Raw genomic sequence first — 72,089 nt, forward strand, 5'->3', positions numbered from 1 at the left:
TGACAGTAGCGTTTCGTTCGCTACGGAGCGTACACGATTGACATGTTGGTTACGCACCCTGTTTACCCAAAAGCATTCAAAGTGCCCTTTGTTTCGTCCGTCCGTCGTAATGTATAAGGCGCTATAGTTAAAGGCCTATTGGATAAAGTGCCTACTATTGTTGTATTGAAATGATTAATCGCGCGGAGTTTTTCACTTCGCCGAATTATCTCGAGATGGTACTTATTGTTGCTACTTTTCTGAGTCGCATTAAATTAATTCTTACTTATTACTTTGAATGACCCCGTTTGGGTTTGCGTTTTATTTCATTCTTGTGCTTATAAATTTTGCTTGTGAGTATAGTAGTTCGTGTCTGGTTATTTTTTTGATTAAACGGGTTTGTCATTTTCTATTAACTGTGTGACATCATCGTTACTTATTATGAACACACACTCCCCACTTGTCCACAGGAGGCGCACCTATTCCCATTGTAATGACGGGCTATGAATTTGTTTTGGATTAGTTATGTTTCTAGATGAGGAAATATCACTTTCCACAGACAGATCATATCCATAACAAATCAAAGTTATTACAATCGAAATACGCCTCCATGACAACATTTGTTTTACTATTAATGTACATGACTCAGCACACTGAACAATTGATTGTACAGTGACCTGCTATAATATGTCTTTGAAGGCTCAAAAATATGTAACACGCTCTTATGGCTCTATAAATAAGATCGTGGCAGATATTTTTGGGGCCTTCACTTCGGACACTGGGTCTCTGAGTCCATGAGTGATGACCTGGACATAGAACGGGAGCGTAGGGCCCTGGCGGTCAGATGCAATATGGTAGCTCGCAGGTTTGCAAGGTGTTCTAAGAATGTTAAAGTGACGCTCTTTAAAGCATATTGTCAGACCTTTTACACCTGCAGCCTGTGGGTTAACTACACGCAGAAGGCGCTCAGGGCCCTTAGAGTCCAGTACAACAATGGTTTTAGGATGCTGATGGGGTTGCCGCGATTTTGTAGTGCATCGCAGATGTTTACTGATGCTCACACGGACAGCTTCGCCGCTATTTTGCGCAAAAGAGTGGCATCCTTAGTGAAGAGGTTGAGTGGCAGCCCAAACAGCATACTGAACACCATTGCAGAGAGATGGCAGGGGCGCTTCCAGGAGCACTGGAACCGTTTACATTGCTCACTAGGTTATGTATGATTGTGTTTTGTCTGTGATAATAGTTATGTGTGTATTAATTAATTTTACTAACGCTAGCTCTAAGTTATTTTATTTTGTTACTAACAACTATGGACATAAATTATTCCGAAATAAATTATTTGAATTGAATTGAAAAGACGACTGTACGATACATAGGTACAAGTATACATCATCATTATTTAGACGGTCAACATTCTTTAATTTTTCAGGCGTCTTATAACTTGGAGTATAGGAGGGAAAAGGGGTAAAAAATCGGCCAAGTGTGAGTCGCATGAAATGCTCCGTACCATTACGGATAAAATTTACGTATGTTGTATGGAAGCCCCACTTAAATATTTATTTTATTTTGTTGTTATTGTTATAGCGGCAACAGAAATACATCATCGGTGAAAATTTCAACTGTTTAGCTATCGCAGTTTATGAGATACGAGTACAGCCTGGTGACAGACAGACGGACAGTGGAGTCGTATAATAGGGTCCTGAGTTTACCCCTTGGGAACCCTAAAAAGGAAAATATAAATGATACCCTTTTATAAGATTACAAACATTCATTATTACAATCATATTTACAGAATTATATTATAGAAAGGTACTTAAATGTTCTAATATAAACTATTCATTACAGTTAACTATTTAATAGGTATGCAATAGATAAATACAATTAAGTATACAGTTTAATAAAATAAGTAAAGCTTTATACAACCTTATACATACACACATTTCGATTATAATCAATTAGGTAATTAAAGAATTGGGTTTCGTAGAAAATTAGCTTACGTTAAATGCATTCTCAGAATATTTACAACAATCTTAATTAAATATTATAGTCTATTTAGTCCTATAAGGAAATCTAATAAATCCAGGGCAGTTGATTTTTAATGATGTTCTTCTAAAACACGGTTATTTTTTAATAATATTAAAAAATAGTTATTTTCACCACAGCAGCTCGGAGGAGCTTACTTTGCACTTCAAAAACGAATAGCAAAGTTGCACTTTCTTTCGTGCAATAATAGTTATTTGTTTTACAAGAGGGCAAAGTTGTTGTTTAACCAACTACTTTGCCCGGGTGGGCAAGCGTAAGATTCCAAAATAAAACCACGAGCGTGGCGAGTGGTTCGAAAAATGGAATCTTCAGCGTTGCGAGGGTTTCAAAGCACGAGGGCTAAACAAATTTGCCCCCGAGTGAAACAAATTTTTTCACCACACCAACCCGAAGCAAATATTTAATGTAAAACATCAAACAAAATCAACCCAAATCAAATTCAAATGAATGTTATTAAATATTTACCATCCAAAATCATCATTTAAAAGTCAATTCTACCAGCAAACATAAGGAAACAACTCAAAATTTGCATTAGACTACGTTGCCTCATATGTGAATTACTGATAGCAACGTGCAACTTTGCTATCCGTTATTGAAGTGCAAAGTAAGGCTTTCCGAGGTGGGTGAAAAAACTATTTAGTGCGATATTGAAGTTGTTTTATTGTCAAAGATAGCATATTTTCTTTTCACAGTAGATACTTGAGATGTTGCTTGAGATCATTAAAAATATAAGTATATTCTTTCTTTAACATGCAAATAACTTTAGTCAGGAAAAATTGACTTTTATTTACAGTCTACTGAAACGGTTTATAAAAGTATCCAATCTAATTTCCACTGTTGACTGTCTCGTCGAGACGACTTTAAGGCTTAAAGTTTCAAAGCCAACACGCCTTACCAACGGGCTATTAGAGTTCCTTCACCGGAAGTAAGTACTGATTTAAAATAGACTAGAGACGTTAAAATTAATTAAAATAAATAACAAAGTCAGGAACTAAAAGTATGGTCGAATTTCTACTTAACAGTGATTACATCAGACTTGAGCTAATTACTTCTCTGATCTACAAACACTTACTTATCAGTGCTCGTGGCACAAAGTAATAAGCGATAGTGATGTTTACAATAATGGTAACATTCCATTTCTAACCGCAGCTGCACTACCGGTACTGAACGCGTTGCTGTCATTTTCAATTTCCATAGTAAAATTTAGTAGTATTAGTAGATCTTATTTATAAGCAAATGACATCCTCCTACGAATATCCGTTTGTCAATTCACAGACGAGCGGTCTCTGTGTGAGAGACTGCATCTCGAAGGACGGCTTGGACTTGGCGGTGAAGGTGAGGGTGGTGGAGTGCTCGTGCACGGAGCCAGTGGAACAGCAGAACGCGCGCTTGAACTCGTGCCGGAACTTTTCTGGAACAAGAAGTTTAAAAAAATATCAATGGCGGAACAAACACTTGATCAGTACTGTCTTTACCAGGGCCCTCATCCTCAAGGGGCCCCGAAGGACAGACAGTAACAGTATTTATATTTGATTACACCTAATAAATAGAAGATCATATGAATAAATGTTGCCCCAAATTCTTAAGTGCCCAGGGGCCCCCGCATAGTTTAAGACGGCCCTACACTTGATGCCAGGTAGAGATCAATGGCGTTATTCATAAACACATCACAAGCCTGAATTACCTTTTAATCTTTTTGTCTTTATCTGTCATTATGATTTATGTATTTGTAAGAAAGGGATACTCGTAAAGTTTTTTGAATACGGAGAAAAAGCTTTTACTCTTTCTACGTTGTCTCTTTCATACGTTTGATAAGGGTCGCCTTTATCTAATTAAACCTTTTTCCGGTTTGGACTGATTTTTCGACAGGCATGTCGACCTTTGTCTGGGCACCTGTGTCCCTTCTATTCCAATCCATCCGTTATTTTATGCACGTAGTCGGTACCTGAGCTGAGCAATCAAGACCAGAGATCAACAATTTTAAAATTCAAGTCACTCTGCAATGTTTTCACGTTCACACCTAAATGTATTGTGTTGATTGGCGGTAAGGTTGTGTAATACAAATTCAACCAGAATTAAATTATCCGGATTTAGATTCGACGGGTCTACCGTACAATTTAGAGACAGGAGTCACGTAACTATTTGTTAAAAGTTTGTTCGGTCTCCAATTAAGACTATGGGAACCATCTAAGCAATCGCATCTAAGCATCGATTTTATACATTTAGCAAAAAAGAGATAACTGCACAAAGCTTTGATAAAACGGGCCACGGTTTTTCTTTCAAAAATCATATTAGAGCTGGACGCAATTTACTAATAAAATTCATTTCCAATTCGTACTCTTAAAAATAATGATACAATTATGCGGATCATATACCTTGATCTTGAATAGGCTGCCCTTAACTGCAAGCTTTCATTACATTATACGGCTTAGGTACTCTCGTTCTATTATGTCTGGGTCTAATGTAACGAGACATCTTTTCTTCTGGGCTATCAACAGGTTCAACGTCTGAACTTATCTTCGTCGCTAATTTATTAGTGTTCCAAAATCTTTCGAGATGCTTTTCACATTCAAATAAATTGAACTTGGCGAAAAAGGTTTCGTAATCACTAAATAAAAATCGGCCAAGAGCATGTCGGTCCATGCTCGGTGAAGGGTTCCGTAGTTACCCTTCTGCTAGAATAGGCAAAACGGGAGCTAATAATAAGTATCATGTACATTACAATCATAAGGGAGTATCTTCGCAGCACTTTGTACGTCTAAGCTAAGCTCAGAACTTTTTACTTTTTGCAATAATTTCAAAGGGCCAATGATTCAAAAATAAGGGTCCATACTTCTTCTTCTTCTTCAGCGTGTGCTCGCCCACCGTTGGGCATACGCCTCTCCAATCTCTCTCCATTTATAGCGGTTGTTGGTTACCCGTACCCAGACTGGTCCCGCTGTCTCCTTTATGTCATTGGACTAACGGGCGGGTGGTCTGCCTACACTTCTTCTGCCTAGCCGGGGTCTCCACTCCATACCTCCAGGGTCCATTACATGACTTATGTATCCATGCCAAATTTCAGCTTTATAGCACTAACGATCACGGAGGAAAGCTGCGGACGGACGGACAGACAGACATGGCGAAACTATAATTGGGTTCCTAGTTGACTACGGAACCTTAAAAAAGATAATCTTCCGCCTTAAGATAACACAAACAACTGTGGAGCCCACAGCCAACCTTACAAATAAGTACCGTCCTATTTGTCGTACCGTTGTATATAGGTATCACATAATATATTTAATGTCGTTGCCTATTTACACCCTGGGTGAAATTTAATTTGCCGCAGCCTATTTTTCATTCAAAATAATCATCCGCATATTCTTTTATCATTTTTATTCGACCTCATTTTATAACAACTCCATCCAACTTTTTCGACTGCCTATCAATTTGTGATCAATATAAAAAAAACAACGGGTTGCACTCCGGGAGTGCCGACAGAAGTGAAAACTCAATGACTAGTCCAAAATGTCTGCAGCACTATGTGTAATTGACTCATCCTACTTTCTATTGAAAAACTTTAGTTCCGAAATTGCTGGTCAGTGAGCTTGTTTAAAATTCGAAATTGTCATGATATTTTGAGTTTTATTCACCAGTACTAGAGTTCACTTTTATTAGCTATTTTATCAAGATAAAGCTTTATTGAATTATATTTGAGTGATATAAAGTTAGAATGTAACTGTGAGATCCTCGTATTTCAACCCGTAGAACCTTTTTCATACAATGTCATTGAGTTTTTCTTTATTGATTTAAATGCCATCTAAATGAGTGGCCATCTAAACGTTACGGTCACGTGATCGCTGTCTCGAGTTTATCATTTTTTCCCCACCTCAAAAAGTGCCCAGCGCCGCTAAAGAAGTATTCACTTCAAAAGATTTGAAAAATGTGGCACTTCAATTTTCATCTGTCTAGTCTGATATCCACATAAAAATTACAATGAATAATATTTCCGCTTTTAATAATTGAGGAGATTGGACTCGCAGTGATTGCTACATATTTTACGAAGAAATAAGATGAGAATTGCGGCAGGAGAACAAACGAAGCCACCACAAAGACATGAAGAAATAATCGATTCAGGTGACCAAGCTTGGCATCCATTATTCATTACTTTTTAGGGTTCTGTAGTCAACTAGGAAGCCTTATAGTTTTGCCATGTTCGTCTATTCGTCCGTTTGCGGCTTTGCTCAGTGGTCGTTAGTGCTAGAAAGCTGCAATTTGGCATGGATATATAAAAAATATGAAGAACGATAAAATAAAAATTCCAAAAAATAAATTGGGTACCCCATACAAAGTGTATTTCATTTTTATTTTTTAGTTCGCTCTATCCCAATGGTGTGGGGTATCGGTGGATATGCTTTTCAAAACGAATACGGGTTTCCATGAACCAAGTTTCGATAAGTAGGTAAAGTTAATATAAATAAATAATCGCCCCGACAGGAAGAGAGTGCAGAGCAATTTGAGCAAGTTGTTAGAATAAACACAACCCTCAAGTCTCAGCTCGCTAACCAGGATGTTGAGTTAGAGGACATGCAGGGGCAGCGGGATGAACTTCAAGCTGCCGTTGATCAGTTCAAGAATTGTCAGGAGATACATGAGCAGGCATTACAACGCATCCAGGACTTAGAACAGCAGCTGGAGGAGTCAGAGTCAAAACATAGTTGCAAGTATTGCTCCGGCCACTCCGGACTGCGAGACAATAATTTAAGTATTTTTGCTGAAATTAATAGCTTTGATGTAGATTCAGTCGATGATAGCATAGGGTTCTCCCCAATGGTAGAAACAGTAGATTTAAAAAGTTCTGTGCACATTGAAGGCAGTAGTGATATTAGAGTCCCACTGAAAGGATCCAAAAAAATAAAAAAATATTTTAAACTCAGTAGATTCATAAAGAAATCTAAACTTTTGCTAAAACGCCATAATTCAATATTCAAAACGATACAATCCAAATGTAACAGTGTCGCCTTAAGCGATGAACTTCTAAACTGCCAATACCAACTAGACCGGACAGTAGAAGAATTGAGTCATCGCTCCGATGAACTAGAAAAATTAGAATTAAAGTTGAAAAACTTAAATAATAGAGACGAACTGTCAAGTAAAGCGTTACAGGAATACATAGCCTTTATAAATAATGTTCTAGAACCGGGGAGCAGCTACACTCTGCGTATGGACTCGCCGCGGCCCCCGCCCCGCCCCGCCACGCCGGGCTCGCCCGCGCTGCGCGCCCTGTTCGCGTCGCGCGCCGCCCGCGCGCCCGAGCTGCGCGGCGACTCCGAGCCCGCCCCTCGCGTCGCGGATCCGGCGCCCCTGCCGCCATCGTCACCGCCGAGCCGAGCCGAGCAGGTTCCATCGGGGCCGGGCCGAGCCGAGCCGACTCCGTCGCTGCTGTGCCTCGTCGAGCCGGCCCCTTCACCGCCGAGCCTTGTCAAGCTGGCTCTGTCGCTGCTGACCTACGTCGAGCCTGCGCCATCCCCGCCGAGCCCTGTCTCGCCAGCTCCATCGCCGCCAGGCCTCCCCTCGCCAGCACCAGCGCCGCCCCGCCTCGGGTCTGGGGCGGCCCCGCCGCGGCCGCAGCGCCGCCCGCGCGCCGCCGGCCGCCGCACGCTGCTGTACTCGGACGAGGTGGGCGCCGGCCTGGGCGTGCTGCTGGCGCAGCGCTTGTCGCAGGGCGTCGTCAACCACTGTCACCCGGGCGCCTCTGTCGATCGTTTAATCGAATCTATTTCTGCAGGCGAGTTTGACCGCGACTCGACGCTTGTAGTTTTATTAGGAAATAGTTTAGACTGTACTAAGCGAGATATCTTAAAATTATCCGCTACGCTGTCGACGATTGACCGGGGAGAGGTTGCTAAAATAATTATCTGTGCGCTCCCTTATAGAATGTCGAGCAAGGTAAATAAGAGGGTATTTCATTACAATTCTTTATTGTATAACCTTTCCTTGTACAGTAGTACGATTTCGTATTTTGATACGAATAAATTTATAGAAGATTTTGTTATGCCCCATAAGAGGACCTACCTACCGCGAAGATGTCTTGTAGAGTGTGCTAACCTGTTAGCATATAATATTGAAGACCCCGTCGTGGCTAGCACGGCGTCTAATAACCTTAAGTCGCGTAGTATTTTACGCCTTGGTAGCGTAGGGTTTGAGATGGAGCCGCCTGGTGATTTGAATTTAAACTAATCGCTACGACAACGTGTGCACCAGCCGGCTCCGTTCATATTGATCACTGTGATGCTAGTATGTTTGGTAAAACCAATTTATTGAACTTAGTTCATCAAAATATCCAAGGATTTACCTGTAAGGAACACGAAATTGATTTGTTTATACAGTACTCGAATATTGACATTCTCTGTATAACTGAGCACTGGCTTAAAGGTCATGAATTTATGTTTAATTTCAATAATCATAGTATAGTAAGTTCATTTTTTAGGAGATCTTGCAATCACGGCGGGTCATTGATAATGGTAAAACATAATTTAAAAAGTAAGGAGCGTAAAGACATTGTTGACATGTCTGTGGAACGCCTTATAGAACTTTCTTGTGTTGAATTGGAACAATTTATAATTATATGCGTGTACAGGCCCCCATCGGCAGACTATAACTTATTCGAATCGGTCATAGATGAAGTACTTAGTAGTGTTTTTGGAAGTCACAAAAATATAATTGTATGTGGTGATTTCAATATTAATTTGCTAGAAAATTCGCCATTATGTGGAAGGTTACTAAATACTTTTAAATCCTTCAATTTAGTCAATTTATTTTGTGAACCCACTCGAGTCACAGCAACCAGTGCTACATGTATAGATAACATCTTTAGTAATAATGACGCGATTAGTAAATCTGTTATTAACAACCTAAGTTCTGACCACTGTGGACTAAAAGCTTCTTTCAGCGGGAAAACTGAAAAAATTCCTCAAGACACTTTGTGTAGGCCGATTTCCGAAAGTCGCCTAGGTTTATTCAATCGTAATATTACTAAACAATTATGTTGTCTTTCATGTACCCAGGAAAACCCTGACTGTTTGAGTTCCGAGTTGTTTAATTGTATTAAAAAGGAATTTGATGCCTGTTTCATTCAGAAAAAGGTGCAAGGCAAGGCTAAGACTAAATTTAGCGACTGGGCTACACCGGATATTCACGAGAAAAGACGCCGGCTCTACGACTTATATGATTTAAAGGCAACTGATAAAAGACCGGAATTTCTGGAGTACGTCAAAAATTATTCTAAATCTTTTAAAATGTTGTGTGTCGCCGCTAAAGCCGATTATTTGTCGAAAAAGATCCTAAATTCCAGCGATAAAGTCAAAACTGTATGGCAAGTTATCAGTAATGAAACTGGAAAACGTAAACTGAAGGATCCGCACTACAACCTACGAATTGCTGACACTTTAGTAAGTTCCGACCGTGAACTGGCAGATCATTTTGAGCGGTTTTTCTCGAATATCCCGGTAGAAACAACAAGATCCCTTAATTCATCGCCAGACGTCGCTGAAGAAATTTTGAAGACAAATGTGGCAGAATGTACAGAAATCTTCAAATTTTCGTATGTCTCATCGAATATAGTTCTTAAGACTTTTAGGTCTTTAAATTTAAAGAAAACAGAAGATCTTTGGGGCCTGTCTGTCAAAGTATTAGATTCCATCGTTGAGTCAATTACACCATACTTAGCTGAGATTTTCAACAGATGCATTGATGCTGGAATTTTTCCAGATATTATGAAACATAGCAAAATTATCCCTCTGTTTAAATCAGGAACGAGAACAGATCCCACGAACTTTAGACCGATTTCAATACTACCGGCATTAAGCAAAGTGTTCGAGAAACTTATTCTGAATCAACTATTGTCACATTTCAACAGAAACAAACTGCTTGACAGCAATCAATTTGGTTTCACCAAAGGTCGATCAACTACTGACGCCGGTGGGGTACTTCTAAAACACGTCTTTGATGCTTGGGAAAAAGCTCAAGATGCTGTTGGAATTTTCAGTGATCTGTCAAAGGCATTTGATTGCGTTGATCACGAAAATTTAAAGAGAAAATTAAGCCGCTATGGGATAAAAGCTAGTGCCCTTGACCTGGTCTCATCGTACCTTTCGGATAGAACTCAGCGAGTAGTTATTAATGGAACTCAATCGGCGGGGTCCCCGGTAGCCCTCGGAGTGCCTCAAGGTTCAATTCTTGGTCCCTTCCTGTTTTTGGTATACATTAATGACTTACCAAAAGTTGTGCAAGATAGACATGATATAGTGTTATTTGCAGATGACACTTCCCTTATATTTAAAGTGGACAGAAAGGAAAATAGCTTCGAGAGCATTAATGACGCGCTATCTACCATTGTAAACTGGTTTACGGCAAACAATTTGCTTTTGAACGCCAAGAAAACCAAATGCATCAAGTTTACGCTACCTAACGTCAAGCAGATAAATAACAGCAAGATTAAATAAAAGGTGATACGCTGGAATTTGAGGACCGAACTGTTTTCCTGGGATTCACTCTAGACTCCAAACTGCAATGGCATGCACATATAGGCACTCTAGCCGGAAAACTTAGTTCAGCAGCCTATGCAGTGAATGAATGAATGAATGAATGTTTATTTGCTTCAAACAAGCGTATATATAGGTGTTACATTTTGTTTTTGTACGATCCTTGTTTTGCCATGACTGGCGTACAAATATTGTTTGTACTTATACTAACTAAATTGACTATGTACAAGAATAAACCGAAACTTATAGACTACGATTTTAATTTTAATTTCATGCAATTCATGCAATTTATATACAATAATAATTCTCCAATTCGATTTTATAAAATTAATGAATAAGTAGTACCTACAATTGACAAATATCTAACATTACAATTTACATTTGTTTATGAATTCATCGACAGAATAATAACAATGTTCAATTAAATAATTAAATAATTTCTTCTTAAAAATATTAAAAGCCATTTCTTTAAATGTATCTGAGAGAATATTAAATATCTTAATAGCCATACAATATGAATTTTGTCGTGATAACGCTAGATTGGTTTTCGGTAAGTTTAACTTAATCCGATGTGTCCCTCTTTTAGAGTTAGTGACTCTTACATCAAACAGTTCCATATTTTTCTTTACAAAGATACACATTTCAAACACATATAAACATGGAAGTGGCAGTATACGTTTGGATTGGTAAAGTGGCTTACAGTGGTCTAAGAAATCGGCTCCACATAAAGTGCGGATGCATTTTTTTTGTATTTTAAAAATTATATCAGCATCCGTCGAGTTTCCCCAGAGTATGAGCCCGTACCGTAATATTGATGCCACATAACCGTGATATGCAGAAAGAGCTGCTTCTTCTGAGACTACATTGCGTAGCCGATATAGTGCATACACAAAACGATCGACTCGTATGCGCAGATTATCAATATGACTCCTCCAGTTACAGAAGGAGTCCAATGTTATTCCTAAAAATGTCGCAGATTTAACTTCTTCAATTGATTGATTATTATATGATATATTTAAATTAGTCTTTTTACTTTTACATGTCAAAAATTGTATAAATTTAGTCTTTGCCAAATTAATGCTCAAATTATTATCTGCCATCCAATTAATTATGTCATTTAATGCTTGATTTATTTCATGTTCAAATGTTAAAATATTATTACAATTTATAAGTAAGGTAGTATCATCAGCGAACAATATACATTTGTGATTCGTTGCATCTGGCAGGTCATTAATATAAAGTAGGAACAGCAATGGACCTAATATACTTCCTTGAGGTACGCCGGTAGGATTGAGTTTGTAGTTTGATCTGTATGCTAATCTATCATGACCAGTCATTTTCATGATTTCTACACACTGTTGTCTGTTACTGAGATAACTAATAAGCCAGTCATAAGCAAGACCTCTTATACCATACCTATACAGTTTACTCATTAATATGTTATGGTTCACGAAATCGAATGCTTTTGACATATCTAATAAAACTGCTACTATGGGTAGCCTATTGTCAAGGTTATCGATGACATATTTCATCAGATTAAAACATGCTTTAGAAGTTGAGCTATTTTTACGAAACCCGAATTGCTCTTTTTTTAATACTTGAGAGTGTGATATAAAACTAGTGATTTTATTATGCATAATTTTTTCAAGAATCTTAGACAGAACGGGTATAAGGGTAATAGGTCTGTAATTGCTAACCTCGGATTTAATTCCTTTTTTATATAATGGTTTCACGACAGAATATTTAAGACGTTGCGGGAAAATACCTTGTGTGAATGATAGGTTTAATATGTGGCACAGGGGTCCCGATAAGCTGATTGCACACAATTTGATAACCTTTGTGCATATGTCGTCGTAACCAGTGGAGTTTGTATTGCGTAGACTTTTTATCGTCTTGATCACATCTATGTTGTCAACTGGAGTAAGGAACATACTGTGTACATTTTGGGATGTCCTGTTGGAGTTATGTACTGGATGTTGTTGTCCTTGTGTTATGTTTATGAAGTAACTATTCATTTTTTCAGCTATGTCTTGTGGATCGTGAATAATGTCATTACCAATTACAATTTCAGCTATGTCTTCGGTGGCCTGGGTCATATTACAGTTATTTTTTATTATTTGCCACGAAGCTTTACATCTGTTACTAGAGTTGTTTATAAATCTCATATTTGAAATTTGCCTCGCTTTATGTAGGCATGTTTTTAACATTTTTGTATATATTTTGTATCGTTTTAAATAGTCTTTGTTGTGACCATTTCGAGAAGCTATTCTATATAAGGTACGTTTCTTAGCACAACTAATTTTTACTCCTTTCGTGAGCCATTTGTTTTTTACTGGTTTAATAACTCTCTTTACTTTAAGATGTGGAAAGCAAAGGTTGTAAAATAGTATAAGGAGCTCATGGAATTGGTCAAACGCTGCGTTTGTATCGATCTCTTGTAATACTTCAGTGAAAGATAAAGCGGACATACATTCGTAAAATTTTTGTAGATTTTCCTTACTATAGTCTCTTCTTATTTCATGTATATATATAAGTTTCTTTTTCACTGATCTATTTATGTTTATTTTACAAGATAAACTCTGGCCAGTTTCATGGTCTGAAAGACTTAAGATATGTATATTCGGCTCAATATCTGTAATATTGCTAGCCATCAAATCTATGCATGTTTTTTTCCTCGTAGGGCGATGTATATGATTGTATATATTGTAATTTGAAAGTATTGATATAAGTTCTTTTTTTAATTTATTATCTTTCAGTACATCAATATTCCAATCTCCGCAAAGCACAATTCGTTTCTTATTATTTCTAGTAATACACTTTAACAACTGATTTAATTGAGAGAAGAATACTCTTATATCTGAAGTTGGTGTCCTGTATATGCAGATCACTATCAAATTATACTGGGGTATTTCAATGCCGCAGCTTTCAAATTCTAATGGTCGAGAGAGACCCTGAACTTTTTCAAGAACTACATATTCTAAACCTGTCTTAATGAGGATACAAGTGCCCCCCCGCTTTTGTTGTTGCCTACAGTATGAAGCAGCAACATGATAATTATTTATGGTTAGATTTTTTATAGATCCTAATTTTATAAAAGTTTCACACAAACATATTATTTCTAAATGACCTAATTTTACCTGAAGGTCATCAATTGCGGACTCAAAAATATCCATTTTTCCTAGTATGCCTGCAATATTTTGATGAAGTATGTTTACAATCACCGATTTAGCTACGAAAGGAATGAGAATCGGTCGTTAACATGGCCTCGTTATTTATTTGTTTTTTAAAATAATAGGGAATTGTACCTTTATTATATTTGCAATTTTTGTCCTGGGGAGTAGAACATTGAGTTGGTTTGTCAACTGGTTTTACATAATTATAGTACATATCTTTATAGTCCCTTTGATCCACAATCGCGTTAATTTTTTTACATATATTTACTAGGTATTGTGTCTTGTTTCTGTACGTATTGTTGGAAACATCAATGTATTTACAATTTTTCTGTCTTAAACAAAAATGTTGTAACATGTAATTTATTAAATCAGCATGTACGTATGGATTGTATCTTATACTAACTATGTAAACATTACAATTTTGCAGATGTTTTAACGCTATATTTAAATTAGATATAAGGTCTACCGGGTTTTTGTCATGTTCACCAAGTGACAGTATAATGTTAGTACCATCAGAGAACACGCATCGCTGTATCGTTGCGACAATACTCGACGCAGGCGCCTCGGGTTGTACACTCGATGAAACTTTGTAGGACTTCGTCAATATGTCGTCGCAACGCGTATGTAAGAGCTTTGACGCTAGTCCGACGCTTTGTTTTCCTCCAAACACGAAAAGAGTATCGTTTGAATTTTTGTAACGTTTTGCATGGCCGTTTTCCGTTTGGTCCTGTTCCGCTTCCGGGGTACTAGGTATCGATGTCATGGACGTCTCATTTATTACAGGATTCCCAGGACTGTTTTTTGTTTCATTACTGTCATTTAGCGAATTCAGACGTTGAACGGTACTAGTACGGGCTTGTCGTGATCTCTTGTTCTTTTTCTGTTTCGGGGTTTTCTTTTTTGTTGACGTAGGAGTATTGTCTCTTAATAATTGTTTAAAAATTTGTACTTGCCGCGTTAAATCCGCATTAGCCTTTGTCAGCTGTGTCACTTCAGAATTTAATTTATATATTTCTTCATGTGCACTGTTTAGTTGAGTAGTAATAATATTTATCTTATCCTTTAAATCAGCGACTTGAGACTCCTCTGTGAGGTTTGGCAGACTTTGTATACTCATGTTGTTATCGCTCAAGGTGGAGTTCATAGACTGATCACCTAGAGAATCACCGGATTCCTCTATAGATTCCTCTAAAGATATTCTCTGTTCTTGTGTGGGTATCTGAGGTGTGGGCGACGAGGTAGAAGCTAAAGGCGAGTCTAAATCTTTGTTTAAGATTTCATTTTTTTTTCTTAATGTCACGTTATTGACCTCTGTATTTTTTTTTGACGTTTTATTAATCGGTGCCTTTTTTGTTGTATTTGAGTTCGGTGTGTTCTTACTTCTGCGACATGATAAACACGACCAATTTTTTTTACTTTCTTCTGTCATCAATTGGAAAAGCTTTGTTGCTCTTCGGGCACATTTCGTATCAAAAGTCTTTTTACATTTCATACACTTCAAAGTATCTTTGCCTTTTAGGCTTTGTTCGCACTTCGCACATGTCGTTGACATTTTGTAGTTTATTAAAATATTCACTAGACCGTAAGTCACGTCAAGCGGTCAAGCGCTGCAGCGCTGCATATGTTTGATACGGCCGACACAGAGCCCGATCCTTTCCAACAAGCGCTCTCCGTGCCTAGCGGTGTCACTGCAGGCGACCGGTTTGCCGCGCGCTCGATGACGTCGGACACGGACGACACAGATCCCGATCCTTTCCAACAGCACGACACAGTGCCGTATTGTGTCTTCTCAAGTTATCCGTTAACACAGTATTTTAAACTTTGTCCTTAAATATTTTTATAATTACGAATAGTTTTAGGATGATTTTTACACTAATCGGTCACATTTCACATATTGCACAATATTAGCTGGTCCATTGTAAGTGCCAGTAACTATTTACACAATTAACGAATTAAAATTACGGAGACGGTCAAGTACGGTACGTTATCGGTGAGTGCGCGCGCGAGTCGCGCGTGAGGAGAATCAAACAACTGACAAACGTAGAGACGGCCAGGCTGGTATACTTTAGTTACTTCCATAGTGTTATGTCTTATGGAATTCTGTTGTGGGGAAAAGCGGCAGATATTCAGACAATATTTGTGCTGCAAAAACGAGCTGTACGTTCCATCTATGGACTGGGCGCTCGAGTATCCCTAAGAGAGAAATTCAAAGAAGTTAACATTCTTACCGTTGCATCTCAATACATACTAGAGAATATTATGTATGTTCGGAAAAACATCCACGAATTCAAGGTTAACAGTGATATCCATAACTATAACACTAGAAACAAACATAAACTTGCTGTGCCCGCCCACCGCCTCCGTAAGGTTAGTACGTCTTTCGTCGGGAACTGTACACGTTTTTATAACAAAGTCCCCACTGATGTAGTGAATTTACCACTTCATAAATTTAAGTCGCACATTAAGCACTCCTTGTTACGTAAGGCGTACTACACTGTAAATGATTTTATAAACGATAGAGATGCTTTTAAGCCGGTAGCTTGATTTCATTAGTATAATAAGAATTAAATAAATATTGTTTTTTTTTTACATTGTGAATTAAATATGCTAGTGTCCAGTAGAATTGACACATGAGACAATGATGTTCTCGCTTGATTATATTGTTTAATTTAATTTTAGTTTTGGACACTTGGAAACCTTATACATCTCTAAGTACATATTTATTTATTTGATTTTTATTTTTGATTGTACATACTTACCTATATTTTTAATGTTTCTGACACTTAGAGACCTTTACATCTCTAAGTCAACTTAGGCTAGTAATTATGTGAAGCTATATTACTGTCTTTTTATGTAACATATGAGCACAAATGCCGTGTCTTACAGCTACATGTTATTACTATTTTAATATTAATATAGGCCGGTAGCTTGAAAATGTCATGCTCGCTTAAAAGTCTTTGCTTACGGTGGCGTTGTTGATCGGGTCGCCACTTTCCCGAATGAAGGTTGAGGGAGGCGATGGCTGAGATACGCGTCATACTCGTGAACGGGTGCTGTTTGTGGAGACTGGTCTGTTAAGCTAACACGAGCTATTATACTTAGTAACTTTTATTAATTAATTACAGTGAGACGCCTCATTCTGTTCTCGTATGTTTCTTTTCTTTTAATGAATGTATTAATTATACATGATATTGACTCTTGGAGACCTTATACATCTCTAAGGATAACTTGATAAACTATATAATCTTATAGTTCTGACACCTAGAGACATTTACATCTCTAAATATTATAGATTTTTTTTTGTGTGTTTTTTTATCTGTATTTTGTATGTAATTCGACATTAAGAGACCATATACATCTCTTAGTAATTGTAATACGTTAGATTGAATTGTTAGTTTTATTTTATAAAATTGTTGATGTTATTATTTTTGCTTTTATGTAAATTCAATGTTGACGTGTAAAAGTGCCCTTGTGGCCTATTTGCTAAATAAATGTTGATGTTTGATGTTTGATGTTTGATGTTTGTTTGACAGAAAAAAAGAGGCCCCTCTAACTTTTGAACCATGGGTCCAACTAATATGAAAAAAATCTTAAAATGTTTTTTTGAGTTATTGCAAAGCTTTGTCTTCTTAGTAAAAAGACGTACAAAGCACTGCGAATGTACTCCCTTATGCTTGAAACGTACTTACTTACTAACAGCCCCTGTTTTGCATATTCTGACAGAATGGTAACTACGGCACCCTACACTGAGCATGGCCCGACAAGCTCTTGGCCGATTTTCCTTTATTTATTTTAAGTTCGTCATTGCCAATGCCCTTAGATTTAGGTACTCATGCCTAAGCAATTTGTAAGGTCCCTCGTAATCGCCCGAAACAATTTCCGTTAGATCAAAGCTAACTTGAATTTTATTTATATTTTAGCAAACAAAAAGAAGTTTATCCGTATTGGTTATTTTCGTATTGATCTCCACAGTTTAGTAAATCAATAAGAATTGTATTCTTTAAGTATCATTCGAGATCAAATGTCTTCTTAATTACCAAATTCGACTCGGTATTTTATACGCTACGATTTCTGACATACAATCTGATACAATACACTGCTAAAAACTTAAATTTAAAAAAACAATTACATCCGACAGCGATAACTGTAGGTACACAGTCAAGTGTAAAAATATAGGTGTAGACAACTTAGTCAAAAATATGTCCCATAGTTTCTAATTCACTCTGACATAGCAGTTATGGGACATATTTTTGAGATAATTTGTACACCCATATTTTTACACTTGACTGTACATTAAATCGTTAAAGACTCAAAAACGGATATTCAAAATTAAAATCGATCAATGTAAACTAAATATAATTTTTACAACACCTATTCGGAAAAGGGTTTTTTTTCCCGCTAGGAGGGATCAAAGTGGCATTTTTCTTCCCTGCTAGGAAGGATCAAAGTAACACTTTTCTGTTCAAGCACACTATCTTTATTTTTTTTGCACATTATTTTTTTAGCTTAAATAATCTGTTTAAGCATCAGATTGTGTCAAAATTAACATTTTTTTGTTTTCCTCATAGTTGATGTGAAAGGCAGTACCAATATTGTATCACACGGTATCAAAATTATTTCGTCTTGGGGGCAGATTTTTTAATTTCGATCGCTCGATTTCGTCACTCGAGAGTCGGTGGAAAACGATGAAATGCTAATTTTTTAAATACAAGCGATCGAAATTTGGGATCTAGTGGTATTAACCACTCGATTTCAATTCTATTAGTAGAATTTAAGTGCCTAGTATTGGAGATATTATTTATCGAAATACACGAAATCGAGTGGTCGAAATTAAAAAATCGGCCCCTTGGGCGCTAACACTTGAATCCCTCATTACGCTCAGGATTCTCCTTTAGAATCCATCGCTTCATTCAGGATTCAATGTACGCCCTTGACGGAAATATATCATTTTGATCCCTTGTAACACAAACTACTATTTCCTAATCCGTACAAAACTTAGAGCATTTAGTAACTGGAGACGTCATTGCTGTCATTTTCTTTACGAAACGGTCTGCCGATTTTTGCGGGGGAGGGGACGTCAAATGTATTGCTATATACATAATTTGTACGTAACGTACAAAAAGCCATGTCAGTCCATAGGTACAAAAGTTTGCACAATTGTGCAAGTTGTTCGGCAGAGAGGTAAAACGGCGTCTTCTTCTGGCATAATACGAACAAGTTCAAATACATTTTCATAAAACTTACCACTCATGAAATTATAAATGACGGGGTTGATGGCTGAATTCACGTAGCACATAATATGGGACACCAGCGCCAGTGATGAAATGATATCGTTGTTGTTGACGCGGTCGAGTACGCCAGTATATCTGAAAGAAAGAAAAATCTGTATAAAATGAATATTTTTATTGCCGGTTGTGCTTTACGCCTTCAAAGTATTGGACTCAAGGAAAATAAAACCTTTGAGCCTAATCTAAAAGGGGTTGGTTAGCATTTACAATTAACCCCTTTCCTCTAAAGAACACTCGATGGTTGCCGATATATACCAAACAACTTGTAGAGGTATGGCAAACCTTTGCTAATTATTATTTCATGAAAGTTTTTTCGAAGTTTCGTATCAATATGACTATTGGAAGTAGATTGAAATCTGATTAGCAAGATTTTATAACACTGTTATCGAACAAGCGAGTGAAGCGCATCGAAGTTTTTACAATTCAATACGGAACAAACTTTTCAGTGAGTGGCACGTCCGTACATTTCGAAGTTTTTAGTTTTTAGTTAGCAGTTTGTTCAGCGATAGCTTAAATAAAGATTCTCTTATTTTTAAACTTGGTATTAAGTTCTTTATAAATAAGGAAGTTGGTGGAAACACGTATTACTAGTGTAATTTAATTGCGTCAATAAATGCAATTATTTACGAATTGCATCGCTGTGAAGTGAAACATAAGTACCTAGAGATTTCTCGCTGCACAGAATTAAATCACATATAAACTAACGGAAACATCTTGTTTACAACATAAACACTATTCAGAGATCAAGGAACGTCGCGGCCAATATTGTATTATGATAATGAACTGATACGGATGCGAGTTGTCTGTTTATTTAATAATTTAGCAATGAAGTGACAAAGCTCGACTTAATTTTAAATATAGATGTTGATACTACGAGTAGTTGGAAATAGGTAGTACTTACTATTTTAGAAGCACTGATTTTGAAATGTTACTACGCGTTAGGCTTATGATAGTAAACTTTTTATTGTTTGTCATCGCGGCTGTTACGTTTAAGGCCCATTGCCTGCTGCATTGACTGCTGTCACTGTATGTTGTGCCCCAGAATCCCCAGAATCGATACAATATGCTTATTAGTAGGAATGCTGGAACAATTTTTGGCATCCTCTTTATTCGAAACCTATGGGTCATTCATACAGATTAAGGCCCATAATTATTTATTTATTTATTTAAACTTTATTGCACAGTAAAAATTGTACAAAAGGCGAACTTAATGCCAGAAGGCATTCTCTACCAGTTAACCTTTGGGCCAAACAGAGAACAAGTAGTAATAGGTGCAAGAAAAATTAAAAGTACGAAAAATTAACTATTAAGTATACATTTTTATGTTGAACAACATACAATTTCAAATATATATATTGCTATAATATACTTACTTATACATACATAATATACTAACATACATATGGGTACATATAATATAATATAATATTATATATATATATATATATATATATATATATATATATATATATATATATATATATACCTGCTTTCAGATTTTTATGAGACTTAGCTAAGAGACTTTTCTAAAAGATGTCTGCGCAACTTGATTTGAAACAAAGTTTTGGTCTGACTTTGCCTTATCTCGAGTGGGAGGGAATTCCAAAGACGAATCGCATGCATGGTGAAGGAGTTGGTCATGGATCCGGAGCGATACAATGGAACTGACAGAGTTAGTTTTCGGGAGGAACGTAGCTCACGGCCTGGCTGTGCGATAACAAACTGGAATTTAGACCGCAGGTACTCCGGTATCGCTGGGTCGTTTAATATGTTGTAGAGCATACACAGCACCCTGAGGCACCTGCGTTCCCGTACACGAAGCCAATTAAGTTTCCGTCGAAAGGCAGAGACATGGTCGTACTTGCGGAGGCCGAAGATAAATCTAATACAGCTGTTTAAAAGTCTATCCAGTCTGTCTAAGAGTCCTTGTGAAAGGTTGGTAAGGCACACATCACTATAATCAATGACTGGAAGCACAAGAGCCTGAATGAGTAAAGTTTTAGTACTGGCCGGCAGGAAATGTTTAAACCTGTACAATGCTCTCAGGGTATTTGTAACTCTGCGACACACGTCAGAAACCTGTGGCTCCCAAGTAAGGCCCCGATCAATGATCAACCCCAGGTTTCTCACTTGGGATGATAGTGGTATTACAGTACCCTCAAAGAGAATCGGTCTTACATGTGCGATGTCAGAGAGAGAAACTGAACGTGGGCTCCCAAGAACGATAGCCTGACACTTAGACGGGTTGACAACGATCCCGAAATCATTCGACCAGGATGCTATGCTAGAAAGGTCATTATTTAGGCGCAATACAGCCTCATCTATTTCATCGATCTTAACTTGAGTGTACAATTGCAAGTCATCGGCGTACAGGTGATATGAGCAATTTATGAAGGGGGTAATTAAATTAACAAAAATAGAAAAAAAGCAGTGGGGAAAGTATACCGCCCTGCGGAACACCGGAAGAGAGATCGCACCAATCAGATAGTGTCCGATTGGCTCGGGTGGCCTGTCGACGACCGCAAAGGTAGGACGCAAACCACTCGGCCGCTGATGATGAAATATTGATATGGTCTAGGGCGGCAAGGAGAAGTTCATGATTTACAGCATTAAACGCGTTTGAAAAATCTATCAAAACGAGAACAGTGACACTGTTACGATGTAATTACACTGTTACGATCATAACCTTTCTTTCCGCTTTATCGTAGTCAAATAATAATATCCTAATAGCCCGGAGTTATATTCGTACGATTCGTATCTGGCCCAGAATGGCTAATCCTTTGTCTATTGTTAAGTAAAACCGTATGTGCCATTACCTGCAAAAAAGGGTCGTATAAATTCTAAAGGGGCCTACTGATTAACAGTCCGCCGGTCGGTATCGGCCTGTTAGTTGTTCGGAACTGTCAAGATTTGGTTCTAACTGACAGGCCGATTCCGTCCGGCACCTGAGCACGGGCTAGTCCAACGCTAAATAAAATCAGTATAGCTGCGCTCTCCGATAACGCGCCTTTGTTATGCATCTCGATGACACATTTTAGACTGGTTCTGTAGCGCTCGAAGTGGCAAATTATTTTTCCATTTGTTCATTTTGAATCTTATTGTAATTTCCATAGTAGTTGTAATACAAAAACCGGTTAAAGTGACCGATGCAGGTAATAACACGGGCCTTTTTACTTAACAATAGACAAAGGATTTTATCTACACACATATCACAAAGCCTCTATGGTGCCTTCAAAATACGTAAATAATGGCCCGCATTACGATAAACTGTTTTGTTACAGGTGATTTCTTATCTGTGAAAATGTTGTAATAGCTTCATTACTATATCAAAATTGATTTGGTAATGAATTCAAATTACGAACATCTCTATAAAAAAAAGCAACTTGATTTGACCCCTATTTTAATATCAGTCGAAATCACGTTTTATTCGATTTAAATGACAATTGCATACAATATTGACAACTCTCGCATGTTACTTGGTATCGAACGATATGGCAATCGACCCCGACTCTAGTTTGTCTCTGAATTAAAAAAACTACGGACGCGTGACGTGCATGAAAAAAATTTTCATTTGCCGCCATTTGACGTTCAGTTTATCTTATAATTAGTTTGTAAGTAAAACATAAATTTCTTTTCACTACACCAGCTCAGAAAGGCTTACTTTGCACTTCAAAAACTGATAGCAAAGTTGCATTTTATTCACATGTGAGGCAAAGTAATCAAATGCAAATTTTGAGTTGTTTGCTTATGTTTTCTGGTAGCATTAACTTTTAAAGAACGATTTTGGATGATAAATATTTAATAACATTTATTTGGATTTGATTTGGTTTGATTTTGTTTGATATTTAATATTTGCTTCGGGTTGGTGTGGTGAAAAATTTTGTGTTTCACTCGGGGGCAAATTTTGTTTAAACCTCGTGGTTTGAAACCCTCGCAACGCTCAAGATTCCATTTTTCGAAACACTCGCTACGCTCGTGCTCAATTTTGGAATCTTTCGCTTGCTCGGGTATCAATATTAGCACGAGTGGTTAAACAACAACTTTGCCACCTGTAAACCAAATAACTATTTGTTGTTTTCAAAGTAACTACCTATAGCAAAAGTTTTGTGTAAAATATGCGATAAACATATTTGGGAGACGCCACCTCATATCCGGGAGTTCCGCCAGAAGGCAAAGTGGTATGTCGATTATAATATGAGGTTAGAGAATATACTCATAGAAAGTCTGGAATATGTGTGTAGATAAAGCAGTGTATGTAACTGTACATAATTAAGCATTAAAACACTCGTATGATACCTACTATTATGAAACTCACTGCGTTCGTTTCATAAACCCGCACTCGAGTTTTAATGCCTTTCAGCTTTGAGTTTTATGTAGCAGTCACATAAACTACTATGCCGTTCGGGGCCAGTTCGGAAGCGAACGACTATACCGGCATTCATCTTTCATTGAAGTCCGACCGGTCATATCTTCACTGGAGATTAACACACTCGAACCAAAATTGCCCAATTCTAATGAAGTTTATCTTACGTAATATATCGTGTAAATGTCAACAACCACATATTGGAATTAATCGTACTATTGGCACAGTCATGTCAACACAAAGTGTTTGTTGAATGATTAATGTCGCTGTGCCAAAAATGTGACTCACAATACGTGCCTACTACAATTTATTACTAAATTGAACTTAACAACATACTTATACAATTTATTGTAACGCAGAATTATGTCGGAAATTGGAATTAGTTCCAATGAAATACAAAATTGAAATTACGCTGGCTAATAAACTACAAATTTCAATATAGGTACCAATGCCTACATACGAGGGCTTATTATAATTATTAATTCTTTTCTATTCTATCCTAATCCTATTGTTTCAACAAAATATTATATTTCCAAGATATCTTTAACAACCTAATAAGGTTGACTATCCGGGATATTTCAAGAATACTGACAGCCTATTTGTAACATGTGAAATTACTCATATCTATTAAATTAAAATATTTTCTGAATACAGTTATAATATTTATCTCTATGAAGATGTAAATTAATAACAATTAAAAATAATTATATCCGGCTGGATGTTATATCTGTGGTTGGAGGACTTTAATAATGCAGCTTAATTATAAGAAAATTGGACATACTTTAATATTTATTCGAAAGATTTCTCTACATATAACAACTCCTTCGGGGGTTTGGGGCTACCCTGGTGTCGCAGAGGGTCCGGAAAGGGTGGATAGCCCTCTGATCACTCTTTGGATGTCTATGCATTTACGATCCAATTCATACAGGGTGGGCAATAAATTTTGGCAATTCTGAAACATTGTCAAAAATAAAACTATATGTAGAAGAACCAATTCTTAATTTCATTTATCCTTTTTCACAACATTTGATGTTTTTTTTTCAGATGAAAATTTAATGTAAGTAGATGGATTGCATTGCACCATATCAGTCTCGTCGTTGGAGCTCCGAAAATCGACTATATAAACTTTAAAAAACTTGCTGACATATGCTGCGGGGGATCATGGCTATCTCACAGTCATTGTTTTGTTTTAATTAGGATATTGTCACCGGTTTACTAAGGTACACTTGACTTTTCAGACATCCCTACAGATAATATCATAAGGTGTAAGGTCTGGGCCTTAGTTGAAAATAGTCAAGAAAAAACGTTACTGCAAATTTAGTGGAATACGTGAAGATGACGTGAGAGTTTTGGTTCCATAGTTGCATGATTTTGAAGGATATAACAGCAGGCCATAGATGTAGCAAGATGGGGCACCATTTCGTATGTCGAACATGAGTATACTGGTTTACTGGTAGACAAAAAAATGTTTTCCAACAAATTGATTTCTCGCAAAGGTCACATTCTTCTACCCTCCAAAAAGCCCAGACCTTACACCTTTAGTTTTTTTTTCTGTAAGGATATCGAGAGAGTCGAGTGTACCGTACTTAAATAAAATTATGAAAATACCCCAATCAAAACAACACATGCACGGTGAGGTACCCGCGATCCCCCGCAGAAAGTGGCAGCGTTTCCAAAGTTCCCACAATCGATTGCAGTAGTGCCAGCGACGAGACACAACTTGCAGGTCATCTGGATGATGTAATTTGTTAAAAAATAAATAATATTAAAATGTTGTTAGGCTGAAAAAATTCAATAGACAATAACATTTTATAGCATTATTTTCATGAATTTTTAACAAGTGCAAAAGTTTTTGGCCCACTCTGTATATATTTTCTTGTTACTAACATAATATTGTAAATAAACATATGGATACCTTGTATCTGAAACAAATACTTTCATTTTCAATTAAATAACAAATTAAATTGAATGACTTTAGGTAGGCACCTACTTTTTTTAGGCGCACTCATGAGTTCAAACATGGCTTATGGCATTATACAGTTGAAGTTTCTATTTCCTAAGTTTTGTCGGTTTTCACTTTTGTGCCACAGTTTTGCACAAATATAAACATTAATAACAATGTCCCCATTTCTTGTTTGTTAGCAAATATATTAAAATAAAATATGGTAATAGCGCTCTCCCAATCCGATTGAAACGTAGGTACAAGATCATCTTTAGGCTGTAATCTATTCAAATGGTAACAATTATGTAAATCCGTTCCAAGAAATCGCTGTCACTAGGTGTTTTTTTAGGTATTTTTTCCTAAATCATGTTTTCTTTGGGTTTCGCATTTTTTCTGTCGTTAATATTCTGTTCAAAAGCATTAATACATATCGTTAAATTATACTATCAAGATTAATATATTACGACCTACTTTAATCCTTAATTTAAATTAATCCATAATTTAAATCTAACCCACGGTTTCTTATTGCTTTTGAAAATTTGATATGTCGATAGTAAGATTTAATACGTAGATTTAATATTACATAACTAGGTACATGTATAACAATTTTAAGATATATATTAATTATTTAAGTAACTCCAAAAAATATAATCCTAATTAAACATAAACGTGAGTGTAAAAGGTTGTTTTGAAGGAATTTACAATGTTCAACTCCCGGGGGCTTAGTCAAGATAACAATCGTTAATATCAAACGCCAATCGAAACTCAAATAATGTAAAACGTGTGGAAATAGTCGCGTGAATTTTCGAAGCATCTATCATTTCATACATTTTTCCTATTTATTTGGCGTTTGACGATGTACGATTCTCATCTTGGCTAGCCCCGTGAATTATCTTGTTGTGAGTAAGATGATGAATGATGAAGGATTACCTGAGCAGAGACAGCGTGTGCACGGGCAAGTAGCAGATAGCGAACATGACGACCACCGCTACCAGCATCTTGGCCACTTTACGACGTGACTTTCGTTTGTCTGTAATAGAATAAATATATTAAAGAAACAAGACCGACTATTCAACTAACTAATTTTGTTGAAACTCTAAGTCCATGGAGTCCCAGCGCGCAAAAGTTTTTTTGCAGAAAGCGTCTGGTTGAAGTCACTGGTGACCTAATCTGAGCTGGCGGCGCAATGCGATGCAACAAGGAAATACCGCCAGCATCCTTGGTACAATGCCTCAAGAGCCTATTTAAGATTTAAGCTAGTTATTCATTAAGTTTAGTATTTGTATTGTAGTATGTGTATATTTAAATGTGCATTTATATGGTTAAAAAACTAACTTCAAACTAACTTTAAATTAGATCTGCTTAGGACCCCTATCTACTTGGTTGAGTACGGACTTTAAACATAACACAGGATGACAAGATTTAATGCACCTTTGGAACTTGAATTCAAATAGATGTTAATTTCCTACGGATTTCGGCTTCGACCGAGGTCGATTAATTTAAAGCTTGACAGCCGTTTCAACAATGGAACCTTGAAAACCGATTTTATTCAAACAATACACAAATACTTCAAAGGATCACAAAAATAAATGTACGCTGATTAAAACTGTTCGGCACGAGAGTTTCGAAAGCAGATACCTACTAATAAAGAAGGCTCTCGGTGAACCTCTTCTATTTATAAGTAGATACATTGAACCCTTACAATCAAGATACTCAACTCTGCTTAAACAATCAATCTAACAACGAACCGGATGTATAGAAGGGCAAGCGAATACTTTCTTTTATCAAGTTCTAAATTGCATGATTAGATCAAGTATGTATCCAAGTTAAACAACAAAACAAATAACGCGATGAAGTAAAAGTTACCCATAAGCGGGATCCCATTATTAAAAGTTCAGCCCTTAAGTTTTGGGACGATCGGAGCGATTCTACTAAGTAGATAACTAAGCGAGTTTTCCTAATTTAATATTTAAAGCATTTACAGTCAGAATTATTAATAGCGGATAAAACAACGAGCCCTAAGTGTCTGCCGCCGGGGAATACTTTTTCCAATAGAGATAAATATCTACAGTTCACGTTCAAATATATCTGTTCCAGTTTTTAATGTTCTACATACAATCTACAAATCTCTTTTTGTAAACTTAGCTGTTAAAGAATGGTAGGTATACTTATTAGTTTTGACACATACCTAGTCTTTGATATAAAGTCCTGTTCAATACATTATTTTATTTTAGTGGATTGCTCGAACACTTTCATAACTATACTTTACTAAGCGTAACAAATACAAAATTAAATTTTAATCAGATTTCCGCTAGTGGCAGTAAAGTTCCCAATAAAGTTAAAGTAATCCCAATAAGGCCTAGTTTCCCCTCTGGGTTGGAAGGACAGATGGCAGTCGTTTTCGTAAAAACTAGTGCCTACGTCAAATCATGGGATTAGTTGTCAAGCGGATCCCAGGCTCCCATTAGCCGTGGCAAAATGCCGGGATAACGCCAGGAAGAAGAAGAAGTAAGAATGTAACCATTTTTGTAATAGCAGCTTTTTTAGTAGCAGGCAGTAATAGTACATTTCGATGCTAGTGCGGAAGGTATGTCATTACTTCACGAGTACCGAGATATCTTGCCACGAGCCGCAGGCGAGTGGCAAGACTCGGGACGAGTGAAGAATGACATTTCCGCACGTGTATCGAACGACGTTTTTTAATACAGTTGCGAAAAAATAAGAAAAACATTGTTAATCGTACACTAAACAAAAGTGGTAACAGTGACAGCTCGGTTAGACGTCGTCTTTAAGTATATTATATCTATGGGCGTTTGACAGCTATTCCGTTCCATTCAGTCAACTTATTAAGCACGGAATTTTCAATATTGAATATTAAAAAATAAACGTGTTATAATGATGAAGAGGTAAGTAATTAAATATTAAATATGTAATATTTTTCGTATTCTTACATTAACGGTAGGTTTTTATGCTGATTACGACGTTTAAAGGAAACTAATATTAACACTCATCATAAGTAGTCGTGAATTGGAACAAGTATAAATTAAAAAAAAATGGAAAAGTAAAAAGCACTAGTTCGAGATAACCAACTTTCCGCACGCTAAACAGCTACGTAAAGTAGCACTTTTTGAGCAACTGTATTAAAAAATATTTAGCCTATCCTATGTCAAACGGGACACAAGAACCCATCGACTGCCATCCATCACATCTAAATTAACAAAATCGGATCTATATCTGAATCCCTAAAGTCTTTTCTCCTATCTTTGCATTCCCTAATATTGTTTGTCATAGTGTTCAGTTGTCCTAACACTCGTATACCCTAATAATGGTTTCCCTATTATCGACAGGCCGATTTTTTTTTATCCTAATATGTTTTTCCCTAATGGCACTTTCCATATTGAGTATTTATCCTAATGTTATGTAGCATAATTTTTTTTTTGCCTAATTATTGTTAGTTCTAAAAATTATATATCCTAACCATCATGTAACCTAATTTTACTTAGCCTATCGTTTCTTGACCTAATACTCGTATGTCCTAATTTAAATTTCCCTCCTAACCTAACCAATGGCAGCATTTCATTTTTGCGAGGATCGCAGTTCTAACCTAACCTAACCTACTTTTGTGACATCAGTTCGTTTTTTCGAGGGTCACAGTTCTAACCTAACCTAACCCACTTTTGTGGCAGCAGTTCGTTTTTTTGAGGGTCACAGTTCTAACCTAACCTAACCCACTTTTGTGGCAGCAGTTCGTTTTTTGGAGGGTCACAGTTCTAACATAACCTAACCCACTTTTGTGACAGCAGTTCGTTTTTTCGAGGGTCACAGTTTTAACCTAACCTAACCCACTTTTGTCGCAACAGTTCGTTACCATTCATTATGGAAAATAATTGTTATGATAATTGATCAATAGGAAAAGTAACTGTTATGATAATAGATCATTAGGGCAATAGCCATTAGGTCAAAACAGTTAGAGCATGTTATTTTATGCCAAACATTGTTAGGGATTTCGAAAATATGGTAAAAAACTTTAGAGATCTTGATAGTTATGGTATAAATGTTTAGGACAAATGATTCTTAGGCTAACCATTACATTATGGAAAATAATCGTTATGACAATTGATTGTTAGGGCATGTCCCCATTAGGACAAACCAGTTAGAGCAAGTGACTTTAGGACAAACGTTGTTAGGGATTCAGAATGACACCCAACAAAATCAGCCCCGTACCTAGTTTAACACTGTGTGCATACCCCCACTGTACCTACATATATTCATAGACTGACGAAATCATAACCCTATCTTTTAATTTTGCCGTATTTGGGTAAAAAGAGACAAGTTCTGTGTATGAGAAAAACCATTATGTGGCCATGCAATTTTGCGGCTGGATCTACACACATGTACATACACGTCACCAAAATATACATGTACATACATATAACAAAAATTTCTAGACCGAAATAAAGTACGAGTATTCCCAGCTAGCGTATTTTTATCTCTGACAGATCAATCGATTTACAACAGCTTTCTTTACAAGTCGAACATTGATTTATTGTTGTTAGAATTTTAAAACATATGCCGTTGAAAACCCAACATACGCTTGTGGAACGTTAGTTGAATGACGAAAGCAATCAGGCACTTTTTGTAGGTAATTTCATTTAAATCCATAAATAAATGTTTATGTACTATGGATGTAAGTAGATATGTGGATATTTTTGAGTCGGGTGTTCAAACGCAGTGTCACAACTTTTGATGAGTCGCGGGTCATACCATTTATTATAAGGTTGGGCGTGACATTAGGATTTTATAATTGACTTTGAAAGGGTAGGGCTTTTTCTGAAAAGGGCCGTAGAAGGGTTGAAGTTTGTCAAACGTTTTGTCTATTGATATTCAGTTTAAATCCTGTATAATCTAAGTTGAATAATTTTGCGGTATTCAATTGGGTTTGCAACTTCCATTAACTATTCGGATTGAATAAACAATGCGTTCGAGCGCCAAACTATCTCGTCAGAAATGAGTGCCTTTCATCCCTTGGTTAACAATCTACTATGTCATACCTTGGCAATATTCTATGATACCTAACTAACTGATACTGATTCACAATGATGCAGATCAGTTACTCGTTTTCGTTGGGCTGTCAGTAAGTTTATTTTACCCGCGTAATAACTTTCATTTTTAAACACATACCTCTTTTTGCGACTAAGAACATAACAACACATTCAAAAAGCATGTAATTTCATTAATATTTATGTCATTTATGAAAATATTTTATAAATAATTTTAGGTATCTACTGTATCTAGAACCTAAAAATACGTAAACATTTCACCTCTACCTTCAATCTGTCGTCCTTTGCTTGATCTATGTAATCAAAATGGCCAGGTGTCCAACGGAAAGGTCCTACTTAGCATACATATTGGATACCTTAGGTAGTTTCACGTGTTTGTCCTCTTACGGTATTCCGATTAACAGCATACTCGTGTTTACCCGAATACTGGAAGGGTTATGATTTGAGCAGTCTACGTTATATTAATTCCTCGTAACTTCGTATAATTAAGGTAAGTACGCCCCTTAATTATACTCACTTCATTCCAGCGCCAAAATATCTCGTCAGAAATGGGTGCCTTTCATGCCTTGGTTTATATTATGATCTACTATTTCTATTTATTATTTTGTAAGTAATATGGAGTCCTCCTCATCTTAGCGATACTGCTTGACCTTCCATCGCAGAGCGGAAATAAGCTTTATTGAATTTGTCCGTTTTCCTCGTGTTTTTTTTATTCACTAAAGAGTACCTAACTAGTCGACTTATGTACGGTCCAAGAAATAAATAATGCAAGGGATTTACTGAGATGATGTCCATTTTCCTCACGATGTTTTTATTTACCGATTTTGCTATTTGTGCTACGAGCCGCTTCGATGACCATCCGGTTTTTAGGCTGAAAGGGCAGAAAGCGCGGAATCGCCTCTTCATATTTGTATGAAAAGGCGATTTCGCACTCTTTTTCCTCTCTTGATATTAACATATCTGAAAATATTTTAACACAATTCGATGTAATCGATGTTTTCGTTATTATAATATGTAGTTAGAAGCATTTAAAATTTGCATGAATTTTTTTTTTCATTCTTAATCTTTTATTTCTTATCAATATCAAATACCTAATAAGAATACAGAATAAAGTTAAATGAAGGTGCTTAGCTATGGTTGATATACATCAAATTATTATACTCCCCTCGTAAGACGCAAGCTTTATCGCCTGGCAACCAGTGCTCAGCTACAGTTATAGATTGTTGAGCTAAAACTGTTCCTTAAAATATGTTCTCCAAATAATATTATCAACCATTTAGTTAGATACAATGTGAATACGCCTCACGCCTAACCAGCACAATCAATCAATCTCCAAGAACAAACAAATCCACAACAATATCGATTATTTATGGGTCTGGGGGTTCAACGTAAAATACTGCTGCGTCAATATAGCCCCCGGGGATATTAATTATACGACTACGAAACTCTAGTAGGGGTATTTATTGACTCATTTCGATTTAAAAACAATTTCGTACCTACTATAGCTAGCAGTAAATCTCTCAATATAACTGATTCAGTGATTGCCCAATAGGTACATGAAATGTTTTTTAGAGGCCCTTCGTGTTAAGAATGAATCAAGAAAGTATTTTTTTTTATAGAAAATGAGAAACAACTACTACTTATTACAAACATTTAGAAACAAAATCTGGTCACTAAGGTGGGGTGTGTATTGAATAATGACTGATAATGGTAGGGTATTGTACGTGACCTAATATAATATACCTAAATTACAAAAGGCAAGAAAGATTTATAGGCAAATTTATTAGTAAGTATATTTGCCTTTTTATATTGCAGGGAACACCTGTGTGTGGGGTAACGAATATATTTATTTATTTTTGTAAATGTTAATTTTAAGGAATTTCGCTAAATATTTTCTACAGTACTAAGTATATTTTCCATACTCGCAATGAAAAAATTGCAAGTTTTCATGTATGCTTTTGTTTTTATTCATGTGTTTATTTATTTTGGTATAAAGTAGGTTAGACATTAGCCTGTATTGTAGTTAGTTGATAGAATAATTAATTAAAACCTAATAAAATAAATATTGGTTAGTCTTAATAGTAGAAACGTTTTATTCAGCTCGTTTTCAGATATTCAAACTTTGTTATAACAACAATAAATATTTGAGAATAATAAATGAGTCTATTAGGTTTAATCAAAGTTAAAAGTTTAAATGTAAATATCTGAAATGCGAGTAATATTAACAAGTTTACGAGTAAAGTTTTGCTTTATGTGTGTTATAAACAAAACTTGTTAAATTACCTTTTACAACATTGGTGCAATATATTTTGAATAGTAATAAAATATCCTACTTTCATTAATGTGTTTGCAGTTAGCTTGTCCGGGGAATTTTTCCGACTTCCACAACTCCAAGATGATCAAAGAATATGCGCCTCCCAGCAGCACCAGCGGAACCCTGTAACAATTATTATATTAGTCTACTAGTAAAGTGAAACATGCAAGACTTGCTTTAACACTATGCAATTTACCTATTAAACCCAGCACCCAGCATGACAGACCCCAACAACCCCATCCAAGACCTCACAATTGTGATCGAGTTCCATCTCCATCCAATTCTTGTTTACATATCTACACTCGTGTAAGTATTTAAATGTGTATACCAATTGTAATAATAAAATTATTGCACTGAGAGAAAAATCATCACCAGGAATTCAAAAACAGTTCTGTACTGGGGGAAAAAATGAAGTTTTAGTAATAATTATGGACGTTTCACTATTTCTGTAAAGTTTATTTATTTCTACAAACAGCTCAGTAATCCCAAATATAATTTCAACAAACAGATAATAGAAATTGCAAGAACTAATAGAAATTGCAAAAGTCAATTTGTTCCTATTAGTTAACTCTCCTTGTCCCCGGATTAAGTTTATTTTTGTAATTCTAAATGTATTTTTGTTGTACTTTTCTCTCAGTGTGTAATCCTGGATATAAGCTTAAAGTTGTACGAATTTGTTTGTATTATAACATCTTGATTCAAAGTTACAATATTTATGTTGATGCATTTTATTATTTGATATGAATTTTCACAGAGTTTTCCCATAGGATACGTGAAATTGAAGACTATTGACTATTTCAATTTATTTAACATGACACGTTTTGTCAATTGGTTGCTTTAGTTATGTTTGCAAAGAATGAAATGGAGAACAGAACAGGTAACCATCTTAGAAAGAAAGGAAGAGTATATAAGTAGTGGTATTTGCCGCCTATTTTTGCGTACGAAACGTGTGTTATTTTTATATAAAACTAATATTTTATAATCCAAGCATCATTATATTAAATCTTGAAATTACTGTCCAACCATTAGCTATTTTCATTTGCCCATCAAACATTTTTGTACGTAAATATTTACTGTATAAAATAAGTGCAAACCGAGACCGACCATGCTTGTTTGCTTAAAAATACATCATTCTATAACACGTCTCGTATCTAAGAAACATGATGTAACAGATATTTGAAGAGTTTCATACATTCATATTGGAAAATCCTAAAGAATTTGGTAATACCAAATACCAAACTAGTACATAGTACTACGACCCTACTAGATAAACGATATTGAAAAAGGGAATAGGATTTGACTAGTAGGTATTGCTTAGCTTGCGAATCTATACTCGATAAACGGTCCTGAAAAAGAGAAATCCCTTTGGAAGGAAGTCCCTTTTTTGACTAGGTATTGTCTTATGCTTGCGAATCTGTCCGCTATTAAGTAAATAGTTAGTCCTGAGTTTTCAAATTGACCCTCAAAATAAAATTAAGGCAGTGTCACTTACGCGTACATAAAGACGATTTTGATGACGTGCCAGACAAGATCCGCGTGCGCGGACCAGGTGGGTTGACACTGCACCATGTGCGGCAGATCGAAACGTAGAGGCTGCTGCACGGTCGTCAGGGAAATGAGGTCCGGGCAGTCTAGGGATTGAAATAAACACGAGTAAATAAAAGCCACTATTCATGTCAAATCTAGATGAAACGTGTAAAATGTAGACTTTTTTGGTTCAGTAAATAAACTTGTCAACAATTCGTTTATTGCACCCTAATCATGTAGATATAACTAGAACCTAACAAAAGATTTTATCCGATAAATCAATTCATCAATATTTGTTAACTGACAAAACTGTTTTATTTATTAACAGATTAGTACGTATTACAAATTCCTTGATGGACATAATAGGCACTACACGTTATTGCTTGGAGGTAACACCCTTTTTTAGGGTTCCGTACCCACAGGGTAAAACGGGTCCGTCCGTCCGTCCGTCCGTCCGTCTGTCACCAGACTGTATCTCACGAACCGTGATAGCTAGACAGTTGAAATTTTCACAGATGATGTATTTCTGTTGCCGCTATAACAACAAATACTAAAAACAGAATAAAATAAAGATTTAAGTGGGACTCCCATACAACAAACGTGATTTTTGACCAAAGTTAAGCAACGTCGGGAGTGGTCAGTACTTGGATGGGTGACCGTTTTTTCTTTGCTTTTTTTTTTGTTTTTTTTTTGCATTATGGTACGGAACCCTTCGTGCGCGAGTCCGACTCGCACTTGCCCGGTTTTTTTTAGCCGGTCGACTAGGGAGCTAGAATATATGTACCTAATTGAAACCGGTTTGAAATATTTTACGCCCCCATCCATGATCTCGAATAAATTAATAAGGGTACTTAAAAATAATTAATATTAAAAAACTCGTGAAAGCATTAGCGTAATAGAAGGCTTATTTTATAAAAACATTGTTTTATTAAGGAAAACCAAATTTATTAACATTTATTGATAATCACATAGTCCAACATAATACAGCCACACAATAAGGAAAATCTATATTAATTAACAAACAAAAATACATATTTGTATAAAACCCTTGGGATTTTAAAGTTATAAAAGATATAATTAATTAAATATGGAGGCGTCCTTGTTCGTCCTCATATTTTTCCAACGTTCGTTTTTATTGGAATTTTATAATTTAGAGCGACGTATAAAAACCTAAAACTCGGACAAGAGCATGTCGGGCTATGCTCAGTGTAGGATTTTACTGTTACCATTCTGTCAAAATAGGCAAACCGGGGGCTATTAGTAAGTATCATGTACAATATGTACATAAGAAGTATCTTCGCAGTTCTCAGTGCTTTGTACGACTTTTTACTAAGAAGAGAAGATTTTTTGCAATAACTCAAAAGCGGCTGGACCGATTGTTCGCTATAGTTTTCATTGAAATGAAAGTATTTACTAGAGGCTCTGTGAGTTGTATGTAGACGTCGCATCTAGCTTAGAAAATGTGAAAGTGATAAATACTTAGTTTGTTGTGTCGATATCGCAGTCAACTCCGAATGGTCTTAAGCGCCATAGACTACTATTACAATTTCCGCGATTAGAAAAAAATCCAATAACTGGATCGAGAACAATAAAAAACAACGGGTTGCACTCCGGGAGTGCCGACAGAAGTGAAAACTCAATGACTAGTTCAAAATGTCTGCATCACTATGTATAATTGACCCATCCTCCTTTCTATTGAAAAACTTTAGTTCCGAAATTGCTGGCCAGTGAGCTTAAATTTGTAACGTTAATTGTTTAAAATTCGTATAGAAATTATAAAGTTACCTTGCCGACCTCGTATCTAAATATATTTGGTCATGATATTTTGAGTTTTATTTTATTAGAGTTCACTTTTATTAACGATTTCATCAAGATGTAGCTTTATTAAATTATATTGGAGTGATATAAAGTTAGAATGTAACTGTGAGATGCTCGTATTTCAACCCGTACAAGATTAGAACATTGAGATTTATTGCTCAATATAACTCTAATTTTAAATATTGACCTGATTATGATACGTTATGACTAAAGTTCTTTGGTGAATAACATTGCCGTCACCCATGACGTCAGTAGTGTTACGCGTTACGCTGCTCGAGTTTATCATTTTTTCCCCACCTCAAAAAGTGCTCAGCGCCGCTAAAGAAGTTTTCACTTCAAAAAACAATAATAGTATCTGGTCACAAAATTTCACGAGAATAGGTTGAGAATTGCGACCTATATGGGAAAACATCTGGACATACGAAAGCAAAATACCCGAGTCAAAACGTAGACATTCGCTATGCTTCGGTCGCAATTAAGCTTTTGTTTCAGAATATTTGTTGTGATTATACGTATACTATGGATGTCCATTGTAAATATTTTTAAAATAAACATTTTCAAAGGGGCATTCCCCTTCCATTCATTATTTCAGATTACGGCCCATATCCATCCTTTTTAACTACGTAGATTATAATTTAATTTTTAATAAGCAGAAACGTCTGCGAACGATGCTATTAATAAATTTAAAAGTGGAAAAATTCAGAGGCCGTGAATTCAAACCCAAGGCAGTAATTTTTCCACTTTTGAATTTACGTAGATTATATTTTACCTTCTTTTGGTGTGATTAATATTTAAATTAATGCAAAATAATATTTTTCTTGCACTAATGACCACCGGCTAATAAGCTGCGGCCGGAAAAGACACCGATAGGCAGCCGTTCTTTTTAGACTACGAAACCTTAAGGTGCCGCGCTGTATAGGTTCAGAGAACATAGTTTATGAAAAATTGTAGCGCTTTTTAGGGTTTTTAGATCAAAGTATTGAGGCCTTTTTCTAGTAATATTTTCGAATTAGATTCAAATCCAGATATTTTTTGATTACCGCTTAATATAAATAAATCGTGAACATGGGTCTAAAAAGCACCTTAAGAAGTTGTAGGTAATAATTTTTGAATACAAGCTATGAATATGAACATTGCTTCTAAAAATGAATAATAATTATGTTTGATCGAAGTCATTGATATTTTTTATCATGTTTACAACTAAAACTTACAATAAATCAAAATTCAAAAACATGATATCTGCAATTCCGGGCACGCACAGCCATCTCGCTCACGCTTACTCTCAGTAAGAGTGAAAGAACAACCTGAACCTTCACGGCCTTAAAAATCTCACCATAACGGTGTAACACCACCTTTAGTTACCCTAATTCTTGTGTGCAAGGTTTCATACAACACAAGCAATTAGCGTTTCACATTGAGGCCTCAACTAGTTTTGCATGGGTACGACTATTTACAAATGAGGACAAAAGTCAAACTTTTCATCCACGTGCCAATACGCTCCCTCCACATGTCTTTATTCCCCAGAGTTTATTCAAAGCTTAATTCGTTTACAAACTTCGAGGCGACCTAATTAACCCAATTAATCATCTGTTTAGTCGTGACTAATTACAAAAGCGATTACCCTATTTATTCAGACGCAGGGCGCTTCTTTTGGTAATTTGATAAATTAGAAATCGCGAGTTTGTAAAACTGTTTTTGAAACTTAAGCTAGTATAAGACTTGCCAAATTCATATCTATCAGAAAAAGCGGCCAAGTGCGAGTCGGACTCGCCCATGAAGGGTTCCGTAGCAGTAAGTAACATAATAAAATTGCGGTTTACGATTTATGACGTATTAAAAAAAAAACTACTTGCTAGATCTCGTTCAAACCAATTTTCGGTGGAAGTTTGCATAGTAATGTCATCATATACTTTTTTTAGTTTTATCATACTCTTATTTTAGAAGTTATAGGGGGGGGGGCATACATTTTACCACTTTGGAAGTGTCTCTCGCGCAAACTATTCAGTTTAGAAGAAAATGATATTAGAAACCTCAATATCATTTTTGAAGACCTATCCACCACGTATGGGTTTGATGAATAAAACATTTTTGAGTTTCAGTTCTAAGTATGGGGAACCCTAAAAATTTATTGTTTTTTTTTTCCTATTTTTGTGTGAAAATCTTAATGCGGTTCACAGAATACATGTACCTACAGTCAACGGTAAAAATATGGGTGTAGACAACTTACTCAAAAATATGTCCCATAGTTCTTAATTCACTGACATAAGAGTTATGGGACATATTTTTGAAATGATTGGTTCACCCATATTTTTACCGTTGACTGTACTTACCAAGTTTCAACAGTATAGTTCTTATAGTTTCGGAAAAAAGTGGCTGTGACATACGGACGGACAGACAGACAGTCATGACGAATCCATAAGGGTACCGTTTTTTGCCATTTGGCTACGGAACCCTAAAAACGGTTGGAACTATGAGTCATCCTTACTAGGTAATATATTGATCATTGTCAAGAGGGCGCTCTTATTCTCATGTATAGGGTGACAGTTCAGTATAGTATGAAAAAAAATATTTCCAGTGAAATTCCGCAACATGGCGCGTGATCATATAATTATTACTGGTCAGGCTTTAATTTGTATGAAACCTACTAAATTTATAAGGCATTACAGACAGTCGCACGAGAAGTGGTTGTCATTAAAATATCATGCTCGAAGCCTGGTATAAGTTTGTTGTTGATTGAACTCACATTTAATATGTAATAAAAATATAAACTGGAAATTTAATATCTAATAAATTCTCACAACCAAATAAATTGTAACCCAAAAAATAAAACAGACAAAGACTCATCTTATCAAACAATAAATCTTTTCTTTCAGTGTGATCTCTAATAAGTGGCTCTTTATAGAAATTTTCAGTAGGTATTTCCCACGTGTCCGTTCAAATTGTTTCTATTTGAACGCGCGTGATTTAGGCAAAATAGTTCACAGACTTTGAAACAAGTTACTTTACGAAAGACCGTAGTGTTGTAAAAGTTTTCTTAACGTTTGGCGTACTTAATAAATAAAGGTTCAGTTGGGGCATTTACGCTCGTAGCGGCATTTGCGATAACCCTAGACGATACCGTAAACTTTTCTCAAGAAGGAAAGGGGAAATGTTGTCGCAGTGGAAGGTCCTCTAACTTCTTAGGTTGTTCGTGAGTCAAGCTGAAGTATATACTAACTAATATACTCTTTGGCTGAAGTATAACACGGGCTGACCCGTACAAACTCATTTTATTTCTATCGCTAAAAAGACTGGATATACGGACTGCACGGTCGAAAAATTGCGCCTAAAGCATGAGCACTATGCGTCGTTTGCAATCACTGTCCCGTGCAGTAAGTATGAAGAAATGATGTCTCCAGATATCTGGCCATCTGGAACGGAGGTGAGCGAGTGGTTTCGAGCCAGCGGCGGGCGCGCCGGGCGCGCTCCCCCCCGACCCCGACAACGCCGCATCGCGCACGCCGATCGACCAGCCGCCGGCGCAGAAAACAACTGACACACAGACATCGCGAACTACGGTTCTCACAATCTGCCATCAAAATATCAGAGGATTGTATGGAAAGACGAGGCAATTAGAAATGTTACTAAGTAATGACCTGACCTGTGACATTTTAATATTAACCGAACATTTCTTGCGTAGCCATGAAATTCAATCCGTGACATTGACTAATTTTGATTTACTATCACATTATTGTAGACCAAACATAGAACGAGGTGGAAGCTGCATTTATGCTAAATCACATATAAAGGCGTTGACACGATCGGACTATTGTGAGTTATCTCGCGAGCAGGTTTTCGATGTTTGCGCAATACATCTCATACATGAGGATCTACTAATAGTGGGAATCTACCACTCCAACCTAACAAGTCATTCCGACTATCTCGGGTTGTTCGATGGCCTGCTTGCCAAAATTAATGATGATAAACTCCAAGCAATCATAATGGGCGATATTAATATCGATTTGCTTAAGAACACTGCCATCAAAAAACAACTACGTGATATTTTATCAGCTCATAATTTTGGTCAGTATGTCAACGAAGTCACCCGAAAGGACGGTTACAGCGCGACGTTGCTGGACCACGCATATTCAAACATCCGTGGAGACCGTGTGTCCGCAACATGCGTTGTCACTAACCTGAGTGACCATACAGCGCAGCGACTCACCGTGCCGCGCATCGCACACTCGTCGTCCCCACTGATAACGAAACGGGTTTTTAGCGATACAAACATAACATCTTTTGTAACTGCGCTTGAGTCTATAGATTGGAGAGGCATAGTGGCTAAGCACAAGGGCAATTGCAATCAATTCGCAACTACAATTGTTAACATCTTCACATACCTGCTCGAGATACATTTTCCATTAAAAAATATAAATACTCATCCCAAAAAGAACCCTTGGATCGATAAAGAACTTAAAGACTTTCAATTGTTAGTTTTCGATTTTATTAAATTATCAAACAAATACCCAGGTAATATTTCCTTACATGACGCTACAAATGAAGTAGTTAAATCATACAATAACAAGTTAAAAAGTAAACGTACCATGTATTTTAATTCATTAATTAGTAACAACCCCAATAAAAGTAAAGCAATGTGGAAGGCCATAAACGCACAAGTAACACACAAGCAGGATAATAGAGTAAAATTATCATCTTATTCAAATTAAGATTGCATAAATTTTGTGTATATGCAGTGGAAATTACTAAATTCGGAATAAGAAAATATGTGGGCCTAGTGGGGCCTTTATACCAATAAATGCTGAATAAATTTTGCATAGTATCGGTTTTGCATATTAAAGCTGAATAATACTTATTTCTTACACAGTTACTTAGACATTATTCAGCTTAAAGCATTTGTGGTTACTAAAAGCTGCATAATAGCAGCATTAGCAGCAATTAGCTGTATATATTCTGTGTTGTATGATTTTAAGCAGACAATATTAAGAAAAATGTGATAGTGGCTACTAAATGCTGAAAAGAAGCGTCGGTGAAGACTTTCAACTGTATAAAAGCGGTTGCAGTTTCTGTTTTAACGCTAGTTTTTGAATAAAGGTGGACGCTATTACTGGAAGCTGTAATAAAATCCACATATTATTTGTTATTCAGTAGCTGCATATATGGGTTAATTATGGCTTTTATTGACATAACGTCTGAATAATAAATACTAAAACAACACTTATAGTTAAGTTATAGCGATTTTAGTACACATATACTATATTTTCTTGCTAAAAGCTGCAAAATGAACGCAATGAGAAGCGCTATTCAAACTACTGCTTAGTATCAACAAGTGCGCAGTGGAGAGGGTTCCATAGCTTTATCCACGGTCAACAGTGCTACTTGAGTCTGATTGATTTGAGCTTGAGCGTGTTTTTATTTTATTTTGAACGCATCAAGAATAAATACGCATATTCTTTAATCCAACCATTATTTAAAAAATCGTGGTTTAGTTTTCTTAACAATTCTCTTCGATTGGTTATTTTACACAAGATACATAGTCCTTTTAATTAGAGATGCACCGGATATCCGGTTACTATCCGGCCTATCCGGCCACTATTTTACTATCCGGCCGGATACCGGATAGTGACCTTCTATTCGGCCGGATACCGGATAGTAACATTGCATGATTTCGGAGTAAACAAATTGGATTTAAGAAACAGACACGGTCATAATCGTACTTGTTTATTATTTTAAAACAATTTAATCATTCCACTGACTTGCACGCGCACTCATTTCGAACCTAGAAATGAGTCCGCGCGAACGTTTACTAGGAAACAGGTCAAACCTGCAGAATACGCACCTGAAAAACCGAAATGTAGGTATAGTTCCGCCGGCCGAATATCCGGCGTCCGGATACCGGATATTCGGCCAGTGTCCAGGCCGGATATCCGGAATCCGGCCAAACAAGTATCCGTTGCATCTCTACTTTTAATGACGTAAAACAATTGCTAGTTACCATCGTAAACACTGTTAAGTGACCATTTTCATACCTTACTGCAACGAGATAAAGTTTACCAATGGCCATTTAAGGTTGTTGTTCGTTGGCAAACAATGTGTCAAATGCTAGTTATTCATATTGTTGCATTAAAAAGTTGTAGACTGGACTGGGTATGAGAAAAATAAAATAATCACCCTCATAGCGAAATCGATTCTCCTGTCGATTTTGAACAGACTGTTTTTAGTTTTCAAGTGGGTCTACTCATACCCATCCCACACTGTACTCGTACTCATACCTAAACAATACTGCCCATATCAAACTATACTTAATTGTACTCATACCCGTGATACCCGCTACTAATATGAATGAATGAATGATATACCCTCACCTTCGCACCTATACCATATTCATATTCATACCATACTCGTAACCATACCACTCATACTATATACATCTTCGTACTCACGTCGTACATCTTTGCGTTACCTTTACCTACTACATATTTGTCGGAACTGATAACGGAAAAAATAACTGTGTAAACTGCCGTGCCCCCAGATTTATCATATAACTTATATATTATATCGCGTTTATAATATTAGTGGGAAGTAGGATTGAATATTGCCCGTGTTACATACCTATAATGTTTTATCATCAAAGTAGTGAGGATCTATGTGGTTTTTACTATTTGTGTATAGAACCCTAATAGGCTTTAAGATTGAGAAAACAATTACTATTATACTGATGTTATTCAAAACTTGTTGTGTTAAGACCATTATTATCTAACATGTTGCTTAGTAACGCGAATAACGTGAATGCTTATTCAGAAATTAGCACAACAATAGCTGTGGCAGCAGCTTATATTCAGCACAGTCGGACGCCATTACGGTTGCTCACTTTCTAACCTCTACAATTATATAGGAATTGAAAATGAACTGAAAAACCCATTTTATTCATTTATAAAACTAGTTTTATCGTAGCATAACTTGTTAAAGTACATTTTATATCACTAAAACATCTAAACACCGCAGAAAAATTACAAATTTAAATGTGGAGTAGTAAATTTTCTATATTTACTTTTGAAACGGTGCATTATTTACGCGGCGCTTTAAAATTTTAAATAAAATGTATATATATATTAACAGTAAAGTCGCATGCGCAATGAAATTGAAGTTATGTAAACATCAAATAAATACATGGGTGATGTCCTCCTTATTTTGTAAGTTTTCACTGCAGAAACTACACTTTGACACGAGTTCATAAATTAAAATGGAAGACAAATCATTGATTTAACACAAATATCTGAATATATTTTCTGTAAAAATGCACTTTGGAACCAAAAGCTTCATAACGTGTGAATAACTGATTCATTGTGTACAAAGCTGGATAACTTTGGTTTAAAAGCGGTATATAAGCTTTTGACAGCCTCTATACAAGTGTTATTCAGCGATTCAATGTGTGGGCATACACTTATATAGCTATTACATTACTGTTATTCAGAAATAAGCGGCGTGGGCACTGCCCACTTTGCGCCCAAACCTTCTGTATAACGCTTATTCAGCTGTTATACAGCTACCTTATTCAGCATTAAGTACGGCATGCTCTATTATTCAAACAATATTCAGCTACGTTGTGTTACTTGGGCGTCGAGCTAGCTCGGGCGCCGCGCCCGCGCGTCGACTACACCGAGCTGCTGACGGACAGCGCCGGCCGCCAGTTTGCAACCAAACAACTCGCGGTAGACGCGCTCAACCACGAGTTCGTAACGGCTGCCACCGCATGCGGCGCACCCGCAGCCGATCACAGCGGCTGTATCTCTTCCTTATCTGACGGGTATGTCGCCAGTGATAGTTCTATAAGACTCAGGCCTTTTACACCAGATGAAGTCGCAAACATATTTAAAACTTCTATCGCAACAAAAAACAGTACCGACGTTTACGGCCTTTCCGCTAATCTTTTAAAACGAGCTAGTCCCGCAATTAGTTACGTTCTTTGTGAACTGTTCAATGGCTGCATGCGTACAGGAGTATACCCAGAGAGTCTGAAAAAAGTAAAAATAAGCCCCCTTTACAAAGGTAAGGGTAAAAAATCAGTAATAAAATCTTACCGCCCAATATCCCTGGTCCCAGTGCCCAGCAAATGTTTCGAAGTAGGTTTAAACAAGAGGCTACTCAGTTTTTGGACACAAGGGAATACACTGTCGGACAGCCAATACGCCTACCGCCAGGGCAGGTCCACCACAGACCTAGTGCGAGAGGTAGTGCGCTGCGTAGTGGGCGCTCGCGAGACGGGGCGCCACGTAGCTGTTATCTGCTGCGACCTGTCCCGTGCCTTTGACACGGCAAACCACGTACTCGTCGCCAATAAGCTGGCCCACTACGGCATCCGAGGCCCAGCCACCAAGCTAATATTGTCCTTTATGTCTGACAGAGCGCAGGTGGTGGTAGGCGACGGGGGAAAGGTTGTATCTGCAGAGTTACAAAATTTGATGGGGGTCCCTCAAGGGTCATGCCTCTCCAACACCCTGTTCAGCGTTTTGCTGAACGATCTGCCCAAGGCGATAAAAGGCGCCGATATATTCATGTACGCAGATGACGTCACGGCAGTCGTCAGCACTACCGCTGGGCGGGAGTTGGAAGTGGCTCTAAATCTCGTCATGGAGCAATTACACCAATGGTTTCAGAGAAACGGCTTAGCTCTAAACAAAGAAAAAACCAGCTACATGGTATTCAAGCTAAACGGCCATACAAGCCCAACCATGAAGGTGTGCGCCGGCAGTGCCCCTATACAGCACGTGAACGGCGCACGCCTGCTCGGCTTCCATCTAGACAGCGCGCTAACATGGGAAACGCACATCGACGAACTATGCAAGAGAGTGGGAAGTGCGTGCTTCGCGCTGCGGCGGTTGACGATTACCGCCGGAAGGGGTGCAGGTCGACAGTGTTATTTCGCGACAGTGCATTCGCTCCTGACTTACGGCGTCGAGCTCTGGGGCCGTGCCTCTGACTGGAGGCGTGTGTTCTCGCAGCAAAAGCGCGCCATCCGCGCGATGGCTGGTAAAGCGGAGGATGCCCCTGCGCGTGACCTCTTCCGCGACTTAAAGATCCTGCCTCTGCCTTGCTTACTCATATACCAGGTTTCAGTTTTCACACACGAGAACCTCGATATGTTCAAGCGCAGAGGAGCTAACGCCAACTATATCCTGCGCAGTAATAGACTCCACAATAGGCTGGTCGCGGAACCACACAAACTCGCCAAGTCAGAGCGATCTGTGTACTATTTAGGCCCCTCGATTTACAATCGCCTGCCTAAGTCGGTTAGAGATGCAACTTCCACCGCGGCCTTCAAGGTCAGGCTTAAGAAGTGGTTAACGCACGAGACATTCTATTCATACGACGAGTTTTTTAGTCTGCCGATTGTTGATTAATTGTTTAAAATTAGATAATATTGTTATGACATATTAAGATATTCAAATAAACAAGAAAATAATTGGACATACAATGCGAATAAACTGTAGCTAATTGGATTAATTATATTCGTTAGCTATTTATTGGCTTATATAATTACTAAAATAGTATTCAATAAATTAAATTAAATGTTATTTTTTACACTATGGTATTGTCAACATTGTACCTACCACGACATGTCTTGTAACAATTGTTATTAAATATATTTCATTTCATTTCATTTCATTTCGCGTATTAGACCTTTTTTGCGTTTATAGCCGATTATTATTTTTTTAGGCATAGTTTTTAATATGTGTCACAGTAAAAAGAAACTACCGCGTAGCCAACGTACTAATCATTAACGCTTCGTACCGAAGGAATCGCAACTGTCACTGTCGCACTAATATGGAAGAGTGATAGAGAGAGATGACTACGCTACGCTACGGAGCATTAACGATTGGCATGTTGGCCAATCACCCTGCAAATCTTCAGAAAATTCGCGTTTAAACGCGAGGCGAATGCAAGCGCGAACGCGACGCAAACGTGAATTTACAAACGTAGAAACGCGAGTCTAGCCTCCTAAGTCCTGAGTTTTTTTTTTATGTAATAGCCAGCAAACGAGCAGACGAGCCGCCTGATGGGAAGCGGTCATCGTCGCCCATGAACATAAGCAACACCACAGGAGCCACTTAAGCGTTGCCGACCCTTGAGAACCCTAAATACCCGCTTCTTGAAGAATCCCATGTCGTAGCGCAAAGTAAATACCTCAGGAGGCAAGTCATTCCACATTCTGCACGTTCTGGGAAGAAACGAGCGAGATGCCCGCTTATTCTTGGTGTGCCATGTATCTAAGAAGTGATGTGAAGTGATGTGAAGTGATGTGAGGTGAAGTGATGTGTGTGTGTGTGTGTGAGTTCCTTTAAAAAGAACAAATTAAAATCGAATTCTGTACTATAATGGAATAAAAGAAGTTTCCAAATACAAAGCTGCAAAAATGACTCTGGTTCTTATTAGAAGGCTAGAGGTGTAACTTACTGAACAAGAGCGACACGATCCAAATGATGCAGATGGTGGTTTTGACGTGCACGATGGGCTCGTTCTGCTGGCGGTGGCTGAACGGGTGCACGATGGCGTAGTAGCGGTCCAGCGCGATGAACGTCAGCGTGAGGACCGACACCGTCACCGACACAGACTGTTGGCAACAACGGCTTTGTTAAGGCTCCTCTTTACGTTGGGCCAACGCCAACGCCAACGAGGGACGCAGCCATGCGGTAGAATGAGATAGCAATATCACTTGCTCCCTCTAACGCATAAATGCGTCCCTCGTTGGCGTTGGGGTTGGCCCAACGTGAAGAGGAGCCTTTAAATATCTGTTCAGATACCACCAGTTTGAGATAACATATTCGCTAGCATGTAGGTAAGTAATTTACTTTCTATGCATCTCGCTCGTACTCACATTTTAGTGTGACCGAGATGTATAGAATGTAAGTTAGGCAGATGTAAGCGGATACGTCAGTTTGTCACTACTAAGGCCGTCATCAGAGGCTACTGGGTTTAGTGTGCAAACTTAAGTATCGACATAATACGGTGATAAACTAAAATCTTTGCCAAATACCGACATATTATGTAGGTTAAGGATTCCGCTTTCTGGAATCGTTCGTTTAACAACGATTTTGCCCTGTTGTAAAACAAATATCCTTTTACGTAATTTGACGTCCTCGTATAAATGTCCCACTAATCTAATATATTTCGGCACCCATGTTTGCTACATTTCAACAAATATCCCCTTTTGTAATATAATTTATTCATCAAATAAAACAATTTTAAGCCATTTACCAGAACCCATGGTCACAGGCAGATAAATTTAATCAAAGGTTAACCTCGTATCAAAAGTGCTATTAATTAACTCTATTTTACGCGATATAGGTAATTCGTTTAGTCAAATCCTGGACTTTAAATAATTACATTCCCTGCGAACTAGAACATGGCACTCATGTAGATCTCAATTCTTTTGCGAGCGAAGTCAACAACATTGCATTATCGAATTTGCTTTTGCAGAGTGAGATCAAATTAAATGTATAGGATATTTGGTTACAAATTATAGTAATATTATTAACAATGTCTTACCTGAAAGTATACAAGTGTTTTACACAATATCTCTCCCAGGAACCACGTCTCAGTAACGTCCCAGACCACAGTCGGCGGCAAGCACAGCAGAATCACCAGAAAATCTGCCACCGCCAGGTTGACCAGGCAGCGGTACGTCACCGAACCTCTCATGGAAGGATTCCTGAACACCGCTATACACACCAGAGCGTTGCCCACAAGACCCACCACAAATACCACTGAATGTGTAGCTATCAATCCCCACTCGTGTGGCTTTGGAAATATATAGTTGTTCAACATATCTATGTATTCTTCTTTGCTTATATTGCAGTACGCTGGATCTCCCCTGCATGTCACGTTGGGTGCGCCAATTTGATTGTCATCAGTTCTATTGATTGCATTTGTTTCGTCTGTTATTACATTTTTGTTTATTTGCAAATGACTTATTGTTGTGGTCTCGATTGTTTTGGAGTTAACATAACTTGCGGTGAAAATCATAACGATGGTTAGAGTTGTCAATATTATTTGATGGGAAAACATATTGTAAAACACGGTTTATTTGTTTAAATTTGTAATATGTGCTGTTTTCTGAGGTAGCCGAGTGAACCCTAGTCTTTAAGGCTATAAGGGAAATGGCTAAGACGAGCTAGAGAATAAGCTATCTTCGTTGTTATACCTGCAACAATAAAAACAGTGTGTTAAGTACGTATTCTGGCATGCAGAAAATTTTACCTATTTAGGTCCTTCTATTAGCTTAAAACATCAGATTCACAGAACAAAATTTCAAAGTTACTCGTAAAAAAATTCAAGTGCAAAGGTCACGGTCCATGAGATACAGCCTGGTGACAGACAGATGGACGGACAGCGGAGTCTTAGCAATAGGGTCCCGTTTTTACCCTTTGGGTACCGAACCCTAAAAAGCAAGGAAAAGCATCTAATATCGGTATCATTGAAATTACCCTATTTATTTATTACGAGCCCATTGTGTCCCACTGCTGGGCAAAGGCCTCCCCCCTCTTCTTCCATTCTTCCCGATTTGGAGCTGCATCTGGCCAGTCTCTCAAAAAGGAGTCTAAGTTATCCCGCCATCGCCGACGAGGTCTGCCGCATCTCCGGTTCGACTCATGGGGCACCCACTCCGTGGTTATCTTGGCCCATAAGTCATTCGGCATGCGGCAAACATGACCAGCCCAGTCCCACTTTAACTTGGCCGCTTTTCGAGCTACATATATTATTTGAGTTTTAGAGCGCAGCGTGGTGTTCCGGATGCGATCCCTTAGTTTCACACATATGCTGCGCTCCATAGCTCTCTGACAAACCCCGAGTTTGGACTTCTGAGCTTCCGTCAAAGACCAAGTTTGAGCACCATAGGTGAGGACTGGAAGTATACACATGTCCATGAGCCTACGTTTGAGAGACAGAGGTAGATCTCCCTTCATGAGGTGTTTCATGGACCAATAGCTCTTCCAGGCGTTCTCGGTCCGTCTGTCGACCTCTTTTTCTTGTCGCGCCTGGAAAGAGACTATTTGGCCCAAATAAAGGTATTCATGGACATATGCAATGTGTTCTCTGTTTACCTCAATCCTACGTTGTATACCGTTAGTCATGACTTTGGTCTTTGACATATTCATCTTCAGTCCAACCTCGAGGCTTGCATTGCTAAGGTCTTCTAGCATATGATGTAGCTCGGATGCCGTTGAGGAAAAAAGGACAATGTCATCGGCAAAGCGAAGGTTAGTTAACCTTTTCTCGCCGACAACCAGCCCCTTGTCTCCCCAATGCGGCGCAAGCTTCTGGAAGACATGTTCTAATGTACTGGTGAAAAGTTTCGGCGATAGCGGATCTCCTTGTTTCACTCCCCTTTGCACTTCGAAGGACGGGCCAGAAGACTGTAATTTTATGGCGGCTGTACTATGTTTGTATGCTTAGAAGTTGGATGTAACTAGGGGCTATTTCTTGGTGACTTAGAGCTGTGAAGGTGGCATGGTGCGATATGCTGTCAAACGCTTTTGAATAATCTACGAAGGCTAAGTAGAGGGGGAGATTATGTTCGTGGCATTTTTCGATAACTTGGTTTAACGTGTGCAGGTGGTCGGTGGTAGACAAGCCGGGGCGGAATCCCGCTTGTTCGGGTGGTTGGTGCAGATCAAGTTGACCCGAAATGCGGTTTTCTATTATTTTTATAAAGATGGGATACAAGGCTAATAGGGCGATAGTTACCTATATCAGCCTTGTCGCCCTTCTTAAGTATGCAACAGGATTATGTTCCCTACGTTAAATTATGTTAAATTACCCTACTTAATTTTTATTCAAAAATCAAAATGCGGATACAATGATAATGATAATTGGCCTTATCTTGAGATTACATTGTTTTGTATAATTATGTATACAGCGTGTAAATTTTGATCAAATGGTAAATTTAAACTTCCGTAGGTTTTAGTAATATGAAACTGTTTTGAAAACATTTTGATTAATTAGTCTTAATTTTGTGGGCGTAATTTTTCGAGCGGTATTACGGCGAACAATTGCGTCAAACACTCAGAGTATTTCAGTCAGTGTATTTTAATAAAACTTAAGAAACCTTGTTCATTTAGGTCCATATTATACTCGGTAGTATATTGGCATTCAATTCGGTAATTCTAGCTCGGTGTTTTTACAGTACCTATAAGTATATTATTACCGTTCAAAGCAATACAGTACATATAATCACACATAGAGCGTATATTTTTATATAATCACAAATTTAAACGTTTTAGTGTTATTTTAGACATCACTTGCGACACAAAGTACTTAATAATAATTTTATAAGAAACAACCAGATTCGTGCATTTTTAATTAAACAAACAACAAAACGTAAATTAAATCACATTAACCGGGTGTATCCCGAATTTATTTCATTACCTTTATTTACCGACATTTCGAGACAAATATTATATATGTTCAAAACGTGAAAGTTTTAAATGTTATATAACAAATATGTGATCGTATCAAAAATACATGTTGTATACTGACCTCACACATATTTGTAGATTATACAACAGATAGCAAAATACGATATATAATAACCCGGAATTCATTTATATTAGTTATCTGCGACTTATAGAGTAGACAACTGGATACAAAATACAAAAAGTTTATTTGGATATATTTAAGAAAAGTAACTAACCTAAAGTTTCAACTATCAAGCATCATCCTTATAATGGTCAACAAAGTGGCATTAGTGACGGGCTCGAATCAGGGTATTGGTTTCGCTATTGCCGAAGAATTACTAAAAAGAGGTGTCGAGACCGTCTATATTACAGCAAGAAACGAGCAACGAGGACGTGACGCCGTAGAAAAGCTAAAAGCAAAAGGTTTAAACCCTTATTTTCACCAGTTAGACGTCAATGAATCAAAAAGTGTTAAGAAATGTGCGGATGACTTAAAGCATCAGCATGGAGGCTTGGATATACTTGTTAATAATGCTGCAATCACCGTAGAAAATTTCGAAGAAACATCTTACAAAGATGCAGTACGTGTCCTCAAGACAAATTATTTCGGTATCGTGACGATTCAAGAGCATTTCTTTCCTATCCTAAAGAAGGATGCTAGAGTTATAAACATCTCCAGTAACTGTGGACATATTTCTAATCTGCGAAACCAAGATTGGATCGCCAGGCTGACTAATAAGGATGTAAAGAGAGCAGATGTCGATGAATTTGTTAATTGGTTCTTAAACTTAGTCAAAAGTAAGACCTTGAAGCCTGAGGACTTTTATCAAACTGAGTTGCTTGCGTATAGAATTTCCAAGATAGCAGTAAGTGCGTTAACTTTTGCGCAACAGAATGAAATTGACAGAAACATTTCCATAAACTCTCTTCACCCCGGATTCGTTCAGACGTCCATGACTCGTGGAGTTGGTATTTTCACATTGGAAGAATCTAGCAAAGCTCCAGCGTATTTGGCTTTGGACGTGGATCAGTCGGTGAAGGGACAGTATTTCTGGTTTGATAAAGAAATGAAAGATTGGCGCAACCCCGACCTACCTTTGCATTGTGATTACGAAATGTTGAAAAAGTATTGGCAATAAATTTTCTAGTTTGCTTCAAAGATTCTGGTATTTATAAAGTTGTTTTCTTTTGGTTAAATGAAAACAACTGAGCGAAGTGCTTAGTTATTAAAGGCATATTGGTCGTTGTATGGTACTTTGGGTGTTTCTTAAGCAACTCTATAGCTAAACTCTGAATTATTCATTGTATAGTCAACTCTATAGCTAAACTCTGAATAACTAAGTACATAATAGGGAACATGAGTTTTATTTTGATTTGGATTTAGATATGACCACTCAAATCCATAACCATCCAGATCAACCAGAACAATCAGAACACACCTTCAAGTACATTGTGGTGTTTAGCGATTTCGATCCAGGCTGTTCTCAATTCAATGCAATTTTTCTTGTTTTTGAAATGTTAAGTAAATAATCAAATGAAAAGCAATGAAAATGAGTGACTTTTTCCGAAAATTGGAAATGTATTATAGTAATCCGTCTTCATCTCGGCTGTTTTTTATAACATTAAAGAATACCCTAGCTTTCATTCGGTCTGCATTTATTAGACATTTCTTTATCAGAAAAAGCTAACAGCTCGGGGGCACAAACCCAGCCAAGGTTAAAAAATTAAGATGTAAAAATAAATCAATTTTAACGTGTTTACGGTAATGGTACAAATATTTATGTTACAGTCTTATGAATCAGAATGTTTTAAATGCGATTACCAGAAGATAGCCAAACAAGAGTGAGCTGCTGGAATTAGCTTAAAATTTATTTATGATTATTTTACTTACACTTGTTTAAATTTTTGAGATATTATTATTTATTCAATAAACGTCAATACAATTATGGTGGAATAAAGAAACTCACATACATACAAACATGAACGCTGAACACAATACACTCTTTTTTTGGGCAGTCGTGTAAAAATAACTTAGAGGCTAGCTTAAGCTTAGTCAAGAAGTCTGCGGCAGAGGCCCAGAGGCTCCAGGACACAGGGGATGTTGGCGGATATTAAATCCCTCCTCACGATGTCATTGAAACCTTGGTATTCTTTATATTAACAAGCATTTATTTTCACCACACCAGCTCTGAAAGGCTTACTTTGCACGTCAAAAACTGATAGCAAAGTTGCATTTTATTCACATGTGAGGCAAAGTAATCCAATGAAAATTCTGAGTTGTTTTCTTATGTTTGCTGGTAGAATTGACTTTTAAATGATGATTTTGGATGATAAATATTTAATAACATTCATTTGGATTTCATTTGGTTTGATTTTGTTTGAAATTTTACATTTAATATTTGCTTCGGGTTGGTGTAGTGAAAAATTTTGTGTTTCACTCGGGGGCAAATTTTGTTTAACCCTCGTGCTTTAAAACCCTCGCAACGCTCAAGGTTCCATTTTTCGAATATTTTCAATTTTGGAATCTTTCGCTTGCTCGGAATTTTGGAATCAATATTAGCACGAGCGGTTAAACAACAATTTTGCCCCCTTGTAAAACAAATAACTAGGGTACATCGCCAATTACTAGCCACCCCCCAATTACTGGCCACTTAATTTGATTTCTATTTATAGGTGAACAAAGTTCATTTTAGTATATAAGGTACGAAAATCCAATTATTAGCCAGTTTTCAATTACTGGCCACCTATTCCAAAAATGAATTCTATTTACAGATAAATAAAACTCATTTTCAGTATAAGGAAAATGGCCAGTAACTGAAATTTATCCACAACCCACTCGTTCAATAACTGGCCGCCTCTTACAAAAATGAGTTCTATTCACCTATACACAGAATTCATTTTAGTATAGGTGGCCAGTAATTGAAAACTGGCTAATAATTGGCGATGTACCCTATTATTCATTATGAATATTTATAGAAATAGGACAACTAAGTGTGGTCAAATAAATTGGTATAGGTATATATCAATCTAATACCTTTAATCGAGCAATTCTTGTTTATTTATTTATATATATATTTCGGGGATCTCGGAAACGGCTCTTACGATGAAATTTGCTATAAATATGGGGGTTTTCGGGGGCGATAAATCGATCTAGCTAGGTCTTATCTCTGGGAAAACGCTCATTTTTAAGTGTTTATGTTTTCCGAGCAAAGCTCGGTCTCCAAAAGACACAAAAAATATTCTCAATAGCATATATAAGTATTTATAAACTGATTTTTCAACGAGTTTCATACGACGTTTATTATTGTAGGTGATTAAGTCCTAATTTAGTTTCATAACACATATGAAAACTGTAATGCGCTCTTTCGTAACCGATATGGAAAATCTTTCGCCATGGGAAGGAAAACCTGCGCCATATAGATTAGCACCACCACAAAAAAGTATTAACTTATTGTGTGCCCGATGGATTTTCCACGCCTGCTCCCTGAATAATAATTAATTCCACGTTCCCATGGAAGCAGGGTTGCCAACTCCAATTTATTTTTACCCCTGAGCTCAACTCAAAAACCCCTAAAACTGTACTATTATTTTGGAAAACCCACTAAATAAAAAATAAAAGATATTATTATAGATTTTCCAAATTTAGAACATTATTATGATTTTCAACCGGTTCGACATTTTAATGATCAGTCATATGAACGTTATACATAGATGGTCAAGAAAATCTTGTCAGCAGAAAAAGGCGCGAAATTCAAATTTTCTATGGGACGATATCCCTTCGCGCCTACATTTTTTCAAATTTGCCGCACTTTTCTATTCTAAAGAAACCCTAAAAAACCACTAAAAATATTTAGCCTCTAAATTTCTCCCCCTAAATTTAGTGGTAAAACCACTAAGTTGGCATCCCTGCATGGAAGCTTTATATAATCCTGCAAGTTAATAACGCTTCTCTTCTTACGTAAAATACAGCCCGACCATTTCTGAAATCGATGCGCTTGAAATGAAATGTCCTACGATCAATTTTCTAATTACAGAGCAATAATTGGTGGCCTGCGGCCCCAAATTATTGGAAAAGAATCAATAACAAATACGGCCCGCGGTTATTTATGCGCAACGAATCATAATTATAGCTCTCACAAAACAGAGAAAAAAACGGCGTAAACCTAAACTGTTTACTCGCCGTGTCGTGCTATAAGCGGCCTTATAGCGTAAACAAGGGTTGCAAACAAAACAAACTTAAACATATTTTCATTTGAAGCTGAATACACCGTCACTAAAGATCAAATTGCTCTGAACCCGTTTTTGTACATGTTTCTTTTTATTCCTGTCCATCAGCCGTTCCGTCTAATTCATTTTCGTATCATCGGCTTTTAGTTTCATTTAATCTTTATTTCCATCATTACGGTCACGATAAAATAAACACGTATAGTCGTATAAGAAGAGTAATGTCTTGATTCTGAACATTACGCTGATGGGGGTTGAATAGAGGATTTTAGGCTCATTTACACAACAAACGGAATATAATCAATCACGCGGCCGCCGCGCCGAGCCCGGCGATGTTCAATTGTTTTCAGGCACAATAACGTTTTCTTATACCTAATAAACCATACCTCAGAATGTTTAAACGTAGGTATATTTAGGTAGGTATGAAATATCAAGGAAACAAATAGTCGTAATTAGATTGTTTTCTTTAATTGGATGTTGTAGTTGTTGTCTAACAGACATCAGGGTACGTGTCACAGTTGAAACTCGTATTATGCATATACACCGTGTTTTTTTTTTGTTTTCCGTTAATTTCAAGGGTGCATTCCTGAGCTTAAATCAAGTAACTTTCTCAAAGACACTGAGATTCTAATTAACTCCATTTCGGAGATAATCAATATTTTATTTTTTTCCTATAAGGCCTCTATAAGCGTATACACTTGCCTTATAGACCAGCGGTGGAACAAAAATGGGTTTTGATAACATTAAAGTTTTTTCTTTTTTGATATGTTATTGTAAGCATGTTAAATAACATTCATGTAAAAAGTTAGAAAATTTTAGGTGGAGCGTTCGGCCATATTTAAATTTTTAATTTTTGCTAAATAACTATGTAAATATAAAATTAAAGTTACAAAAAACTTTAACATATTCAATAACACTTTAATTTATTCACACTATTCGGTTTTTAGAAATCTGGAACAGCTGCTTTCTGGTGAACGTAAAAACAGGAATTATTATGAAAATACAGAATTAGAGTAGCTGATATTGCAAAATTACGATATTATCTATCAACTTAGTATACATGTAAAAAGTTAGAAATGTAGACAATGTGCTTGTCTAGATATTGATTTCTCGTTAAGCAGTATAGCCAATATTGAATTAAAGTTTGTAGAGTTAATATTACACGGTCATAATAAAGATCTTACTTCTCACACAAAAGATTAGAAATATAAAATCACGGCGACACTAAATACTGATACGTAAGTATGCATTCCGAGCTTATATTAAGTTACATTTCAAACGCGCGGCGTTTGCGCGCGCCGCGCTGTGCGCCGTGGCAGGAGGCAGCGATCGACGGTCGCGGGCTAGCGGTTAGCGCGGTGCCCTTAAAAATACGCAAAGCGTTTATAAAATTATTATCAATGGCAAATAGTTATTTTACACAGTACACTAATGGAAACTTACCTTCCCTTATTTATTTCTATATGTACTAGGGATTGCCCGCGGTTTCGTTTACGTAGAATTCGTTATCGTGTTAAGTACAGAAATAATAGATACATTTGAAAATTATTTTAGGTGCATTGTCATACAGATAACTACCCTTGTTAAAGTATTCTTCAAATTCAATACACAGGTGTCATTTCAATATAATTTTGCGTAATTTGGCGCTTTTAGGTTATAAATGACTAGCGACATATATTTTTTAAGAGCGATCATCTCCGATAATATTTACTTTATCATAAAATCAATTTCAAACGACGTTATTCAATATTTATCATTTTAAAGTCAATATTACCAACCAACTGATCCAATTTACCTACGGTAACAACTCAAAATTTGCATCAAATTAAATGCCACTTTTCTTATCCGTTACGAACAATCAAGAGGGCCTTTACGAGCTGATGTGGTGAAAATTTTATTTAACCTTCGTCCCTTGAAACCTTCACTACGCTCAAGGTTCAACTTTACGAACCACTAACTACGCTCGTGGTTCAATTTTAGAATGTTTGAATTTGTGAATGCCTCGAACAGCCAAACTGTGGAATGAACTGTCCGATACGACCTTCAAACCTTCAAAGACCCCCATCTTAAAGGTCGGCAACGCGCTTGCAACCCTTCTGGTGTTGCGGGTGTCCATGGGCGGCGGTAATCGCTAACCACCAGATGATCTGTCTGCTCGTTTGCCTCCTATTTAATAAAAAAAAATGTTTCGCTTGTTTGGGTATCAATATTAGCACGAGCGGTTAATCAACAACTTTTCCCCTTGTAAAACAAATAAATAAGGTAGATGAGGTGCAGGCATATGAGGCCCGGCGGGTAACAAGGCCCAGCATTCAAAAATAGCAGTTGCTCCCTATTATTCCCAATTATTCTGAATTTGTACTTGTTGCTAAGAAGGCCCACTGTCAGTGCAGGTAAAAAGGTCTAGTCCCGGGCCTTATTGAACGTATGAGATGAAATATTAGATTAAAATATTTTAAGATAATTTTCAATATTTTTAATCTCTTATTAATAAGGTCGATTTGAAGAAACTTCTATGAAATTATGACTTATAAATAACACTTGCACTGCGTGGGCTGTCAAAATTGCTGCAGACTTTTCTTGGTCTAACTCTAATAATTTTTCACTTGCTTTATTGACCTAAAGACGTTTTAAAGAATCAAAAAGTCTAATAACATTGAGGCACTTATACTTTTTAAAGGCAGTAACTAATTACAAGTGACTTTTTTTTGTTAATACATAGGTAGGTATTTACGATCATCATCATATATTTTAGAGTATGACTCTTGTCGGTGGAGCAAATTCCATGTTTGGCGGTCCTCCGCCTTCTCTTTGACAGCCCGATACGACACGACTTTGATCTTTTCCTTTATTTGATCCATGTACGCTCTCCTTGGTCTTCCCCTCTTCCTGTTTGCTTCAACTTTCCCTTCTATGATATTTTTGATAAATTCGTCGTGTCGTATCAGGTGCCCAAGCATCCTTCCTCTTCTATTGTCTATAGTTCTTAACAAACTCCTCCTCTCTCCTACTACATAGGCCACACTGAATGTTTTGCACTACTGGCCTCTGGTAAACATTTAAATTATGAATTGTATATTTAAAAAAAATACAGGCTTTTGATTATGGAATGTGACAAATGTTGGCGACAAATCGATCGTCTTTTGTTTTTAATGGCTTGTCAAAGTAAGTCAGTGCGTTGAACGTGGCTTTAACGCGAAAATATTTTTAGAGCTATGATTTTGTTATGATTTTAAAAGTTCGCTTACTCCGCAAGAGTGTAGTGCTTGCCTTCAAAATGCTTTTGGGATTGAAGCACCACATCTGAGCATCGTGAGGCGTTGGTATGGTGAATTTAGTAGAGACAGTATTATTATAGATAATGATTTTCGTGAAGGTCGACCGTCCACGGCGATCATTCAAGGAAACGTGGCTACTGTGAGACGACTCATTGAAGAAAACCCACGAATCACCTATGACGAAATTTGAGGACAATTAGGGATAGGTATGAGACAAATACAAAAGATTTTACAAGAATATTTAAAAGTCGGGAAGCCTTGTTGTCTTTGGATTCCTCACGAATTAACTTCAGTCCAAAAACAGGTACTTATTGACTGGTGCCGAGAAATGCTGCGTAAGTACAAGCAAGAAAGTTCAAATGCTGTATATAACATCGTTAGAGGAGATGAAATCTGGATTTACTGCTACGATCCGGAAAAAAGGCATTAGTCCAGTCAATGGGTCTTTCGAAGGTGACAGGAGGCCCATAGAAGTTCAACAAGCCAAAAGCGTTGCCAAACATTTTGATCGTCTGTTTTTTTTAAACGCGACTTTTTTGTACCGTACTTTTAAATAATAAAAGAACGTTAAATACTGAGTAGTACACTACCATTTGTGTGCCCGCAGTCATTGAAAAAGACCGCGAGAGACGACCGAGAAGCCGCATCCTCCTGCGTCATAATAATGCGTCCACCGATACCGCAATAAAGGCAAAAACATTTTTAAATTACGAAAACGTGGAAAATGTCTCTTATACGGATTATAATCCAGACATTGCACCCTGTGACTTCTATCTATTTCCCAAAATTAAGGATTTAATTTGGGGTTTGACATTTAAGACCCCGGATAAGGCAGTTACTACGTTTCATCACCACGTCGAAAACATGCAGTCAAGTGATTGGGCCTCATGCTTCCAAAAATGGTCTGAGCGAGTGAATATGTGCATAGAATGTAAAGGGAAACATTTTGAGAAGCAATAAATGTATTATTATGGTTATAAATGATTTTATTCAAAAGTTACGCAAAACTTTCAGTGCGGCCCTCGTATGCGTAAAACCTCTTCGTTAGTTTTCTTTTCTTTTACGATAGAATTGCGAAAAATAGATATTTTGCAACGAGTGACGAATTTTAAAACACGGTCAAAGGGAGTGTTTTAACGTGCTTATTATAGCACCGGTCGTAATGTAGCACCAGATGTACTGTAAAAATTATGTTAAAAGATAATACTTACTGTTACGAATAAATATTTTTACTGTAAAAAAATATCCCACCAAACACATTTTCATGTAAATTTTGTTGCTAAGACGAAACCATAAGACTCGCACTGTCAAAAAGTTGTCAGATCTCTTGTCGAGCCAAGCTTCAAACTCTACAAGCCCTAACTTCACTAACTCTACACCTTAGTCAAAATATGTGGCTTGGCTGTTTCGCTACCGCCACATGGGCATAAGGTGAAAAATTTATTAAATTCATTATTTTTAGGGTTCCGTACCTCAAAAGGAAAAATACTGAACCCTTATAGGATCACTCGTGTGTCTGGCTGTCCGTCTGTCACAGCCTATTTGCTCCGCAACTACTGCACCAATAAGTTGAAATTTGGTATACACATGTAAGTCTCTAGCCCAAGGACATACACGTAAAGTAAGTAATAGAAATTCAAATAAAGGGGTCACTTTTGAGATGAATGATAAATAGAAGAAAAAAAAACTATATCTTGTTATAATTAATATAAGAGAATTAGAATATGAATTAATATAAGAGAATTTTGTTAGAATTTTAATTAGTATAAGATAGATATATTATCATGGGTATATTATGGGTATATGGGTATATTGTCATGTTATTTTCTCGAACTCCCCATCGGCATACAAACCTCCTCAAGGTTTTGCCCACGATGGGTCTTGTAATAATAATGTACTTTATTTAGCTTATTGTTCAATAAATTAAAAAAATATATATATATATATATCAAACGAAGGGGCTCATTGTAAGAATCTCAGATATATTTTTTCATAATTTTAAAATAAATAGTTTTGAAGTTATTTAAGAAAATACGCAAAAAATGACCATTCCCCCCTCCCCCCTTATCTCCGAAACTACTGGGTCTAAAATTATGAAAAAAATACACATATTAGCTCTCTTCCTATAGATGACAGGAAAACCTATTAGAAATGTGCAGTCAAGCGTGAGTCGGACTTAAGTACCTAGTTTTCCGATACCTACGGGTTTTTTAAAGACTACTCACTTTTTTCTTAAAAAAATATATTGTTAAAAATTGTGTAATGTACAGAACCCTTGGAACGCGAGTGCGACTCGCATTTGGGCGGTTTTTGTATTATACTTACATACAATAGTTCTTGTAGAAACGAAACGGCCAAGCCACACACTTTTGGTGTAGAGCTAGTAAAGTTAGAGGGCTTGTAGAGTTAGAAGCTTGGCAAGAGATCTGATAACTTTTTGACAGTGCGAGCCTTATGGTTTCGTTTGGGCAACATTGTACATCAAAATGTTTTTGATGGGATTTCACTTCTTTTTGTAAGTTGTTTATGACAATCTTCCATCCCCTAATTTAAAGGGTTGGGGGTGATTTACTATTAAAAATCCTGAAATAAGTATCTGGGGGCATCTGTTACACAATGTACTTCTTACTGATTCCCCATATAACCCTTCACCCCGTAAGGGTAAACTTTGGGGTTGAAATCTGCCTTCACCCCGTAAGGGTAAACTTTGAGGTTGAAATCTATTCTATATCCTTCCCCATGACAATACCTATCTACATACCAAATTTCAACTAAATCGGGTCAGCGATTATTGATTTCCCATACAAAATTAAACCCCATCTTCATCCCCTTAGGGATAATTTTTTTTTGAATTTATTTGTTGTTTGTGTACTAAAACTATCTTACATACCAAATTTCAGCTTCTTAGAGGACTTCAGGAAGTACCCGGTATTGATGATCATCAAGTGAGTGAGTCAGTGACGAAATCGAAGTTTTTAGATATGAATAAAATCTAAAGTATAAGAGCTATGCAATTGATATGCTTAATAAGTCCGAGAACTTTGTTTATCTGGTATAATCCAACCCCAAGTTATGAGGGTTCCAAAAAACGACGAAGCGCTTCGAGAAAAGATAGATAGTGCCCTTGCGCTTTTCTCGTCTTGGCGGGGGCACTGCCGTGCCCCCAGATGTTAAAAGATGAGACTACTGTAACTAATAAAGATTTATGTTTAGTTACCTACTATTTTCGCGTAAACTAGACAATTTTTATATCTTTAGTTATTAAGACCCAAAATAATTATTTTCACTTATTATAAATAAATCCTCCTGTTATGAAGTATCAAATATTGTTATTTGTATATGTATAAGTCTTAAGTTAAAAACAATAAAATCTGTTATTACCTACTGTCAAAATGATTATTTTTTGCGGGATTAAGTAATACACTGGTAGTGTTCAATAAGGCCCATAATAGGACTTTTATAAAAGGTATATTTTCCAAGAGTATCGTAATATTTTTATAATTATTTTGGTATAATGAAGAAACTTAAATAAATGAGAAACCTATTTGAGTGAGTTTTTCATACTTCATATCCTGTTTATTAAAAAAAAACCATTTTAATTTAAGGTGGGCTGTATATAGGCATATACGGCCCACACGGAATATACAATAAGGTAAGTGAGGCCACTTACCTTATTGTATATTCAGGATGTATACCGTGTAATATTGATCATTTGGTTTATAATATACATATTATGATATTGACGTTGAATAGGACAGGACATGACAATAGGAACCAGAAATAGGTATAGTTGGTCAAACCAATTTGTCAGTAAATAAAAACAAAAAACTATATTCATCCTTTTCTTTTGGGTGCTAGTACTAGTGTAAGTCAAAGATAGTATGATGATTCTCCCTGTCTATGTTTGAAATGAGACAGTCCTTTGACAAACTATGTATAGTAAAAAATAGTTGTGAATATCTTGTACATTTTTATTACAATATTAGTCAAGATAATGAAATATAGCTGGTCAAGCAAATCTTGTCACTAAAAAAAGGCGCGAAATTCAAATTTTCTATGGAACGATATCCCTTCGCACCTACATTTTTCAAATTTGCCGCCTCTTTCTACTGACAAGATCTGATTGACCAGCTGTAGGTATTTTTACTTAATAAGATATTTTAATTTCACGTAATGTCCGCATCTAATTTATATATGTGCACGGTAAACAAACAAATGAATGATAAGAAAAGACAGACAGTGTTACTGAGCGGGAGGTGGGGCGAGGGGCGAGGTATAGGTAGGCTATGATAGGCTCTCGAGCGCCGCGAGATCTTATAGGACAAAAAACGTATATTAATTCTAAAGCATATATCTTATTCTTCTAGCTTTTTAGCCTGCCTATTAACTTATAAATTTAGATATGTTGTTGTGGATTTATTAAACTTTAATTCAATATCGACAAAATAATAAGCTAATTGTAGTTTGACAAAGAAGCACGTTAAAAAAATTTCTAATAATTTTACATTATAAAGCGTCATACATATTATAAACTATGGAACTTAAACATTGCACTTTAATTCAATATTAAAAAATCATTACTAAAAATATATAAATACCTAATTTATATCTAACGCTCGTTCTAACTTTTCATCATATATAGCATATATGCTTAAAAATATGTCCTATATCAGATAAGTATCACTTTTTCAACTTTAGAATTATCAAAACTTTTAGTGCAAAAATCCGGTCCCACTATTGAGCTATTAGGGCCGGTTTACATATTGATTAGTGTTTAGAATGAGTTCATACATTTGCTACTAAACTTAAGTAGGTACAATCTCTGTCGATCGATGTTCGAAATGACATTGATATGTCACAGATTTCAATTGTTTGGTTGAGTAAAATGTAATGCCCGTCTTACAACACGCTACATGCTACATTTAATTACTTTTTAAACTTAATTTAAAAAAGAAGCAAAAAAATATATTTTTTTTTAAATTAACTATGCTATTTAGTTCTCTTAAACGTACTTAACCATACCCAGAAGTTAACGGAATTCAATAAAAACACGGTGTATAGTATTCTTATACAACCCAACAGTAACCATAAAACTTATGACCCATATAATAGGTACCATTAGACAACCTAACCTAGATACAGTTCACCTACTGTAACTGTATGTTACCTACTTGACCCTAATTTCATTTTGACGACCCAACAGCGTAAAGGATGACTTACGCTAAAACGGGCCGTGCCCGGGCCGAAGCGTCCGACATGTAATTTTCTATGACGGCTGATAGGTGATCACGTGATTCTTTCCCTAGAAAACGAAGACACGGAAGCTCCGGCCCGGTCCCTGCCTGGTCTAGCGTGACTCATCATTTTCTCCGTAGATTTGTCTCAAGCATAAATGCAGTTGTAATGCCAGTTTGTTCAAAGTGACAAGTACAATGGTGACAAACCTTCATCGTTATAATATTCAGGCCTATTGCAGAGATATTGCAGTTATCGACATTAATCATCATCATAAAAATGGTAATAAATACCGTATTTGAATTCCTTCCGTCCCAATAGAACACGGATGGCGTCAAACGGAAAAGAAATGAAGGCACTTAGGGCCAACACACATACCCACGATACGGCGTCGTATCGTGAGACGACGCGACATCGTCTAGTGGGTATGTGTGCCGGCCCTTAGCGCCTCCTACTAGGAGTATCAGCGCGGTGGAAATCATTTACCTACGTTGGATTTAATGTCTATTTTATGCCATGATATTTATTCTTTATTCAATAATTTTATCATGGATCATAGTTCAAATAAGCATTATTATAGGTACTAGTAGGTACAGTTTACGAAGGAACAGTAATTTATGAACACAATAAAGATGATTTAGATTTAGATATTTATTCTCATAATATTAAATTACATTATAAATTATGCTAGACTAATCTACACGAATTTATATTATGATCGTCATTCATATTTATGTAAGATTCATTGAAATTACTAATTATTAGAAACAGATTTAATGAAATAAAGAGTTGAATAATCATTGGTAATCTATAATTTAATAAATTTAAAAGTAACGTGATTGATAGTTGACCTTTGTAAATAGAAGGTAGTTGGAAGAAAGAATAAAAGACGACTGGCATGGCGGTTAACGGGCATTCGGTTACGGGCAGAGGTGAAGGGAGGACGATTGTGAAGTAAGGTGATTGGAGATTGAACTGTAACGGAATATTGTGATCAAGAAATATATTGTTGTTATGAAAGAAGGAATTTTTATTATACATCAGAAGTGGTAAGTACCTATAAGTCACTATGGTATTCCTGAATGTATTATATCATGTAGGTATTAATATTAGAACTGATCGAGTTAAATCTTAATTACCCAATTAATTTGTTACAATAATAACAGTGGTGTAAAATTATTATAATTATATACCTATACATATATTAGTAACACTTATATTGGTTGTTGTTTTGTTGAAATTAATTATCATTTCATATTTCCTATGTTAGGGAGTTTATGTTTAACGGGCGCTTAGAAACAAAGACACCGTTAATTTTATCAAGAACAAAATAATTGGGTAAACCCATTTCGGCCTATTCGTTCACTCGAGAGCAATTATACTGCAAGTTTTCTCTTCAAGACCAACAGTTAGGTTTTTTTTAGTGTTTGCTGTAATGCCTATCCATAATATAATTAAAGCATTCATTACATCGCGGGTAGCGTGAAACCTTTGGAACACCGGTTTATTTTGAATAGTTCGGATACCTTTATGATTATTTACAGGTGTAGATCGAATTCCTTTAGTCTATGTATGTACCGCTTATTTGGTTACAGCTTTTACCATATTTTCAATATATTACTTATCAATACGTCAGTATTATATAGCGGGGTTAAGTGTTTTCGAAATTATAAACTACTCGGACTGTAAATAAGTAGGAATGATACTTTTACTGGTAGTTACCGACCCGCCGACCTGGCCGGGGTTACAATCGCTGTCGCTTCGACAACGAAAAGCATTATGTTTCTATATCACTCTTCCATATTAGCGCGACAGTGACAGTTGCATTCCGATCGCTACGGAGCGTAAGCGATTGGCATCTTGGCTACGCGGCCCGTTTCGTATTCCGGATCCCGTTTCTGGATTTGGGTCCGTGCCGGATACTGAAACCGTGCCGGGTGCATACCTGATTTGTGCCGGATGAGTTCCGGATCCATGCTGGATTCGTACCGGATCCGTCCCAGACTGGTGCCGGATCCGTGCCGGATTGGTACCGGATCAGTGCCGGATTAATACCGCATGTATATCATTTGCCGGATTCGTGCCGGATCTGAACCGGATGCGTGCCGGATTGGTATCGGATCAGTGCCGGATCCCGAATTTGTTCTAGATTCCGTTTCTGTACCAGTTCTAGAATTTTCCCGTTTCGAAAAGCCTGTGTTCCGGATCCGTACCGGGATACGGATCTGTTTTGGATTTAAGATCTGTTTTAAACGTCCCGCATTCTACCCCGGAAGCAGTAACGTAAATTAAATAAATAAATAAAACAGTCGAATTTAGCTTAATAAGAACAATTTATATTTGTCTATTATTAACAATCCAAAGATTTAGAACTCTTCCATTGCTGGTGTTGTTTTCGAGTTCCAGACTATGGACCATGAGAAAAAAACATCCAGGTGGCGCTTGAAAACTCCTGAGCGTGGCCGAAAATCGAAATCTGATGATGGACAAGAACGTCGAAGCCGAATTCGCAACCGCCGCCAGTCCCCGGGGAACAACAGGCGGAGTCGCAACCGTCGAAGCCGCAGCAGCGGCAGACACGGCCGAGGCAATGAGAGATGGCTTCGAAGATCAACACGGAAGGACAACGGCCAGGATCGCTTTCACGTGGAAGCCGCACAGGATAGGAACGGATGGCTTGTATATCTTTGTCGTCTTCAGTTGTAGATTTTAATAGATGTCGTTTATTGCTTAAACTGCGAATATTTTGGTACATTACCTTAAAGTTATTTGTATTGACGAAAGTTGTCTCGAGGTACGGGTTCACAGATTATGGGGGTGGAATCGTTGTCCAGGCAATGCTGTGGTGTCCTGTAGTTCGCTCAAGTTAGTTGTATGGGGCTCGTTAGCCTAATTCATAAGTTTTGATCTTGATTGTTTCCTCTTTTGGCAAAATGTGACGTTAACGCTGGTAAAGGAAAGACTAAGTTACGTTTCTTCAGTATTTGTTCATAATTTAGTAGGTATATAAAAAAAAAAAACAACAATAACGATCGATGCGCTATACGCTATACACCGATATTAGTACCTACCTACGTAATAATGGGTTGAGCTAGGGCAATATAGGTTGATTTGCGCTGTGGTATATCCATGACATTTCGAAGATATTTAAATGAGTGTTAGGTTATTTCCTGACACTATTTAGCTGTGGTTTGAATGTACGCTGTAAAGTTGAGTTTCTCATCTTCCTCTGTCGGTTGTCAGTCTGCTCATCCAGAATAACACCTAAGTACTTTATAGACGAAGTTTTTCTATTGTTTTACAATTACATGACGTGTGGTAGGTACCAGTGGTACCTAACCTAATATTAAATATGAATAAACTTTTGACACATTTAAGAGACCACGAGGCGGAAGCAGCTGTTTTATACACGCACACATATCTCGTTTAGTCTGCTTTTAGAGTTACAAATTGTATAGAAGCCAGTTCGTCACCAAAGCTAGACCGCTTTCTGTGAAGGCGCTTACTGCATCCCAGGAAGCACCGTGAAATAGTATTGCCGTGTCATCAGCGTAGCACAACGTCTGCATTGGTCAGATCCAAGAAAGTCAAGTCGTTAATGTAGATTAGAAACAAAGTTAATCCAAGTATATGTGAAGTTGTTTGTTTAAAATTACCGACTTGTTCTTTAACCCTAACGGCTAATGTGTGCGGCCCGACAGGACAGTTCCGCGTATCCGGGAAATCTACAATTTTCTAATTATTATTAGAATAATAAGAGAAACAAACTGACGGGAATTTTTTTCAATCTTATAAATCTTATAATGTTGGCGGGATCATTTTGGCTGGTGTTGATTGAATAACCAAGGTTGGGCCTACACTAGTAAAGTATTCGTTATAACCGTGTATTGATTCGCTTTCAGTATCCTTGGTTTTAAGAAGTTCGTTGCATTTTAAATATTTTAGCTTGGTTATTGTAGGAAGCAAAGCTCTGCTGATTGCTGTTGATCAATTCGTCAATTGTGGTTGGCGCAACTGACGCTTAAGTGGCAAGTAATATAACGATATGATGAAAATACTTTCATATGATGATAAGTATAATATTATCGAATAATAAAATTTCTGGATTATTTTAAATAATGAGTTACGGATTAATGAGTTACGGATTAATGAGTTACGGATTAATGAGTTACGGATTAATGAGTTACGGATTACTGAGTTACGGATTAATGAGTTACGGATTAATTAGTTACGGATTAATGAGTTACGGACTAATGAGTTACGGACTAATGAGTTACGGACTAATGAGTTACGGACTAATGAGTTACGGACTAATGAGTTACGGACTAATGAGTTAAGGACTAATGAGTTACGGACTAATGAGTTATGGATTAATGAGTTACTGATTAATGAGTTACGGATTAATGAGTTACGGGATTAATGAGTTACGGTATTAATAAGTTACGGGATTATAGAGTTAATGGATTATAGAGTTAATGGATTATAGAGTCAATGGATTATAGAGTCAATGGATTATAGAGTCAATGGATTATAGAGTCAATGGATTATAGAGTCAATGGATTATAGAGTCAATGGATTATAGAGTCAATGGATTATAGAGTCAATGGATTATAGAGTCAATGGATTATAGAGTCAATGGATTATAGAGTCAATGGATTATAGAGTCAATGGATTATAGAGTCAATGGATTATAGAGTCAATGGATTATAGAGTCAATGGATTATAGAGTCAATGGATTATAGAGTCAATGGATTATAGAGTCAATGGATTATAGAGTCAATGGATTATAGAGTCAATGGATTATAGAGTCAATGGATTATAGAGTCAATGGATTATAGAGTCAATGGATTATAGAGTCAATGGATTATAGAGTCAATGGATTATAGAGTCAATGGATTATAGAGTCAATGGATTATAGAGTCAATGGATTATAGAGTCAATGGATTATAGAGTCAATGGATTATAGAGTCAATGGATTATAGAGTCAATGGCTAATAGAGTCAATGGATTATACAGTTAATGGATTATAGAGTTAATGGATTATAGAGTTATTGGATTATTGAGTTGAGTTATTGGGTTATTGAGTTGAGTTATTGGATTATTGAGTTGAGTTATTGGATTATTGAGTTGAGTTATTGGATTATTGAGTTGAGTTATTGGATTATTGAGTTGAGTTATTGGATTATTGAGTTGAGTTATTTGATTATTGAGTTGAGTTATTGGAATATTGAGTTATTGGATTATTGAGTAATTGGATTATTGAGTTGAGTTATTGGATTATTGAGTTGAGTTATTGGATTATTGAGTTGAGTTATTGAATTATGAGTTGAGTTATTGGGTTATTTAGTTGAATTATTGGGTTATTGAGTTGAGTTATTGGATTATTGAGTTGAGTTATTGGATTATTGAGTTGAGTTATTGGATTATTTAGTTGAGTTATTGGATTATTGAGTTGAGTTATTGGATTATTGAGTTGAGTTATTGGATTATTGAGTTGAGTTATTGGATTATTGAGTTGAGTTATTGGATTATTGAGTTATTGGATTATTGAGTTGAGTTATTGGATTATTGAGTTATTGGATTATTGAGTTATTGGATTATTGAGTTATTGGTTTATTGAGTTATTGGATTATTGAGTTATTGGATTATTGAGTTATTGGATTATTGAGTTATTGGATTATTGAGTTATTGGATTATTGAGTTATTGGATTATTGAGTTGAGTTATTGGATTATTGAGTTGAGTTATTGGATTATTGAGTTGAGTTATTGAATTATGAGTTGAGTTATTGGGTTATTTAGTTGAGTTATTGGGTTATTGAGTTGAGTTATTGGATTATTGAGTTGAGTTATTGGATTATTGAGTTGAGTTATTGGATTATTGAGTTGAGTTATTGGATTATTGAGTTGAGTTATTGGATTATTGAGTTGAGTTATTGGATTATTGAGTTGAGTTATTGGATTATTGAGTTGAGTTATTGGATTATTGAGTTGTTGGATTATTGAGTTGTTGGATTATTGAGTTGTTGGATTATTGAGTTGTTGGATTATTGAGTTATTGGATTATTGAGTTGTTGGATTATTGAGTTGTTGGATTATTGAGTTGTTGGATTATTGAGTTGTTGGATTATTGAGTTGTTGGATTATTGAGTTGTTGGATTATTGAGTTGTTGGATTATTGAGTTGTTGGATTATTGAGTTGTTGGATTATTGAGTTGTTGGATTATTGAGTTGTTGGATTATTGAGTTGTTGGATTATTGAGTTGTTGGATTATTGAGTTGTTGGATTATTGAGTTGATGGATCATTGAGTTGATGGATCATTGAGTTGTTGGATCATTGAGTTGTTGGATCATTGAGTTATTGGATTATTGGATTATTGGATTATTGAATTATTGAATTATTGAATTATTGAATTATTGGATTATTGAATTATTGAATTGGTAATTTGCTATGGATGGAGGAACGGATATATGGTAACGATGAAAAAAAAAGACGGAAATAGAGGATGTTATGTTGTGAGACACGTTTGTGTCATGAGAGTGATTCAGTAAGTAGCACAAAAAAAATGGAATGAAAAATGGAATGGAATGGAGAAAATATGGAATCAAAAAACAAGAGGAATAATGTGCTACATATAAAATTTGATTAAAAAAATGGTATGTTGTGAGACCCGTTTGTGTCATGAGAGTGGAAAAAAAAAAACAAGAGTAATAATAAAAAAAAGCAACCTAATATGTAATGTACTTTATATGTAGTGATGATTTGTTTAAAAAAAAAGTAAGTACTTTATATTATGTAGTAGTATGTGTAACATTAATAAAAACTTATATATCTAGATGGATATATTTATTGGATTTGAAATAATAATGTGAAGATATACCTAGATGAATTCAATAAATAAAATAAAAAAAATGTATATAGACAGACAAAGAAATTGTATTAAATGGGTAATGAAGCATTAATAATTTTCTTACTGAATGCCCGATGATTTGACATGCCGAGTGTAAGATTAGATGACAGACGCGATTAGTATGACTGTGCATGAGGACATGCACAATGTCAGGATGGACGAGTGTAAGATTCATTGAAATTACTAATTATTAGAAACAGATTTAATGAAATAAAGAGTTGAATAATCATTGGTAATCTATAATTTAATAAATTTAAAAGTAACGTGATTGATAGTTGACCTTTGTAAATAGAAGGTAGTTGGAAGAAAGAATAAAAGACGACTGGCATGGCGGTTAACGGGCATTCGTTTACGGGCAGAGGTGAAGGGAGGACGATTGTGAAGTAAGGTGATTGGAGATTGAACTGTAACGGAATATTGTGATCAAGAAATATATTGTTGTTATGAAAGAAGGAATTTTTATTATATTTACATAATATTATTTAATACATACAAATTAAAAAATGTCTTACAATAATTAACCCAAATAACTCGACCACGGTAAATAAAGTTATGTACTGTAAAGTCTGATTGCATTGACCCAACAGGGTGTAACTTTGGCCCACATACAAACACAAAAACAAAACATAAAAACGTGAATATTGACCTGAAACCAACCTCATGATATTTTATAATTTCAATAACCCACCCGAGTACAGTCAGCAGCAGAAGTTGCTAAGCGGGTGAGGTGTTCAAAATGATCTTGACGCGACTTTATTGGTAAGGGAATAAACGCGTGTCAAGGTAATTGTGAACACCTCGCCCGCTTAGCAACTTCTGCTGCTTACTGTACCGAATTAATCCCAAAGACCAAAGTTACCTCCAGGGTCAATGTAACCCAACTTTATGGTAGCCTAGTATTAAACTTCTATACTACGCGATATTTTCGATTTTACTAAAGTAAGTCGCTAAATTTCTAGGAAATCCTCCTAATCAATCGAACGTCATCGCCTACGCGCGGGCTATAACTGTCGTTAAAATTTGTATAACTTACAATAACTGGGAACAATTACAAAGTTTAAACGAGTTGGTAACTAGTATGGAGGTACTAAATTTAACATACCTTAAAATAACAATCGTATAGTAATAATTGCCGTTATTTGTAAGAGCTATGTGATTGCCAAATCGTAAACCGATGTAAACGTAAACAATTTTTAAAGTCGGTCCGATCACTGGTTAATGAAAATCGATCGTGGGTGAATATCCCAAGCAATAAAATTTGATGGCAAGACTGAAAACGCTGGTGCAGAAAGTCAAAATAGTCATATACTATTTTTTTTTGGAAACATCTCTTAGCTATCGACCTTGGGCAATAAATAATATGAAAATATTAAATAATTTAATCATTGAAAAAAAAATATAAAGGCCCAATTTTTCATTCAGGTGGGTTGTCCGGAACCCAGTTATTCTTGTTTAATGCCGCATAACTCTAAAACTATACAAGATATCAAATTAGTTGTTAGTTCATTATAATACCATATCAATAAAGAACCCTTTAAAATATTACTTGCTTACTTACTCTTTAATAAACCCCCTTATTATGCGTAAAGAAATTTGTCCGGCAAAATAATCCTTATTACCGCGGACAAATTTCATCGACGTTTATTGGCTAAGTTTGACTTCGTATGCCCCCTCGCCTCCTGCGCACTTTGAGAGTCAGTTGTGCCGCGGCTCTCACCGCAAGAAGACGTCGACGTGATGCCGAATAGATCCGCTACACACATGAGTCATGTCATTTCGATGTTACGGGGACAAAAAAAATATCATTCCGGAGTTTGCTATATGTTTTTTGTGTCATATTTGTTATTTTTCAAATATTTACAGATCGTGTATTTTGTACTTGTGAGTTTAAATGTCGCTATAGTTAAAGAATGTGGCATTTAGTTATTTTTTTATAATTTTATTTCACCTCGGTTTATCA

At 36.5% G+C, this 72,089-nt stretch overlaps 2 protein-coding genes across 2 annotated transcripts; one reads left to right on the forward strand and one right to left on the reverse strand.

Moving 5' to 3' along the window:
* Positions 1-3,245: 3,245 nt before the first annotated feature.
* Positions 3,246-48,050, reverse strand: LOC134674236 (orexin receptor type 2-like). The gene is made up of 7 exons (XM_063532297.1): positions 47,574-48,050; positions 46,482-46,638; positions 34,177-34,315; positions 32,704-32,807; positions 26,241-26,340; positions 18,962-19,083; positions 3,246-3,433 (listed from the first exon to the last, which is right to left on the reverse strand). Exons 1-7 carry the CDS (start codon positions 48,048-48,050, stop codon positions 3,270-3,272), a joined length of 1,263 nt encoding a protein of 420 aa, XP_063388367.1. The 3' UTR covers positions 3,246-3,269.
* Positions 48,051-50,751: 2,701 nt separating this feature from the next.
* LOC134674237 (carbonyl reductase [NADPH] 3-like) lies at positions 50,752-51,621 on the forward strand. Its single transcript, XM_063532298.1, has one exon. The coding sequence runs from the start codon at positions 50,752-50,754 to the stop codon at positions 51,619-51,621; it is 870 nt and encodes a 289-aa protein (XP_063388368.1).
* Positions 51,622-72,089: the final 20,468 nt, after the last annotated feature.

This window comes from Cydia fagiglandana, chromosome 19 (genome assembly GCF_963556715.1).
Source record: "Cydia fagiglandana chromosome 19, ilCydFagi1.1, whole genome shotgun sequence".
Taxonomy (NCBI): domain Eukaryota; kingdom Metazoa; phylum Arthropoda; class Insecta; order Lepidoptera; family Tortricidae; genus Cydia; species Cydia fagiglandana.

Coding starts and splice junctions, on each gene's coding strand:
- LOC134674236 (XM_063532297.1), bottom strand. CDS start 48,050: ATGATTTTCACCGCAAGTTATGTTAACTCCAAAACAATCGAGACCACA. Junction 26,341..32,703: donor CTGCAAACACATTAATGAAA/GTAGGATATTTT, acceptor ATTCTATTACAG/ACAAACGAAAGTCACGTCGT. Junction 19,084..26,240: donor CACACGCTGTCTCTGCTCAG/GTAATCCTTCAT, acceptor TCTTTCTTTCAG/ATATACTGGCGTACTCGACC.
- LOC134674237 (XM_063532298.1), top strand. CDS start 50,752: ATGGTCAACAAAGTGGCATTAGTGACGGGCTCGAATCAGGGTATTGGT.